Raw genomic sequence first — 54171 nt, 5'->3', positions numbered from 1 at the left:
TGGAGGTAATAGGGACTCATTTGAGGTTATTGAATGGGGGGGATGACATAGTCAGATTTGAAATTTAGGAAAACAACTTAGATAGCTGACTGGAGGATAGGCAGAGTGGGATTGGACCTGAAACAAGCAGACCCACCAACACACTATTACAATAGTCTAGGCACCGGGGTGGTGACAGTGTCCAAGGAGGGAAGGAAGGGAATAAGCATTTAGTAAATACCTACTATGTGACAGGAGCTGTGCTAAATGCTTTCCAACTATTGTTTCATTTATAACAACCATGTGAGGTAGGTATTCTTATGATTCTTGTTTTACAGTTGAGGAAACTAAGGCAAAGATTGAGTGATTTGTTCACACAGCTAGTAAATGTCTGAAGCTGAACTTAAACTCAGGTCTTTCTGACTCCAGGATTAATACTCTATCCACTCTACCACCTAGCTGCATCTAAGAGGAGAGAAGAGGGGTGTTTACAAGAGATGTTGGGAAGGCAAAATCCACAGGACTTGACTACTGATTGAACACAAGGGTGAGGAATCAAGGATGACACTTAGGTTGTGATTCTCAGTGAATGGGGTAATAGTAATAGTAAAAGGGAATAGTAAAATACTGAGCAATATAAGGGAAGTTAGGAAAAGGAGAGGGTGTGGGATTGATGAAGCTGGGGAAGATGATGACTTCAGTTTTGGAATGTTGAGTTTAAGTTGTCATCTGAATATCCAGTTTGAGATATCTAATAGATGGTTGCAAATGTAAGACTGAGGGATAAGAGACCGTTAAGGGCTAGACAAATAGATCTGAGAATCATCAGCATTGAAATAATAACTGAATCCATGGGAGCTAGTGAAATTGCCAAATAAAATAATATAAAGGGAGAAGAGAAGAAGACTCAGGACTGGACCTTGGAGGACACATAATCATGACCTGGAGGAAGATCCATGGAAGGAGACTTAGAAGGACAGGTAGGAGCAGAGCAAAGGAGAAGACATTGTCAAATTGTTTAAAAAAAAATTTAAAAAGCACCAAAAATCCTAAAGAAAAGAGATTAACAAGGAACAGAGGGTGATTGGCAGGGTCAAAGGCTGCAAATAAACTAAGGAGAATGAGAATTGAAATGAATTGAAATTTTTTATTTAATTAATTGATTTACAATATTTTCCCATAGTTACATGATTTATGTTCTTTTCCTCCCCCCTTCCCCCCTCCTCCCCACAGCCAATGAGTAATTCCACTGGGTTTTACATATGTCATTGATCAAGACCTTTGAGAATTGAAATAAGATCATCAATTACTTTGGAGAAAGTAGTTTCAGTTGAATAATAACATTAAGAAAAGAGTGAAAGGAAAAAGAGTGGAAGCACCTATTGTAGATGGGCCTCTTAAGGAGTTTAGCCATAAAAGGAAAGAGAAATATGGCATAACAGGGATGGATCAAGTGAAGGTTTGTAGAAGAAGATGACATGGGTGTTTGGGTCAGCAATATGGAAGCAGTCAGTAGATAGGAAAAAACTGAAGATTAGAGTGAAGGGATGATTGAAGGGGCAATCTATTGGAGAAGATGAAATGGAATGAAATTACTTGTACATGTAAAAGGCTTTGCCTTGGCAAGGAGAAGGGGCCATCTTTATCAATACTGTGTATTGGTTCCAAGGCAGAAGAATGGGAAGGGCTAGGCAATGGGGGTTAAGTGACTTGCCCAGGGTCACATAGCTGGGAAGTGTCTGAGACCAGGTTTGAACCTAGGACCTCCTGTCTCTAGGCCTGGCTCTCAATCCACTGAGCCACCCAACTGCCCCCTACTGATTTTAAAATATTGTAGCTTAAGTCAAAATGACTTTCAGCAGTTTTTATTTACAAAGAGGTAGAAAGAGTGAAAGTAGGAAATGTAGATAAAGAGACAGATTCTTAACAAGCCTACCAGCTCTAAGAGCTTCTCCAGTGAAGTGACTTGATCTCCCAATCTCCACTTGAAGCCTTCAGCCAGAAATTCACCAACACAGCCTCCTTTACAGCCCAAGCCACTCACCCAGCAAGTGGATGCAGGATCCAGGGAAAGAGTCTCCTCTAAAGTCAAGGCAGGAATCTTAGCCACTCACTCCAAATGCCAGGAAAGGATTGATCCAAGGCCATGCTTGTCTCTTCATTTATGCTCTTTTTCCATGTCATTTCCTGTCTCTCCCCCTTCTTCACAGAAACCAATTGCAATCTTTCAATTTGCTTGGTCCTACCTAGGATTGGCCAATCCCCTTTGGAAGTGAGAGTTTTTAACTTGTAAACTCTCTTACAAAAGTGTTGAGTAGGGGTGCTTTGAGTTATTGATTGATTGAGTTAAAGGTTACTGATTGGTTTCATTAAAATATACATAGAGAATATAATTCTATATTCACACTAGGATCCTGAGAAAATAAGAATGCAACCTGGGGGTAGTGGGCACCTTTCTGGGTACCTAAAATGTGACTCTCTGAAGAAAGGATGGAGTAATCAAACCATTCCAGAGAGTGAATATGCATTCTTATGTCATGTGAAAGGCATAAGACTCTATGGTATAGTCATCCTCCCCATGTACCCAAGGGTTACATATATTAGTATCATAATATGTGTATATACTTTAAATTAAAGTAAAGAATGACCTGCTTTGATCAACATCCAGACTCCATCAATTCTTTCTGTGGAGGTGAATAACATTTTTCATCATAAACCCTTTGGATTCATTATATTACTAAGAATAGCTGTCATTCACAGCAGAGCATTTTCTATTTATTGGCATTGAAAATTTTTATTTGATTAACTAATTTAGGATATTTTTCCATGGTTACATAATTCATGTTCTTTCCTTCCCCTACCCCTCAGGCAACAAGCATTTCCATTGGGTATTACATGTGTCATTGATCAAGATATTTCCATATTATTGATATTTGTACTAGGGTGAGTCTATATCCCTATCAACCCATGTGGTCAAGCAATTGTTTTTCTTCTGTGTTTCTACTCCCACAGTTCTTTCTCTGGATGTGGATAGTTTTCTTTCTCATAAGTCCCTCAGAATTGTCCTGGATCATTTTCATTGCTGCTAGTAGAGAAGTCCATTACATTTGATTGTGCCACAGTGTATCAGACTCTGTGTATAATGTTCTCCTGGTTCTGATCCTTTCACTCTGCATCAATTCCTGGAGGTTGTTCTAGTTCACATGAAATTCCTCCAGTTCATTATTCCTTTGAGCACAATAGTATTCCATCACGAACAGATACTACAATTTGTTTAGCCATTCCCCAATCGAAGGGCATCCCCACATTTTCCAATTTTTTGCCACACAAAGAGTGCGCTATAAATATTTTTGTACAAGTCTTTTCCCTTATTATCTCTTTGGGGTATAAACCCAGCAGTGGTATGGCTGGATCAAAGGGCAGACAGTCTATAGCAGAGCATTATATAATATATATATGTATATATATAATATTACATATAATATAATATCACTATCACTGGAAACAATGTTCTCTTGGTTTTCACTTTGCATCAGTTGATATAAATATTTCTAGGTTGTTTCTGAAACCATTTTTCTCCTCATTTCTTATAGCACAATCCTATATTCCATCAAATTCATATACCAATTTGTTCAGGCATTCCCCAATTGATGAGCAACCCCTCAGTTTCCAATTTTTTGTCACCACAAAAAAGTGCTGCTATAAATATTTTTATATAAACAGGTCCTTTTCCTTATTAAAAAATCTCTATGGGATGCAGTTCTAGTAGTGATATTGCTAGATCAAAAGACATACACAGTTCTATAACCCTTTTGGCACAGTTTCCAAATTGCTCTCCAGAATGGTGATCCAACTATTTTACAAAAGAGATCTTGAATTATACTTTTTGACTCAGCACTGTCACTTCGCCTGTTACCACAGTGTGTGGGGCCAGCCCTCCTATGGGGATTGGGGATCCTTGGAGGTGTGATGGTGTCAGCTTTATGAAGAGGAGGGGAAACAGTTAATGTTTCAACCTGCAGTCAGGCATCACAAAACACTGCTCTGCCTTGGCTCAGACTTGACTTTATTTTTAAACCCTTAGTGATTACACATGTTCTTGGCACACAATTTCATTTTTCAACACATATGCTTCCTTACAGATAATGGAGTAGGTCATACATTAACTTTTAACAAATTGTTTAATTAACATTCCATTATTATCCTATACTTTGTTTCTATAGATCCTAACAACAAACACAAAGCTTTGCAGAAGATAGATATTTTCTCATCACGGGGGTAGCATAACTAGAGGTCAGTTCCTCATTAACCCATGAGGTGCTCAGACATGCAGTTAAGCCAAGAGTGATTATTTGTTACACTAATCAAATATATAATCAATCAGACTTCTAAGGAAATAATTAGCACAACATTGTTGCCAAGTTTATGTTAATCAACATAACCCAGTTTTAAGCATTTTTCCAATATAAGGCTTTCATTTTCTAATGTTTCACTAAGGTATCCATGGCATATTGCCTAGTCTTCAGTTAACAAAACAATCCAGTGAGGTGGAATATACCAGTCTCTTCATGAAAGGCAATTAATATACCAGATCAGGACAGCTTGTCATCCCTGGCCTGTATAGGGATAGAGAATCTAAATACACTTTTGTTAGGGGTTTTATACGTAGAAAAAGGAGGGTCCTATCTATGATCCCTTATCTAAATGGGTACATAGGAATCCTTAGGTTTAATTTTGTAAGTAGAATATTTTGGCAATATTTTTGGGGGGATAGAGTGGGACATCTATTTCAACCCTGTAGGCATTTGGCTCTTATCTGTGTTTTCCTGGGGCTGGGTAAGAATAATAATCATAACAATTCCAATAATAAGGGGATGCTAATAAGAGAAGAGTCACACAAGGGGGACTGTGTGAGTGTTTCTATCCTTTCTGGGGGCCACCGTACAGTCCCCAGTTTCCACCTATGACTGTGTTAGATAGCATGGACTAGATTGCTCCCGGCAGCCTGCTTCCCCAGGTGATTAGGGAAAAAGGAAAAGAACCTGTATATTCTAAAATATTTATAGCAGCTTTTTTTGTAGTAGCAAAGAACTAGAAATTAAGAAGATGCCCATTAATTGAGAAAAGGCTGAACAAATTATGGCATATGATTTTGATGGAATACTATAAGAAATGACAGGCAGGATGGTCTCAGAAAAACCTGGAAAGTTTTACACAAACTGACCCAAAGTGAAATGAGCAGAACCAAAACCTTGTACACAGTGATAGCAATATATTTTAACGAGCAACTCTGAATGGCCCAGTCTACTTTTTAAATTTGAGACCTCTTCCATAAAATAACTAGTAGTGAAAAACATTTTATGCAATTGCACATGTAAAATCTTTATCAGATTATTTACCAGCTCAGGAAGTGGGAGAGTGTTAGGGAGGGAAAGTTGGAGGATGTGAAAGAGGGAGAGAATTCAGAACTTGAAACTTTAAAAAAATGAATGTTAAAAAAATGTTAGATGTAATTGGAAAAATATTATTGAAGAATAAAATAAATGGATAAAAAAGAAATGATGAGCAGATTGATTTTAGAAAAGCATAGAAAGATTTGCATGAAATAAAGGGTGAAATGAGTATAATAATGAGAAAATTTTATGTAGCAATATTAAATTAAATTAAAAGCAATATTGTTCAAAGAACAACTAAATGACTAAATTATTCTGAGTTATATGAATATTCAAATCAACTACAAAGGACCTATGAAGAAAGATACTATCTACCTCCATGGAAAGAACTGGAATTATGTATTGTATGGTTTCACATATGAATTTGTATCAAATTTGACCTTTTCAAGTGTTGAGTTTAAAGGGAGAGAAAGAAATAGCTTTGAACTCAAAATGTAAAAAAAATAAAGTTTTTTAACTTAAAAAAAGAAAAAAAATGGAATTTGGTGAAGCTTCTCAGATGGACAGTTATCTAAGACACCCTCTTCCTTCTATATCTGATAAAGTCAAGCCTTTGCAAATATTTATTTCCTCTGTTCATATGTTTGATCTTAGACTAATGTCCTATTCTCAATGCCTAAAAGTGGCATAGACATGATCCTGAGTTCTCAAAGGCAGCGCCAGTGAAATGCATATTCTAGTAAATACTACCAAGCTGGAAAGGCTTAGAGTATAGTCCTATGACCGATTGTATGACTGTGGCTATCCAGGTTGTCCAAAGGGTGATTAATTTTTTTGGCTAGATTGACTCTCCAAGACCATCAACTAAGTTATAGGAGGTTTGTAACAGAAACCACCATGCCAATCTTTGAAGTTTTGACATTGGACTGTAGCAACTTCAATGTATTAGGTTTTAAAATATATATATTTGATTCTATATTGGAGTTTTCGCTATATTGCAGGATTTTGAGGATGGATACCATATTGTACACAATAGAAATGTATTGCACAAGTTTGCCAACATGAGGTTATTGTGAAGATAATTTTAGGATTGTGACTTAAAGATCTAGAGTTATTTGGTCGCTGGGGAAAATCCCAAATAAAATACCCAAGTCAGTCTGGAAATTTATGGTAATTTAATTAATATAGAGGGAAGGAATTTAAGGAGAAGGAGGGAAGAGGATATAGGATTCCTCTTGCCTGACCTGTGCCAGGGGGAGTTTTAAAATCCCCACCTCTAGGTCTCTGAAGAAGATTAGAGGCTTCTAAGGGCATAAAGTTGAAAAAGTAAAGGAGGGAAATTCAGCCAGAAACTCACCACTGAACTGGACAATAGCTTATAGCCATGCTAAGATGCTGAAAGGCCAGCACGCTGCTCTCAGCTAACTCTCCACTGCCAATCAGGGAAAAGGAATGTTCTGAGAGATGAAAAATCCCAAATATATAGACCTTTCACCCTTGTGTCTCCTCCTCTAAATTTTCACATCTACCAATCACATCAAAGGCTTTCTTCAGAATTGCCCATACTTTTAGTTCTCATCTTCTTTGATTATATCTTTACTTAACACTTCTTTGTTAAGTTCACCTTTTGTTAGTTACTTGATCTTTTTGTGATTAATTTAACCTTTATAGTTACTTAACATCTTTTTGTATTAAGACCTAGAAATAGACTTAGCTTAAAGTTCTAGCTTCACTATAAGGTGAGAACTAAGTACCTTCATTGTTCAATCAGGAGATTGCAACTTTATCTTTCCCTAAAGTACATCTAAGTAGGGTGGAGTAATTTTAAAGTTCACATTATACATGGTACACTATTGGCTGATGGAATGAAAGGCAACCATCCACAGCACCGTGTTCTGTATCCTGGGTGCTGATTGTGTAAAAAATAGACTCGAATACAGGACTACAATCCCCACGAGCCTTTGCTCCACTTCCCCAGAATGCCTTGTAATCTCACCTGGGCCAAGATGGAGAAGGTACTTAAGCTGATTCAAAGGCTTTTGAGGCCCTCACTCTCTCTTGGCTCTTTTGGACTTCCGTTTTGGAGCAGGCGGTCTCTTGTGTGATGTGAGGTTATTTTGTCTAGGCCTCTGGCCTAGGCACGTGTTTCTTACTTGTATATTCTTTAATCTTTAACCTTTAATAAACCTCTAAAAAATATAATACTCCTTGCAGAGAGAAACTAATTTCTACCTGCCTCAGTCTCCCCATCTCCCCTAAATTTTAATCTTTACAATTGGCTTAGTGACTCTTCATCATTCAAGTTGAGGTATAGTACTTCACTGGTGAGTACCCATATAGAATTTTATATGTTGTTAAAATTGCATAGGTTTTAAAGTATAGAAAGTATTTAAGAGCATATGAAGTGTTTATAAGAGTGTGGGAAACACTAAGAAAAGTGTGGAAAAGGTTTATGGGAGAGTGATAAAGCCTTAAAATAGATATAAATATAATGCTGCTACTTCACAGACTTTTACCTCTTGTGGAGGTCTCTGGAACATAACACCCATGATAGGTGAGGGATCACTGTAAGTCATCTTTAACTTGGTTATTCCAATAAAGTCTTTTAGAAATTCTAACCCTGCACTGGAGGTAATTTTTTTCTCTGCTAATTACTCCAACACAGTAATTAGACCCCCTTTTCCCAAGTAAATGGGAAAATTTCTGACAATAAAGTTCCATCCTCAAGAATGGGAAACAGGAGGGAAAGAAGGGTTCTTAATTTGTCCTGTATTAAAAGAACCCCTAGGACACAAAGGATGTTATCGAATGCATCGTCCTGCTGCTTGGTAAAACTGCACCTAAATCAGTTTATCTATATTAGGAGTGTATTTTACTATCCAACCCCCTGTCTATGATCTAGTGCAATGATGGCAAACCTGTGGGAAGAGTGCCAAAGATGGCATGCAGAGAGCTCTCTGTGGGCATGTGCATGCCCCTCTCCCCCCCAATTCATTACTAGAAAGGCAGAGGGACTCAGGCAGAGCTGCTTACTTCCTCCTCTCCACTGTGTCTGATGACATTTTTTTCACATCACCCACCCCCTTGCCCAGCAGCCCAGTGGGAGCACACAAGGGGTAAGGTGAGCAGCTCATAGGCAGCAGAGTTGAAAAATAACAAATTGCTGGGGCTACTCCTGTTCCCCTCTTCACTAGCACTGAGGACATTCTTCATTTCACCCACCCCTCCTCCCAGCAGCCTAATGGGAGTGCTTTCTCTCTCTCTCCCCTATGTGGAGTAAAGGAGGGGCAGGGTGTGCTTGCCGCTTGGTGGGAGAAGGTCTGGGGGGTACTGCACACAGTCTCTAAAAGGTTCACCATCTCTGATCTAGTGATTCTCTCTAGGAAAGAAGAGTAGAGAGTTAGTTACACAGACCCCAGGCATCCCTAACACTAGGACCTAAAGACTTGTAAAGAGTCACAGTCAAAGCAATAGCCTGTCTACCCCTCCTCCTGTCTGTCAGCAGGATAGTAATCTCAGATTAGTAATACCAGGGATATCTGAGAGGAGAAGGAAGAAAACTACCCAGAGAGAATAGGAGAAATCTACCTGGAGAGGGAGGACAAAAAAACTACCCAAAGAGGCAGTGAGAAAAAAGCTTCACTCCTAGGTTGAATTGTCACTACTCTAAAAATATCTACATCTACATTGAAATTTACTATTAAATATTTGTTCCTTGTTGTGGTAAGAGCCCTAGATGAATAAATTTTAAAGTCTGAATCCAGTTTCTTTCATTTGTTTGTTTTTTTTTTTTAAAACCTTGCCCTCACTCTTAGAATTTTGAATTGGTTCCAAGGCAGAAGAGAAGTAAGGGCTACTCAATGGGGGTTAAGTGACTTGCCCAAGGTCACATAGCTAGGAAGTATCTGAGGCCATATTTGAACCTAGGACCTCTCTAGACTATAAGTAAATCACTTAATTTCTGTAGAGGCTCTGGTCCCTCACCTGTAACATAAAGACCCTTCTCATAGCACTCTGTGCCTTTGGGGGGAATGGCCTCATTTTTTTTCCCCAGTGAAATATTAGACAAGAACCTCAATTGATAGTTGTAGGAACAAGAACTATGGGAAATTTGAGGCAAAGGTTTGGAGAGGGCATTCTGGAATACTGAATTAGATTAAGGAGTTGTAAAAGAATTCCTTTGTCACACTTAAGGTCCAGTTGAGATTACACAACATAAATGTGCATTTTCATGGTTTTCCTCCAGCTTCATTCAGTAGTAAATGAATAGGACCAATAACAAATGCAGAGATAATAAGATGATAAAGGCAGGGACTGAAGAGTTGAACTACTTTATCAAGGAATCAAGATGAGAAAGGAAGACAATACTGAAAGAGTAATGAATTGGGAAAGAACCAAATATGGAGATATTGGAGGTCAGAGTGAAAATGAAGAATAGGGTTAGAGATTATAAAGCAGAGGGAAGGATAGAATGATAAAAAATTATGATCAGGAAAGCAATTTCTGAGTTCATGAACACTTGTGGGTGACAGCAAAATCAAAAGAAAAGAGGCCTACTTTCAGTTGCTGACCAGTTGCCACCAAAGGACAAGTAAGTCTAAGTGACCTAGGAGTGGCAGCCCTCACAGTCAAAACTCCAGGAGATGTAACATGGCAATTGGTTCTGTGACACATTTACCAAAGATCTAAAAAAGAAAATTCTTTTCACATTGTTCAGCATTTGAAACCGATACAGCTTTATTAATGGAAATGTCATTAAAAAACAAGTATTTTTTTTTTGGTCTTGTTTTGATGTTTTGCAACTGCACCTTAAGTACAATGTGGCTCTTCCTATTTTTCATGGCAGATGGGCAGAGCTAAGATGCAGAGGCGTGACTGGAGCTTTGTGAATCTTCTTCCACCCAATCATTGCAGAGTGACTCAAAAAGACAGAAATCAAAATTAGATGAGTAAAGGGGCTCTCCCACTGGACACAGCCTTGGAGATAGGCAGTGTTTGGGTATTTCCATGCTATAAGAGGATGAAATTACACTTATCAAAGTGCAAGCTGGTCACCCCTCCCCCACACCACCTACTGCACCAGAGTCAGAGTGAGGGCCTGGGCAATCTCAAAATTCTCAGAGGTTGGCTGAGAGTACCACAGACTTACCCAGTGCAAGGAGTTGGCTGTGAGACTTGGGACCTGAGTCTGAAGAGTCAGGAGTCTAGGAAGCAGAGGGCAGAGACAGAGATAAGGCTGGCCAAAGCAGAGACTGTGGGACTGGAAAAATAGCCTCAGGGCAAAATACTTTAAAGCATGCTATACAAAGAACTGCCTACCCTCCTCACTCAGACTTCTTTTTTTTTTTTAATATATTTTATTTGATCATTTCCAAGCATTATTCGTTAAAGACATAGATCATTTTCTTTTCCTCCCCCCCACCCCCCATAGCCGACGCGTAAGTCCACTGGGCATTAGATGTTTTCTTGATTTGAACCCATTGCTTTGTTGATAGTATTTGCATTAGAGTGTTCATTTAGAGTCTCTCCTCTGTCACGTCCCCTCAACCTCTGTATTCAGGCAGTTGCTTTTCATCGGTGTTTCCACTCCCATAGTTTATCCTTTGCTTATGAATGGTGTTTTTTTCTCCTGGATCCCTGCAAGTTGTTCAGGGACATTCCACCGCCACTAATGGAGAAGTCCATTACGTTCGATTATACCACAGCCTCACTCAGACTTCTGACTGGGAAAGGAAGACACTACCAAGGCAAAGCCCTGTGAAACAGAAGCTAAGAAAGGAATGTTCACTAACATGCAGGAACTCCAATCCACTAGTAGCAAAGGAATAAGCAGCAGCAAAAGAAGCTTTTAATCCTGGATAATTTCTATGGAGAAAAAGAGCTAAATACAGAAGCAATAGCAGATGGTGACAAACAAGTAAATACATCCAAACTTTAAAAAAAAATGGAAATTGATCACAAGTTCTTGAGGAACTCAAGAAGGAGTTGAACAACCAAGTAAGAAAGATGGAAGAAAAATGGGAAGAAAAGTGTAAAAAAACAATGGGGCTCTTGCTTCTAACTTGAATCTGGAACCTCCTAGATGTGTTGACCCCCTCTCCATTAACTTGTGAATTTCTTAAGCACAGGGACTTTCTCAGCTTCCATATTTGTATCCCCAGTGTTTGGCATATATTAGGAACTTAATAAATATTTATAAATTTATTTATTAATTTATTCAAAGATATTACCATCTCTGTGTGCTAAGGCAGGAGAAAGAAATAGGTCATGAGAAGTAAAAAAAACAACAACTGTGCAGAGTTAGGGTATTTAAGAGAATATCATGTATGTTGAAACCCAAATACTTCTATAAGCTTACATATTTTCTGTATGCAGTATAAGGAATTAAATTAAGGAATTGGACTAAATATATGAGAATTGTAAGATAATACTGTGGTCACCAATTTTAAAATTAATACAGCCCAAGTCAAAATGACTTTCAGTAGCTTTATTTACAAAGAGGTAGAACGAGTGAAAGTAGAGAAATGTGAAAGAGAGTAGAGTAAGAAGTCTAGTTTATCACTCTAAATGTTGCTCCAGCCCCTGCCTCAACCCACAAAGGTCTTGTTAACCTCTCAGCTGGAGGACTTGATGGTGAATTAAGCAAGGGTTCAACCCAAGTGGCCTCCTCCAAGAAGGGTAGGCCTCTCTGGAACTAATCTCTCCAGAAGCCAGGAAAGCAAGGTCAGCTTTTCATTTACCAGGAGAAGATCCAAAGGGAGATCTAAGAGCAGTCTTACCAGAAGCAGTCCAGAGCCAATATCCCAGTTCAAGCTCCTTCAACCCAAAAATTCAGGACTAAGACCTCTTGAACAGGAAGTTCATCATCTTTTATAGTCCTTTTTTTATGTCACTTCCTGAACCCTCCTCCAATTTACAGGGATCAATTCCAGTCTTTAAATTTGCTTAGCACTGCCCAGGGGTGGTCAGTAACTTCTGGAATTGTCACCCACTTTAGTAAATGGCTTGCAGACCTCCCTTACTTAGTGTTAAGTAGAGTTGTCAACATTTTTTTGGTTGATTAAATTTAAAAATAGACAAGGGGAGAGTCAATCCCATCTTCACAGCAGATAATTGCCATGTTTATATAACCAGCCTTAATGTCTCTCTTGAACTTCTGTCCCACATTGGCTGCAGGACTTTTCCAACAAAAGTCCTCAACAAATATATATATATAAACAGAATTTCTATCTACCACTCCTAAAAATTTCCTTAAATCTGTTGAGGGTATTAGCATCCTTTCAATCATCCCATTCTGAAACATTTTATTTTCAACTCTTCTCTCTCCCTTATCACTCTCTTCCCTCATCCAATAACTTCCAAGTCTTACTGATTCTATCTTCACAACATCTCTTCCATCTGTTACATCTTGGCTTGAACAGTCACCTCCTTTGTTTAGGCTTTCATCACCTCTCACCCGAACTAATCTCTTAAATAGGCTCCTTGCTTTTACTCTTCTACTTCCAAGCAATGTTCCACATAGTGGTGGAAATAATCTTCCTATAAGTATTTTAAGTCTAATCAAGTCACTTCCCTGCTCAAAAATCTTCAGCAATTCCTTACTTAATATTTAATTAATTAAGCTTCTAGGGTAAATACAAATAGGCATTAAAGTTCCTTCAAAACCTGGCTCCAACCTACCATTTCAACCTGCGTTCACATAATTATTCTTAACTCACTCTATATTTGAGCCTAACTAGACTGTCAGTTTAATTCTATGCAGCATCTTCCCACTCCAATCCTTTGCACTAACTGTTCCACATACTTTAAATTTACTCCTTTTTTCTCATTCCTGCTTTTCACAATTCTTTACTTTTTTTTTTTAATGGTTCAGATTACTTTCTCCTAAGAGAAGCATGTCCTAACCTTATAGAAGTTAGTTCTTCCTCCTCTTAAATTACTTTGTATTTACTTATCTGGATACATTTGTAGGCTTGTAGTAAAATGTATACTCCCTATAGGCAGGGACTATTATTATTGGTTTTGTTTATTATGTTTTCATCTTCATGCCAGCACAATGATTTCAATATTTTGGGCAATTAGTAAAATGTTAAATTAAATTTCATTTCCATTAAAACACATTCATGAGGCAGCTAAATGGTTCAGTGGAGTTGGGAAGATCTGTGTTTAAATCAGGCTTTAGATATTTCCTAGCTGTGTGATCCTGGGCAAGTTACCCAGTTTGCCTATAGCCTTTGCCCTTCTCTCTTAAGAGTTTTTACTAAAACAGAGAGTAAGGGTTGGAAAAAAAAAACCATCACATATACATGCATCTCCCATCTTTCTCTCTCTCTCTCTCTCTCTCTCTCTCTCTCTCTCTCTCTCTCTCTCTCTCTCTCTCTCTCTCTCTCTCTCTCTCTCTCAGAATTTTAATATCTCAATGAGGATTAAGGGATGACAGGTTACCACCAAGTGACTTTTCTGAAGCCTGTCTGAGTTTAATACTATAGGTGCTACAGTATCAAAAGCAAGCTCAGATTATTTTTATTTGTGGTTAGACTCCCTATTTTTATTGGTGTAGATTTCTTCAATAATGTGTATGGCAATTTCCTTTTTATACTTCATTAGATTATTGCAATTTGCCAAGAGTAACATAGCTGTCAGCCAGGATTCAAACTCCAGTCTCCTTGACTCCAGGATAAACTAGCCACCATGCTTTTCTGTCTGTCTGTCTGTCTATCTGTCTGTCTCTCTCTCTCTCCCTGAAAATCCTACCATCATTAAGGCTCAACAAGGAAACAGAATTAGAAAGAAGGAATGAGAATAGTTCTATTATATATATAAACCCTTACCTTCTGTCTTGGAGTCAATATTGTGTATTGGCTCCAAGGCAGAAGAGTGGTAAGGGCTAGGCAATGGGGGTTAAGTGACTTGCCTAGGGTCACACAGCTGGGAAGTGTCTGAGTCCAGATTTGAACCTAGGACCTCCTGTCTCTAAGCTTGGCTCTCAATCCACTGAGCTACCCAGCTGCCCCCATTTTACTTTATTTCTTAAATTGCATGTAAACAAAAATTTTAACATTCTAAAAATAAATTTTGAGTTCCATATTCCTCTCTTCTCTCCCCCATCCTTGAGAAGGCAATTTAATAGAGATTATACATGTGTAATAATGCAAAAATTTCCATAATAGTTGTATTGAAGAGAAAACAATTGTCCCCCCCCCCCCAAAAAAAAAAACCTCTAGAAAAAAGTTTTAAAAATTGCTTCCATCTAGATGCATTCAGACTCTCTGGAGTTGGATAGTATTTTATTTTGTGAGTCCTTTGGAATTGCCTTGGATCATTGTATTGCTAATATGATCATTGTAACAGCTAAGTCATTCACAGCAGATTATTTATTACTCTTATTGGGTAAAATGATCTCTTGGTTCTGCTCATTTCACTGCATCAGTTGATGTAAGTGTTTCTAGGTTTTTCTGAAATCATTCTGCTTTTTATTTCTTATAGAGCAACAGTATATTGTCACAATCATGTATCATAACTAGATGGGACATGCCCTCAATTTCCACCCCAAAAAGATGGCATAAATTTGCTGATATAAATTTGCCACCACAAAAAGAGTTATTTTAAATATTTTGTACAAACAGATTGTTTTTTGGTTTTTGTTTTTTAAATGGTACAGACCTAGTGGTGATATTGCTGGGGCAAAGGTTACATATGCACAGTTTTAATGCCGCAATTCTCTTTAGGAGACCGCGGTCTCTAGCCAGGCGGGAGGAACTGGTTTCTATACCCGGAGGGGGCAAACAGTCTGTTTCCCCAGCAGCGGTTCACATTCCCCAGAGGCTGGAATGCTGGACTTTGTAGTTGTCCCTTGCGTCCACAGCCCTTGATCGGCAGCGCTAAGAAGACTACAATTCCCAGAATCCTCCGCACCTCATAGACACCCATGTGCCCATCAGGAAGAGCGCTGGGAGTGCTGACCAAGATGTCCGCAGAGGTCTGAATTGTCTACGCTTCCTCCTGGAGCCGGTGGTGAGCTTTCCAGGATGGATTTGACCCTCATCAGTTAGGGTGATCCCAGTTTTGGCCCAGGGCCTGCTGAAGGTGGGACGCCCCAGCAGCGGTCGCATCGGCTGAGGAAACAAGATATTGGCAAGTTCAAGGTTGACTCAGGTAAACTCGGGCGGAGGTGACCTGGAGCCTGGTGACTCCCCAGAGGACTCCTCCACCCCAGCAGCAGCAGCGACAGAGGAAGCAAGACATTGCCAAGTTCAAGGTTGAATCGATAAATTCGGGCGGGGTCGGAGGTGGCCTGGAGGCTGGTGATTCTCCAGCACCCCTCCCCCTTAGCCCTTGCAGGCAGAACCCTTGGGAGCCAAGCACTTTCTGCCTCTTCCTTTGAAGATAACTTCTCAGCTTTCCCAGGAGAAAGTGGGTTCTAATCCTGATATTAGCTGCGTTACCTTGGGCAAGCCACTTCACCTCACTGGGCCTCAGTTTCCTCATCTGCAAAATGAGGGGGCCGGACTTGATCTCACAGTGCCCTTCCGCTCTTTGAATCCTAGGAGTCTCTGTGCCTTTGACCTGGGGGTGGGGCAGGGGGCGCGGGCAGGGCACAGTGTAGATGGGCTTTCTCCTATTCCCAGGCAAACCCAGGCGAGGGATTAGCGGACAGAAGGGCATCCATCCCAAAGTCGTCTGTTGATCACAAGTGAGCCATGAAAAACGAGGGGTCAATATCCGCCCTGGGACTCCGGGGTTCCATGGGGCTACTCCGAAGCAGTGAGCCGGTGGGTTTGGCCCCACCCCCTTCTCTGCCCCAGAGCTTGCTGGAAGAGGCTGCTGACTACTTAGTGGTACACCGGGACTTCAAGGCGTGCCTGGAGACATGCCAAAAGGGCTGCGAGAGCCTGGGCTCTTCCTTGCAGGCAGAGGACTGTGAGGACAGGTATGTATAGATTTGGAAGGAAGTCCTCTGAGTTCCGACGTTTAGTTGATGTAGGAGCTTCAGAAAATCCCTCATCTGTAAAAGAGAGATAATAATACTCTTACCTTCTTCATAGTTTCCTTAGAAGGAAGTACTTTAGGAATGTGAACTATTATATTTTGGGCTCCTCAAGGTGTATCCCTTTGAAATGATGGGTAAAGACCCTCCCACTTTGGTTTCAGGGGAAAAGAACAAGTTCTACAGAATCAGCCTGTGTATGGAGTGAGTTATAATCTGCATCACAAATCTCATTATATTCCCATTTCTCTAAAAACCACCTCTCATGAACTTTCCTTTTCTCAGCACCATCCTTGAAGCATCACTCTCCTGCACCGTGTATGTCCAATCAGGTACCTTCTCTAGTCTATCATCCCTCGGATCCTCCTTTAGGCCCTCATCACTTCTTTCCTCAATCGGAGCAATAGCTTTCCAGTTTTCTTCCTGTCTCTAGTTTCCCCCGGTTCATTTTTCACACAGGTGCCAGATTGATATTGCTTTAGCCCAGCTCTGATTATGTAGTGGCTTTCTGTTTCTAGGTGTACATATTATTTCATCTCCATTTAAATTTCTACTTTTAGAAATTTTACAATGTGTAATCATAACATTTAAACATGTAAATTTAGATTTAATTACATCATGTTAACAATGTTTAATATCATTGTTAGTAGAGTAGCTTATGAATATAATTTATAAATAAGCAAATATCCATACTGTGGGGTGTTCAGAATTTTCATTGATAGAGTGTGGGTTAAAAAAATTAGGGGACAGATGGGTGGCTCAGTGGTTTGAAAGCCAGGCCCAGAGATGGAAGGTCTTGGGTTCAAATCTGGCCTTAGATACTTCCTAGTTATATGACCCTGGGCAAGTCCCTTGACCCTCATTGCCTAGCCCTTACCACTCTTCTGCCTTGGAACCAATATACAGTATTGATTCCAAGATGGAAGGTCAGGGCTTAAAAGAAAAAAATTAGGGATGGCTATGTGGCTAAGTGGTTTGAGAGCCAGGCCTAGAGATGGGAAGTAGTGTTCAAATCTGGCCTCAAGTATGAATCTGGGCAAGTGACTTAATATCCATTGCCTAGCCCTTGGAATCAATACAAAGTATTGATTTTAAGATGGAAGGTAAGGGTTTAAAAAAATGAAAATAAAAATAAATAAATTAGTAAACTACTTCTTTAGATGTCCTGTAAGGCCCTTTCTAGCTCGAAACTTAAGGCTCCATGATCATAGTCTCTGTTTAGTCTGAAGAGCTTGGTTGCTTTTTATCTCTTAATATTAAAAAAAAAAGATACATTTTGTTTGGACTCATCATATAAGACCTCTACTACTCATACTTGGATCATCTACAGTGTTTATTAACCACTTACTATGTGTAAGTTATCATGTATGCTAGGCTTTGGGGATACAAAGATGAAAAGCAAAATCCTCTCTAAGAAGCGTATGCAAGAATAGTTAAAATAGCCTTAAAGAACTGATAGTACAAATGGCTCTACCTTTAAGCAGTTAACTGTTAAAAGAAGGGGTGAGGGGGCAGCTGGGTGGCTCAGTGGATTGAGAGCTAGGCCTAGAGATGGGAGGTCCTAGGTTCAAATCTGGCCTCAGACACTTCCCAGCTGTGTGACCCTGGGCAAGTCATTTGACCCCCATTGCCTAGCCCTTACCACTCTTCTGCCTTGAATCCAATGCACAATATTGACTCCAAGACAGAAGGTAAGGGTTTTAAAAAAAAAAAAGAAAGGAGGGGTGTGTTTTTTACATTTATTTTGTTGCCATTTAAAGGTTCTTAATTTGTTACAGTTGTAATTATTTGTGCTTTTCTGCTGCTTTCTCAACAGAGGGAGACTTTTTCCTTAAAATTATGATGGCTTTGTAGTCAGGGTAGCATTTAGGGAAGTGGTAAGGGACATTTGCATGTCAGATCAAAGATTACAGAAAGAAGTGCTGCCTTATGGCTACCTCTCGTGGCCAGGTACATGGCCTTTCCTTTGGAAAGGGAGGAAATTGTGGCAGGGCAGAGACTCAGTGGTTTACAAATCATTATGTACATTGTCAATTTTTTTTCTTTTTTTAAAATTATGTCTAGTCACTTGAGAAATACCTGTTCGTGCCTCCTCATATGATGCTTTTAGCCACCTACGAGCAGTGTTTATAGTTTCCTGGAAAGCTAAATTAAATAAATGTTTAGCTTTTAAGAAGAGAGACAAGGGTGGGCAGGTGATTCTCTTTGACATAGCTATTTCTTTCTCAGGAGAGAAGGAAGTAGTTTCATGAAATGATGTCTAATATATATATATATATATCAGTAATTTGTATACATATGTACACAGATAGAGGTGTGTGTATCTGTATGTATAGTTGTATATTTAATGTGTAATAATAATAAGCAATAATATACTTGTGTAATATAGGTAATCTCTATTGTTATACACACTCACACTTAACTACAATACATTCTTTCCCTGAACTCCCTTCCGGACTAGAGAGTAGACCTTTCTGCCTTCCACAGTCACTCTGCAGGCAATTCTTTTAAGGTGGTTTGGTGGATGAACTAAAAAATTGGAGTCAGTAGAGACTTGAGTTTAAATCCTTTCTCTGACACTTATGGGCTAGGCAAGTCACTTAATCTCTATTGCCTCAGTTTCCACCTCTATAAAATGAGAAAAAGAATATGAGGTACCTCACAGAGTTGTTGTGAGGATCAAATGAGTTAACATGTATAAAGTGCTTTAAAGTGAATAAATGCTAGCTTCCATTATTATCATTCTTTTCCCCTAAAGCCTGCTATTCATTTTAACCTAATTATTACTTCTGCAAAATTGGTGTGGGGAAGCATATTGTGATTTGCTCTAGTATTTCTCAGTCTTTCAAGAGTGTTGTTCAATAATGTTCAGCTCCTGAGAGGAGCATTTCGTAAGTATTGAGGGTGGATAATCCAAGTGTGAAATGCGTATAAACATAGCTGGTGACAGTGATTGCAATAGCTAATGACTTCTTAGCTTGGAGGGAGGACCTAGGATGGGAGGGGGAGGGCAAGGGAGAGATGGAGTGGTAGCCTCTGCTTTCCTCTGCTTTTAAACTCTGGTCACATGTATGTTGACTGCAGCAAAGACCTGAAGTGCTTCCTGTGTGTGGTGGGGATCCAGGCACTGGCAGAGATGGATCGATGGCGAGAAGTTCTCTCTTGGCTTCTGCAGTATTATCAGGTCCCAGAACATCTGCCCCCCAAAATTCTGGAACTGTGGTAAGTTACCATTGGCAATTCATTGGTTTATACTAGAAACAAAGAGGTCCTGATGTCCTCAGTGAGATTCATTCACTGACTACATCCTCCCATTAAAAAAAAAAAAAACTCTTACCTTCCATCTTGGAATCAATACTGTGCATTGGCTCCAAGGCAGAAGAATGGTAAGGGCTAGGCAATAGGGGTCAAGTGACTTGCCCAGGGTCACACAGCTGGGAAGTGTCTGAGGCCAGATTTGAACCTAGGACCTCCCGTCTCTAGGCCTGGCTCTCAATCAACTGAGCTACCCAGCTGCCCCCCTCCCATATTTTTGATCCCTAAATCTCTGGACATTGAAACACTACAGATAGAGGGATGGGGGTGTGTGTGAGAGGAGTTATAGAATGGGGAAAGACAGAAAACATGGGAAAAAGAAAGAGGTAAGAGGAAAGTAAGGAGGTCAACTTTCCTTAGAGTTGATCCTTGCCATTTCCCAGAAATTCCTAAGATTTTCAGTCCTAGCGTTTCATAGGGAAGGAGGTTGGGAGCTAAGAGAAGGGGAGAAGCAATGAATAATGGTTGACATAGTTCTTTGTTGGGGTTGGGGATTGTAGCATTCTTTTATACAGCAAAGTACAGGAACCCCAAGCGATCCTGGAGGTGGCCAGCAATTGGTTGAGAGACCCAGCTAATCGAGACCTGCCAGAATATGGGGCCATATTTGAACTCCATCTTTTTCGGGTGCTGTTGCCCCTGCACTGTTGGACAGATGCAGAGGACATGGCTGGGTTCTGTCCAGAGGAGGAGCAGCGGCTGGCTGCTTCTCGGGCCATCTACACAGCAAGGAAGCAGCAGCAAGAGGGAACCAAGGAACCAAACCCACAAAAGGAGATCCAGGGAGGTAGGACATTACTGCATCCTTCTCGGTCCTCTAGAGATGGAGTCTTTCGTTTCCCCTAGTCTTATGCAACACCGATATCCATGAGAGCTTGAGATGCCTCTCACAATATTTAGTCAAGGCAAAAAAACTTGGTGGTTAGAATACTGGGCTATGGGAAGGCTTGAGTTTAAAATCTGCCTCAGACATATTATCTGTGTGACCTGGGCAAGTCACTTAATTTCGGCCTTAGATTCCTCATCTGTAAAATGAAGACAATAACGGCATCTACCTCATAAGGTTGTTGCAGACCTTAAAGCTTTATATAAATGCTAATATTGTGGTTATTATCATGGCCAACCTATGGGAAAAGGGTTAGATTTGCTTTGCTTGGCTCTAGAGGGCAGAATTAAGAGCAACAAGTAAAAAGTTGCAAAAAGGCAGAATTGGATTAAATAGAAGGAAAAACTTCCTTAAAATTAGATCTGTCCAAAAGCAGCATTGGCTGTCTTGGGAGAACCACAAGGTCTTTCTCCTGGAGAAAGGGCCTCTCATTAAGAGTCATGGCTTTAAGGAGAATGATTTTTTAAAAAAAAGATATACTGAAACATATTTCCAAGTGAGTGCCATACTTCCAGATGGCTTATGTTTATGTTTAAGGTCTATGTACATTGACTTTTTTCTTTTTCTAAATTATTTTTTCTTTTGTTAAATATTTCCCCATAATATATAAAACATTTAAAAATGATCATTTCTTAAAATTTTGAGTTCCAATTTTTTCCCTCCCTCCCAAGAAGACAAGCAATTTGATTTCAAGTATATATGTGTGAGGTTATGAAAAATATTTCCATATTAACCATGTTGCAAAAGAAAACACAAACAAAATGAAACAATAAATCCATGAATATTTTCTCATTTGATTCTATAACAGCCCTGAGGATCAAGAGGAATTAGACTTTTTCTTTTTGGTCTCACAAAGAAGATCTATGATTAGAAGTTATAGTTGAGTAGATTTTTAGTCATCTTTTTTTCTTTTCATTATAAGTATTTAATTTTTTTCTAATTACGTGTAACAACAATTTTAACATTCTTTTGAAATTTTTTATTCCAAATTCTCCTCCTCTTCCTTTGTTGAGAAGGCAAGAGATTTAACATGTTCTACATGTGCAGTCATGCAAAACATATTTCCCTATCAGGTATGTTGTAAAAGAAAACACAGACAAAAAAAATCCAAGAAAAATTGTTTTAAAAAGTATGATTTGATCTGCATTCAGACTCCTTAGGTGCCGTCCTTCATCATAAGTTCTTCAGAATTGTGTTAGATCATTGCATTGCTGAAAATAGCTGTTATTCATTGTTGATCAAGCTTTTGGTTCTTCTTTTTTTTAAACCCTTACCTTCTGTCTTAGAATCAATACTAAATATTGATTCCAAGGCAAAAGAGTGGTAAGGACTAGTCAATTGGGGTTAGGGTCACACAGCTAGGAAGTATCTGAGACCAAATTTGAACCCAGGGCCTCCCATCTCCAGGCCTGGCTTTCTATTCACTGAACCACCTAGCTGTCCCAAGGTTTTGGTTCTTTTTAAGCAAAAACTTCTTAACAGTTAGAACCCCACCAAAGTGAAATGAGTCACCTTGAAAAAGTAGTGGAGTTTATTTTTAAAGCAGAGACTACATTACCACCTTTTGATTGTATTGTAGAAAGGTTTTTTTATTCAGATTTGAGTTGAAGTAGGTGACTTCTTAGGGCCCTTCCAACCCTGAGATTTTGTGATTCTGTGAGTTAACTGTTTCTGAAAGATCCAAAAGATGGAATTTGAGAGAAGCTTCTCAACTGAGTCTCCTGGGGTCACCACAGATTTAAAGTCTGATCCTCAGCTTTCTTCTAGTGGTGGATTTACCAAACAGGACAAAACATAAAAGAATACATTGCTTTGGATAAGCAAAAGAATCAGAGAATAGGAGAGAGCATTTTTAAAGGGTTGTTTATTAAAAACAGTTTGGCTTGAAGTTTACTCTGTTGTTTGGTCTAGATAATTGGGTCCATAGGTTGAACCCGGTGATGGGCCATCTGTTTATTGCACAAAGGCTTGCCTAGCTAAATTAAGAGGAGCTTGTTATTAGGTGGGGTTACAGATTCATAGTGTACTGAGAAGGAGGTCTTTGCAGGGGAGGGAGGTTCTCAGGGAGATGTTCCAGGCTGTACATGGAGAAAGGAGGAAGTTCAGAAGCCACTAGCAGCATGTGACTCAGACCCCAAGGTCAGACCAGGGTTGTACTTCTAGCATCTCGCCCAACCTATAGAGCAGCGGTTCTCAACCTCTCGATTTGTAGCAATGAGAATACATAATGCATATCAGGCATTTACATTCCGAATCATAACTGTAGCAAAATTATAGTTTTGAAATAGCCACCAAAATAATTTTTTGGTTTGGGGTCACTGCAACATGAGGAACTGTATTGTGGGGTCACGGCATTAGAAAGGTTGAGAACCAGTGCTCTAGAGGAATAACCAAGGTAGGAATCCCAGATCAAACAGAATGTACAGTTCTGTCACTCTGAACCAACCGAGCTTTCCAGCTGACTAATTCAACAGCAGTCTATTGATTCTCAGACTCAAATCCAGGTCAGGAATTGGCAGAGCTCAGACCAGGGGATCATCAGTCAGATTCTGCCATGGATCAGACCACTTGGGAGCATATGAAAGCTTACAGGTCCTCAGCTTATCCCTGAAATCCTAGAATAACACAACTTTCAAGCATCTAAAAAAGTTGCAACAGGATCAGCCTAAACCTTCCCTCCAGAAGTTTGGCAAGGCTCAGCCTTTACATCAAGTCAGAAAGTAGTCTAGAAGAATGGGCAAACAAAAAAGAATCCTACCAAAACAAGTATAATGTTTGCAGGGTTGCTCAAGACATAAAGATAGAAGAGAGTGACTCCAAAAAAATCTACAAACAGAGCCCTAAGAAAACACAACTTGGGCCAGATTCAACTGGAATTTCTAGAAGAGATGAAAGAAGAGTTCAAAAACATTTTTATTAAAAGAATAAGAGAACTGAAGGGAAAAAATTGTTAAAGAAATGAGATCTGTGAAAGAAACAGTTGGAAAGGGAATGGTAACAGCCTGGTACAAGAGGTACAAACCTTGCCTCAGCAACAAATGCCCATAAAACTTGAATAGACCAAACTGAAGCCAGTAAGACAATAAAAACATTAAAACAAAATCAAAAGACTGACAAAATAGAAGAAAATATAAAGTATCTCACAGCAAAAACAACAGATCTGAAAAGTAGATCAAGGAGAAAAAAATTTAAGAATCATTGGACTGTCTAATTGCCGTGACCAAAGAAAAAGATCCTCGAATGTTTCAAGAAATCTTAAAAGCAAACTGCTCAGATCTCTTAGAACCAGAGAGTCAAGTGGAAAAGAATTCACCAGTCATCTGAAAGAAAATCCAAAGTGAAAACTCCCAGAAACAGCATAGCCAAAACCCAGATCTTCTAGATCAAATTTTAAAAATACTACAAACATCCAGAAAGAAGGGATTCAAGAAGTCACAGTCAGACTCACATAGTATATACATACTATAAAGATGCAGAGAACTTAGAATATATTTTAAGAGACAAAGGATATGGGCTTACAGCCAAGAATAACTTACCTAGCAAAACTGGGTATGATACTATAGAGGACTTTTAAGGAAATGGGACTTCTAAGTATTCCTGATGAAAAGACCAGAGCTGCAGAGAATTTTTTTTTTTAATCCTCACCTTCCATCTTAGAATCAATACTATGTATTGGTTCTAAGGCAGAATAGCAGTAAGAGCTCGGCAAATGGGGTTAAGTGACTTTCACAGGGTCACAGAGCTAGGAAGTGTTTGGGGTCAGATTTGCACCCAGGACCTCCTGTCTCTGGGCCTGCCTCTCAATCCATTGAGCTAGCTGCCCCTGAAATTTTGAAGTTCAAACACAAGAAAGAAGAGAAACATAAAAAAGTAATCATGAACAATGATTAAGGACTAAACAAGAATAAACTATTCATATTCAAATGTGGGGAGATGATATAGTGTCTTCTCTGAATTCTATCAATGTCATGGTGTTCATAGCAGAAGACAAGGCCTGGGAGTGGTGCTTTATTGTGTTGATGATCTTAAGAAAATAATGGAAAGAGACGGGAAAAGGAATACAACAGGGTAGAAGAAAAAGGAAGGGGGGAAATTATCTCATATATTCAAGGCACACAAATACATAGCTGTACAGAAAAAGAGGAGAGAGTGGCTGATTCATGAACCTCACTCATCTGAACTGGTCAAAAGAAGAAAGAAAATGTATGCATGCATAAACACATTTGGTTCAGAAATATATTTCATTCAACAGGATGATAGGAGAGGGAGGGGAAATGAGGAAGGGTGGATGAAGGAAGGGATTAATTATTTCTAAGAAAAACAAATTCTAAGGATATAAAAAACTATTTATAGCTCTTTCTGAGGTGACAAAGAATTGAAAATCTAAGGTGGTATCCATTCACTGGAAAATGGATGCATGTGATAAAATACTATTGTACTGAAATCAGAGTAATGACCTACCAGGATTCCAGAGAACTATTGATAAAATATCTTATTGATCTCCTAATAGATAGGTGGAAGACTCAGAGTACTGAATGAGACAAGTAGCTTTAGGACTGTGAAGATTTGTTTTGACAGGCTCTACATATTTGTAATAGGTTTCATTTTTCTTGTGCTCTCAATGGGGAGATAATTGGGTAGGATAGGTGAGTGGAAAGCCAGATTTTGACTATTCATTTTAAAAGAAAATTGGGGAACTCTTTGCAATACCATGACCCATCCCATTTTCAAAGGACTTTTAATGAAACATGCGTCCTAATTTCTGACAGAGAAGTAATGGATTCAGAGTACAGAATGAGACATTTTTTTAGACATAAGCATGAAAATTTGTTTTGCCTAACTATACATGTTTGTAGTGGGTTTTATTTTTCTTGATTTCTGTTTGAAGGGTGAGGGAGGGAAGAGAAAGAAGGCTTGTCTTTGAAAAATTTAATGAAAGAATCAATGCTGTATATTGATTCCAAGGCAGTAGAGTGGTAAGAGCTGGACAGTGGGGGTTAAGTGACTTGCCCAGGTACTTTCAGATTTGAACCCAGGACCTCCTGTCTCTAGGCCTCAATCTCCATTCACCGAGTCACCTAGCTGCCTCCTTATTTTAACCTTTTTAAATTTTTTTAAAAATTTATTTTTATTTATTTTAACCTTATTTTCCTTCTAAACTAGGGGTGTTACAGAAATGTGAACATCTATTCATTATAATGTCATTGTTTAAAGTGTGGGGATCTGGTGTTTTATTTCTGTTTTTTTTTTACCATACTTTTGCAATTGTCATCACAGATAGTTTAAGAGTTTAACAAGAAAGTCAGTCTCATGGCCTTGCAGTTGTACCTGGGAATTAAGCTGAGGACATCAGGTCAGTGCAGTTGCTTAATCTGGTTTTCTCTCACATAAAACTCCCTGCCCTCCTGTCCTAGGCACCTTCTACCGGAAACTTCTGGCTCTATGGAAGTTACTACGCTGGTTGTTAGAATCTGTGGTGGACCATCTCCTTTCTCTGCCCTTCAAGAAGACCTTCCTGATTGCTTTGATCCTCTGCCTCTTGGTGGTGAGATTTGATCCAGGTGAGGGATGAAATGATTGTTTTCCTTCTTCCTCATTGGACACTTGCCTGGGCTCTGTAGGAAAAGTTGAACACTGACCAGACTAATAGAAATTTGCAGTAGTATCACCATGTCCCTTTTAATTTAATTGTCATCACTCTATATATGTTGTTTTTCCATTGCCTATGCTTTTAAAATATTTTACTTTAAAGCCACTACTTTTTTTTCCAAAAATTCTTATTTGATTTTTGTTTCCTCTTTTGCCTTCACCTCTCTCCATTTTTAGTAGTTCCTGTCTCCATTTTACCCTCTTCATTATAATTTCCCCTTTGCTTTAAGAGAAATTCCCTACTCCTTAGGAAAGGCTAAGGATAGTTTTCCTTCATTCCTACAAAATCTTTGCTTTCTTCCATTATTTTATCTCTTGTAAAGGTTCGGAAACTCGCTACTGCCCTTAGATTCTCTAGTCCCAGCGGTCCTGGTTCCTAAACAGAGAAAGTATGGAAAGCTCTGTACTGCCTCTCCTTGAGATTTGATTAAAGCTTTGACATCTCCTCCAAAGTTTCCCAGGCCTTCGGCTAAGGGATAATTTTGACTAACCATGGTTACTTTGCCCACAGAAGGCACATCCTAATGTAGATTATGGTGGAGACGAGAAATAAGCAGGTGCCATTTTAAAAGGAGCCAAGATGTGGAGATAAAGATGAAGAGCCATTCACAAATCTCTCTCTGTGTCCTACAGCTTGTCCTTCTTCACTGCCTTTCTACTACAAGTTGGCTCACATCTTCTATCGTGTTCGAGGGACCATCTTTGCTCCGTGCTACCTGTCGTCTTACGATTCGTGATGGAGTGAACTTTGCAACCCATCTCAGCTGTTCCACTCTTGGCAGTGACACTAGCAGCAGATGTCTTATTGAGTTCTGCAGTCTTGGCAGTTGGTGTCTGGGGCCTCTGTTATTTTAGGGCTAATGATAATCCGGTAAAGCTGGGTCTGATCACATGGACTACAGCCTGCTCAGCCAGAAACCCAGCTGAGGGAGCGGACGGGCAGAAATGGACTGTGGTGCTGCTCGTACTTCTGTCCTTTATAGATTCCACTTTCTCTGGTCTCAGTGCCATGATTCTAGGTGATAAAGAAGTGGTTGGTGCCAATAAAGGCTTATTGTCCGTTTCCTTTAGAAGAAGAGCTCACCACTGAGAGTCTCTCTCAAAGGGATTGTTTTAGAATGATTACCAGGTGCTATGGAACATTCCTGTCTATCCAGAGGCAGGCTCTTGGAGAGGTAGGCTTGGTGAAGAGACTGAGTTATATGGTTTAAAGGTCAGTGTATCTGACCTAACTGAAAACTAATTGAACCTAAAAAAAAAAAAAGACTGGCTCTTTATCCCATGATAGTATTGCAAAGTCCCTCTGAGATTCATTCTATTAATTAGCTTGAATGAGACTTGAAGGGGGAAAACACTTTTGTTCCTCAAGAGATGAAAAAAAAAATATGAATCTCTAAGTAGATTTTAGAGTTCTTAGCAAATTAGGGGCAGGTGAGTGGCACAATGGATGGAGTTTTAGGCCTGGAGGAAGACCCAAGTTCAAATATGGTCTCGGACACTAGCGATGTGATTCTGGGCAAGTCACTTAACCTCTACTTGCCTCAGTTTCCTTATCTGTAAAATGGGAATAAAAATAGCATCTCCCCTCCTCTTTGGATTGTTGAGAGGATCAAATGAGATGATATTTGTAAGGCGCTTAGCCTGGCACATAGTAAACACTATATAAATGTTAGCTATTATTAAGCTAGCAATTATTCCAGGTCAGATCTCAACCTGGCTGGACAGATCAAGAATCATGGGCTAGAAACTGAGCTTGTGCCAGAGTGATCAACTCCAGGCACTCCCCTGAAAAGAGATTACTTCTGTGTCTCATCCTTTGTCAAAATAACACTGTGTGATGCTTTTTGCCCTTGTGATTAACTTTTCAGATTATTGGGTAATTGTCTTAAGTCCTGTTTCCTGACACATAGCATCGTTTTCCTGCCCATTGTTTCTGTCCTTTGATTGAGGACTGTTCGTGTGATTCTCCATTTATCCTTACCTGCTGGGAGAGATTGGTGGTTGTGTTTCTGGGACAGCAGCTGGTTCATCCTTTTGCATGTCCTCTCATTCCTGATCACCTCCTCCCACCCCCTTGCTTTAAAATCTCCCTTTTATTTGGATAATGCATGGATTTTTTTTTTCCACTTGTGGCCTTGAGAAGTAGGGCAGCAGCAGGCTGATGGCTAAAAATGGAATTAGGTAATTATGTGAGATGGAGAAAGAGACCTCAAGCTTGAAAGAGCTGTACAATAAAATTTTTTTATTTGTGGAAAGCACTATGGATCACCTTTGAGTATACTGAATGTTGAATTGAATCAAGCTGAAATGCTTCTGTATTGTCCATTATTTGCCTTTTGCTTATTTGCTTTTATATGTTTTCAGTGTAAATTTTTGTGATGAAACATCAGTTAAGTAGCATGTTCTGAAATCCAAGAAAATTCATGTTTCTTCCATGCAGCTGCAGACCAGGCGTCTGGCAGAGACCAGCCCTAGTAGTTCAGAACTTCAGAAGAACCACAGTTTCATCATCATGGACACGTCTTCCTTTGGTTATCACACCACCTCCTTGCCTTTGGAGGAGATAAAAAAATCTGTCACTAAATGGCCGTCCTTCCGGTGGTGAGCCTCTCCAATTCAGCTAGGCTGATTGTGGGGTGACAGATTCACAATTTGTCACCAAGACCCTCAAAGACACCTATCTCCATGAGACTGACCAGAGTATGGGCTCCCACAGCATCACTTTCTAGTACCCAGAGTCACTTAATGCCATGAAAAATGGGAGGAGGACTTCGGAGGAGGTGACACATAGGAGCCAGCTGTAAATGCTTCATTTTCAGGAGCTGCAAAGTAACAGTAACTTTTCATCCTTTCCCCAGAGAAGAACATAGTGCACAAGGACGGCTGAGGGAATTCAGAATGACCATCGGAACAGTGCGACTGTAGTATGGGAATTGTCATCACCATGGCCACAGATGAGGGCACCAGATTCCGTCCTCTTCTGAGGCTGCTTGTGGATGGATTCTAAAAGCTGAGCTAGCCCAGGCTTTATATGCTAGATGTGGAGTTAAGAAGACTCGAGTTTGAATCCTACCTCTGACTCTAGCTGGGCAAACCAAAAGGCAAACCATTTAGTCTCTTTGGTCCTCTGTTTCCTCACCTATAAAATAAGAATAATACCTGTAGTACTTACCTCCCAGGGTGGTCAGGAGGCTCACAAGAGCTAAACCAAAAACAGCTCTGCTAGTAATTATAACTATCTCTTGTGCTATGGTGCTGACTGTTGATACGACTGACAGAGTTAGCCTGAGACCTTTGTGTGTCAGCAGGAGAGCCTGGCTTTTGTCCTCGTGTTCCCTGTGTTATGTGTACATCCCTGGAGAAGCACACTACCATACTGCAAGCTGCCAGAGGTGTTAAGGCACAGTGGTTGCCAAAGGGTTGGTCACCAATGATTTGTGTCATGGGCTGCTGACAACATCACTCTGGAAACTATTGTTTTAAAAATGCAAGTAGGCTGTAATCGGGGCATAGGGCACTGGGGCAAAAGAATATGTTAGACTTGGGAATCTGGGTCCAAGCTTCTGGTGAGACTTACAGAAATCAGAGTTGGAGAGAGAGAGATGCACTTTGAGTTGGGAGAGGGATCCCAGGACCTTTTGAATTCATCATGGAAGTCCTAGACATAAGAGTTTGTGCACACACACACGTTATATATATATATATATAACGTGTGTGTGTGTATATGCATATACATATATAAATTTTAAAATATATAATTTATTTCTACCTCCCTTAGTTGCACTCAGGATAATTTTCTACATTCTTTCCTTGGGAAAGGTCAGTGAGTAATAACTACATGTAGTCTGAATTTAGGGTAAGACTAAAGGACTCAGGATGAAAATATGATCCACCTCTAGATGGAGAACTGATGCAGACAGAAGCAGATTTTTTTCTCTTATTTTTTTTTAACAATATGGAAATTTGTTTTGCATGATTGCACATTTGTAATAGATTTTGTTTTTCTTGCCTTCTCAGTGGATGGGGAGAAGGTAGGGAGCAAGAGGCTTTGGAACTAAAAAAAAAGAATAAAAAAAGTTCTTAAAATATGTAATGGCTTTCTGGGAAGGGAAGGGGAATGATTATCAGAGGGAATTCATATAGAAGGAAATTTTATATAAAATCAATAAAAATCTATTTAAAAATAGGGATTATGAAGTGATACTTTGGATTGTGTAGTGGGATGACTTTTCTTTTGGGACTTTTGGTTTTGAAGATTCCAACTAAAACTCCTACCTCCTAATAGCATTTGAGGGAGGTGTGAGCCAGATCCCACTCCTTTGTGAATCGAACCTTAGCATAGATCAAAGATTCTTAATTTTGTGTGTGTATGTGTATTATAGACCCCTTGGGCAGTCTAGTGAAGCTTATGTCTTAGAATAATGTTTTTAAGAGTATAAAAAAAGCAGGATTACAAAGGAAGTGAATTATATTGAAATATAGACATCAAAATATTTTTTAAAGTTCAGGGAATCTAGATTGGCATATATATTTCATCATATTTTTAGAACTGAAAATGAGATTAAAGATGAAAAATATTTTTTAAAGTTCAGGGAATCTAGATTGGCATATATCATCATATTTTTAGAACTGAAAATGACATTAAAGATGATCTAGTCTTGATATTTTGGAGATGAGTACACTAAAATGGAAAGGAAAAATGTCTTACTTATTTCAAGGTCATGTAAGTAGTTAATGGCAGAGCTGAGACTAGGACTCGAGTGTCCTGATTTCTAGTAATGCTTCTGATCTAATATGCCACATTTGGTACCCCTTCCATTTCTCCTGGAAAAATAAAAATCACCTGAAATTCTCAGTCATTCCACTGACATGGTTGACATGCAAGTTTCAAATGGTCAACTCTAGGCCTTTAAAAATTACTCTGATGGGGCAGGTAAGTAGCAAATAGAATGCCCAGGTCTAGAATAGGGAGGACCTGGGTTCAGATTTGACCTCAGACACTTTCTAGCCTTGTAACCCTGGGCAAGTCACTTAACCCCAATTGCCTACCCCTTCTCTTTTGTCTTAGGATTGATACTAAAACAAGATAAAGATTAAAAAGAAGAAGAAAATACACTGACTCCTTTCTTGGGAGGCCAATAACTTTAAGGTTGATTAGGGATAGGTATCCTGCTAAATGCTGGGAGTGTATGTTAGGGCAACTACAAGAAGATCCTCCAGATATGGTATGACCTGAAAGAGGTTTTAGCCTTTTTTTGGTGATAATAACCTTGAATCATTTCTAAGTCAAGGGTGATGTGCCAAGAAGTGCTCAGATGAAACAGTAAGGGAATAGCTCAAACTAGATTTTGGCCAGAGTATGAGCTAGTTTTTCTCTCTTCATCCTTGAGAGATGAGGTGCTTTGTTTTGGAAGGAATACCAGGAACAAAAATGTGTGGGATGGGGAGGACTCATAAAAGTATATTCATTCTGCAGTTTGCTCAATGACTTAGAGTACAGGAAGTCATAGGGGGCATTCTGGTCAAACATAATAGGATTCTGGAATATATGGCCACTTCTTGGCAAGACTGACTTAAATGCAACTTTTCTGATGCCTAAAGATTATCTGTAGGTTTCAATTATTCCAAATCATGTATAATCTTCTGCATCACAGAATTTACCTACAAAGGAGTGGCTTACTTGCTTAGTCCTTTGTGCAAGATGTAAGGTATTTGGAAAGTGAGATTGAAGGGTAGTTAAGCAAAAAAATTAGGCAAGATCTTATCTAGCCTTTGAATCTCGAAGTGTAGCAATTCTCTGAAACATTTCTGCAACTGTTGAGTCAGTATCACATGCTAAAATATTCAAATTGGCAAACAATGAGTTAAGTGGCAAGACTGCGACTCAGAAAGATCTTGATTCAATAAAATGACAGGCTGAATTGAGTGCTATCTTAGGTGACTTTTAAAAAGGGCCAGTGGAAAGATCTTGTGGCCTTGGGCTCAAAAAGATACCAGGCAGAAGCAGATAATAAATAGTCCATGTGGAACAGTTGTGGGGATTTTTGTGGACTGCCAAGTTTGATGGGTGGCAACAGTGAAACCATAGCCAAAAAAAAAGCAAATATTATTTTAGGTTGCATTAATAGAGATGTATTGCTCAGAATGATATAGGCAAGAGTTCTGTTGTCCTCTGCCCTGGTCAGACCATATCTGGAATTTTGGGTTCGACTGTAGGAACCACATTTGAAGAAAGACATGAACTAACTGGAGTATATCCAGAGGAGGACAGCCAGAATGGTGAGAAAACTGGAAATAGTACCATTTGAAGGTTTAGACTTTTTTTGGTGGTGATAACCTTGAATCATTTCTAAGTCAAGTACCATTTAATTAGTACTATTTGATCATTTGAAGGAATTTGGAGCTATTTAAGCTGGAGAGGAGAGGATTTAGGGGTGAAATGGGAAGAGGATATTTAATAACTGACTTCAGGTATTTGATTTGTCTTATTCTGTTTGACCCCACAGGGCAAAACTAGGAGAAATATATAAAAAGTGCAGAGGCCAAGTCTGGCTCTACCAAAGGAAACTCTAACAATTAGAACTGTCTGGGGGCAACTAGGCGGCTTAGTGGATAGAGCATTAGACCTGGAATTGGGAGGACATGGGTTCAAATCTGGCCTTAGACATTTCCTAGCCTTGTGATCTTGGGCAAATCACTTACTACCAATTGCCTAGTCCTTACCATATTTAGACACTCAGTATTGATAAGAAAGGAAGGAAGGAAGGAAGGAAGGAAGGAAGGAAGGAAGGAAGGAAGGAAGGAAGGAAGGAAGGAAGGAAGGAAGGAAGGAAGGAAGGAAGGAAGGAAGGAAGGAAGGAAGGAAGGAAGGAAGGAAGGAAGGAAGGGAGAGAGAGAGAGAGAGAGAGAGAGAGAGAGAGAGAGAGAGAGAGAGAGAGAGAGAGAGAGAAAGAAAGAAAGAAAGAAAGAAAGAAAGAAAGAAAGAAAGAAAGAAAGAAAGAAAGAAAACAAAGTATAAACAGTGACTTCCTATTACCAAAGGTCTTCACAGAGAATCTTCATGGCCACCTGTCAGGCATGTTGTTAAGGGCATTCTTCAATTACTGTTTGAACCTTTAAGGTCTGTACAATTTTAAAATTGGCCCCTTGTAATCCTCCCCAAGATTGAAAAGCACGCTCTGGATGGGGAGGAAGGAAGATAAGGGAAGGGGAGAAATGGAGGGAGAGGTATCATGTCATTCTGGCACTTGGTGTCTTTTATCTGTAGGGTTCCGTGACCCATCAGGGAACAGCTTACACTGCCCTCAGGAGACAGGACCTTTACAGGTTCGTGGATTTTTATGACCCATTTCTACTTTTAAAAGTTACCTAAAACAAGGTCTTGTTCTCTAGCATTCTCTTAACCTTTTCATTTCCTCTTGACATTGTGTATATTATGTAAAAGTAAAAATTAAATCTTAATAATAATATTATATATTAAGAGATTTATTAATGATCGTTAGAAATCAAGGAATAAAGAAGATTCAAAATAAAGACCATGTGCCCATGCCTGGTTAGCCATTTTTTAGTCAACCCCACTCACCACCATCAATGTTGATTCTACATCAGAGAGAGGGAGTCTCCAAAGCCCACTCCCTTTATCCTCTGTCTACAGGAAGTACATAATGACAGGAAGTCAGTGGGCTCTTGGGATATGTAGTTCTTTTTTAAGGTAACAGATTTTCAATCAAACAATTATGAAAGTGGGAGAAGTACATGTAGTACAAATAGTATAGCAGCTATTGAGTTCAAAAGTAAATGGCCAGGATTTGGGCTGTCTTTTCCTGGAGTATGCATTTGAAAAGAATGTTTCTTTGTTGAATATTATTGAACCAAGTAGTGACACTATTAAAACATCATTACTGACTTGGTTGAAAAGCAACAGATTTTTTTTCTTTTTTTTAAAATATATTTTATTTGATCATTTCCAAGCATTATTCGTTAAAGACATAGATCATTTTCTTTTCCTCACCCCCACCCCCCATAGCCGACGCGTAAGTCCACTGGGCATTAGATGTTTTCTTGATTTGAACCCATTGCTATGTTGATAGTATTTGCATTAGAGTGTTCATTTAGAGTCTCTCCTCTGTCATGTCCCCTCAACCGCTGTATTCAGGCAGTTGCTTTTCCTTGGTGTTTCCACTCCCATAGTTTATCCTTTGCTTATGAATAGTGTTTTTTTCTCCTGGATCCCTGCAAATTGTTCAGGGACATTACACCGCCATTAATGGAGACATCCATTACGTTCAATTATACCACAGTGTATTAGTCTCTGTGTACAATGTTCTCCTGGTTCTGCTTCTCTCGCTCTGCATCACTTCTTGGAGGTTGTTCCAGTCTCCATGGAACTCCTCCACTTTATTATTCCTTTTAGCACAATAGTATTCCATCACCAACATATACCACAATTTGCTCAGCCATTCCCCAATTGATGGGCATCCCCTTGTTTTCCAGTTTTTGGCCAACACAAAGAGCGCAGCTATGAATATTTTTGTACAAATCTTTTTGTCCATTATCTCTTTGGGGTACAGACCCAGCAGTGCTATGGCTGGATCAAAGGGTAGGTATTCTTTTGTCGCCCTTTGGGCATAGTTCCAAATTGCCCTCCAGAATGGTTGCATCAGTTCACAACTCCACCAGCAATGAATTAATATCCCTACTTTGCCACATCCCCTCCAGCATTCATTACTTTGCTTTGCTGTTATGTTAGCCAATCTGGAAAAGCAACAGATTTTTTAAAAAGTGATTAATGAAGGAAAAGTCATATTGGTAGTTTTTTTAATTTGTTGTTTTTCAGTTGTTTTCAGAAGTCTGATTCTTGCTGATCCCTTTTGACATTTTCTTGGCAAAAATATTGGAGAGATTTGCCATTTCCTTCTCCATATGATTTTCCAGATGAAGACACTGAGGAAAACAAGGTTCAGTGACTTACCCAGGGTCACACATTTAATAAGATAATATTTTACTCAATTTTCTGTCCAAGACACCAATTCCAAGCAGTTAAACTAATAATACCTTCCATTGTTGATAGTAGAACTCAGAAGAAAAGGCAACAATCTCATATAAGTGTTTATTTTTCACATACTCAAGAGTCTTAATGATTCTGCTTCTTGAGCCTTACTAAATATCTGGGCAGAGCAGTTTATTTCTCAAAACATTTTGTAAAATTAAATGCTATGTAACTAAAATGACTAAGCATGGATGGGGGCAGCTGGGTGGCTCAATGGATGGAGAGCCAGGCCCAGAGATGGGAACTCCTGGGTTCAAATATGGCCTCAGATACTTCCTAGCTGTGTGACCCCGGACAAGTCACTTAACCCCCATTGCCTAGCCTTTACCACTCTTCTACTTTAGAACCAATACACCGTATTGATTTTAAGATGGAAGGTAAGGGTTACAAAAAAAAAAAAGCATGGAGAAAAGGTTCTCTCCCATTGCAGAGGTGGGAGACTATGGGGTGTAGAGTGTTGCATAAAATGTCAGAATCAGTTGATATTTCTGTTTATTCTGCTAATTTTTTTTTACCTTTTAAAAATCCCCATTAAAAAGTATATTGTGTAGCAGAAGAAAGAGGGTTATATTCTCAAATGATTTAAAAACAAAAGATATCAACAATGAATATTATTTTAAAATAAAGAAAAATTAAAACCATCCTTTTTATAATGTTACTCCCCTGCTCAAAATTTTGCAGGGGCTCTCCATTTCCTGCAAACAAATTCCAGATTCCTTCATCTGGAATTATTTGATCCAGACCCTCCAAATGGTATACTAGAGGCTCATTGTAAATAACTCCCCTGATAAAGCTTGGACCAATTACCAGTCATTCCAGTGTCCTTATCTAGAACAATCCATCAACCAAGCCAATCCTCTTCTCCCATTGATGAGTTCCTCCCAGGGCCTCTATTTTGGAGAGGGGTCCAGGCCTGCCAAACTTCATTCCTCTCTCTGCTAAGCTTCTGACTTTCCAGATTCCAATGCTCTCTTCGCCCCCCCCCCCTCCTTCCCAGGTACCTTCATTCCCCTCCCTTTCTTTTCTTTTTCTTTTTTCTTTTACCCTTACCTTCCATCTTGGAATCAATATTGTGTATTGGTTCCAAGGCAGAAGAGTGGTAAAGGCTAGACAATGGGGATTAAGTGACTTGCCCAGGGTAACACAGCTAGGAATTGTCTGAGGCCAGATTTGAACCTAGGACCTCTCATCTCTAGGTCTGGCTCTCAATCCACTGAGCTACCCAGCTGCCCCTTCCCCTCCCTTTCTTGTCAGTTCTCTTTTGTGTGTATTCTTCCACCATTAGAGTATAAGCTCCTAGAGTGCAAGGATTGGCTTTCTTTTTGCTTGTATTAGTATCCAGTGCTTAGTCCAGAACACTTCCTTTTAAGTAGTTAGTAAATTCTTATTACCTACCTATCTTCATATAAGTAGCAGAACTGGGACTTGAATCCAGGTTTCTCAAGTCCAAATTCAGTCTTTTCCTGTTGTAAGAGGTCAGAGGAAGGAAAAATTCCTCTGCCTTGAAGAAACAGAAAACAAGACACATGAGTGGGAAAAGAATCAAGCTAGATGAGAAAGACTGTTATTTTGCAGTATTTTAAGAAAGAGAGAAGGAAAGGGTCCCTGGGATTGGGCAACAAGGGAGAAACTTCTGCCTAGCAATAAGAGATGTTTGTCAGCAGCTTGGAATGTAGATCTGGGTATAACTTTGATAAGGTGGAAGAAGAGAACCTTGGAGTTGTCTACAGAGACTCAGGGACCACTCAGGGCTTATCTGAACTGTTCAAATTCAGGAACATCTGCAGGGTTATTTCCAGGGTATGTGTCATTGTTTTAACAAGTTAATCCTGTTGTTCCTCATCAAGATCTAGAAATTAAGGCAATTCTAATAACACAAAGCCATTAGAATATGAATCCTATTCAGGATCATATTCACAGGCATTCTCTTTAGTTCAGGTTGACAGTCCTTAACCTATTTATATGTAGGGTGTTTTTTTCTGAAACTGCTAAAATTTGCAGGATGTGGTCAAAATATCAAGATGTGTGACTGCCTCAACCATAACAAAGTTGGCAAGGAAAATCATCAGACTTGTGTCTCATACTTTTCTAATATTCCAATCACAACGCCCTGCTTTTGGTAGACTATCATTAAGTAATTGGTAAACTAAATTTTGGATAACAAAAAGGAAAGGAATAGAGAAAGTAGGAAAACGTGGAGAACAGCAGTAGAGCAGATTTACACTGTTTTAAAGTAGTATCAATGTTTAAATTATTTTTTTTAGTGGTGTAATCTTGCTTTATTTTTTGAATTTTATATATTTTTTCATTATAAGTTATTTATTTAGTCAATTTAGAACATTATTCCTTGGTTACAAGAATCATATTCTTTCCCTCCCTCACTCCCCCCCTTCCTGTAGCCGACATGCAATTTCATTGGGTATTACATGTGTCCTTGATCAAAACCTATTTCCATGCTTTTGGTGTTTGCACTAGGATGTTCATTTAGAGTCTACATCCCCAATCATATCCCCCTCGACCCATGTGATCAAGCAGTTGTTTTTCTTCTGTGTTTTCACTCCCACAGTTTTTCCTCTGGATGTGGATAGTGTTCTTTCTCATAGATCACTCTGGGTTGTTCAGGATCACTGCATTGCCACTAATGGAGAAGTCCATTACATTCGATTGTGATACAGTTTATCAGTCTCTGTGTATGATGTTCTCCTGGTTCTGCTCCTCTCACTCTGCATCAATTCCTGGAAGTCATTCCAGTTCACATGGAATTCCTCTAGTCAGTGTTTAAATTATTCTTGAAGGAGCTTCAGAGGGAAAAATAACTTATATTCATACAATGTTTTATACTTACCAAGTGCTTTAAATATGCTAGCTCATTTAATCTTTATAACAGTTCTGAGGGAAATTTTACAGATAAAAAACTGGGAAGAAGAAATATTCTTTTCGTTTTTTAAAAAATTAACATGCATTCCTTTTCTCCTTTTTCATCTTGTCTCAGTCTTGTCTGACTCTTTGTGGCTTCATTTGGGGTTTTCTTGGCAAAGACACTGGAGTAGTTTGCCATTCTTGCTCTAGTCCATTTTACAGATGGGCAACTGAGGCAAACAGGTTTAAGACTTGCTTTAGACTAAGCTCTCACAACTAATAAGTGTCTGAGGTCTAATTTGAACTCTGGTCTTCCTGATTCTAGGTCTATCCACCATACCATCCAGCTGCCCCAGTTGAAAAAAAATGCCCTTATAAAAATATGCATAGCCAAACAAAAATATTTTCATTGTTCACATCCAAAAAGTATTTCTCGTTGCCAACCCGAGTGAAACAAAACGACCAAAATAGTAATAGCAAAGGGTCTTTAATTGAGACAAGAAAATGATCATCTGGGGTTTCTTACAGCATCAGAATACTGGGCACACATAGGGGATAGGAAGAACAGGGTTTAAATACATTTGGGAGGCACAGCCTCAAGAAAGGGTTAGTAAGTTATTTTACACCAAGTCTACAGAATTTGGGAAGGGAGTAGGAGGTTGAGGAAAATGGCATGATCTGCCCTCAGGCAATTTGTGGCTCTGGAACTGAGCAAGATCAACTGATGGTCAGCTGCTGCATTTAATAGCATCTTTAGCCTATACCCTCTCTATCAGGAGGTGAGTATCATGCTTCATCATTGGTCTTCTGGAACTATGACTGGTCCATTCATCTTATAATGTCATTATTCTATAGAATGGTCTTCACATTGTATCAGTTCATACAAGTCTTTCCAACTTACCTGAAACTGTTCCTTCCAATATTTCTTTTGGTGCAATAATGTACTATTACATTCATTTGCCATAATTTGTTCAGCCATTCCATGATTGATGAGCATCTCATTTAGCTTGGAATGACAGAACCCTAGGCTCTTTGCCCTGGTCACTCAGCTACATGCTCAGGTTTGTGCCCTCTGGAGTCGGTGCCACATAGCTACTACTTGCTTCTGTTTCTTTTCTTGTCTGACATACAGCCTCAGGCTAGTTCTGAGCTGGATGGCTGGCCTCTGCTTCCCCTAAGGCACAATAGCAGGTAAACCTCATTGGTCTCTTCCTCAGTCCATACTGTCTCTGACACTCAGCCCTGGGATCATGGTGACATAGCTACCAGGTGGCTTCTGTTCCTCCTGCTTGCACAGTGGCAGACATAGTCCTTGCTAGATCTGTGATCTCCCCTTGCTCTGGTACAGGAGCTCAGGCCCTCAGTTCAATCCTTGAGAAGGACCTTCCTGGCTGGATCCATTCTCCTGTGCCCACAAGTCTGTGGTTGTCTTCTGTTTTCCTTACTGGAAAAATTACCCATAGTTTCTCCTTGGATTTCTCCATCACTTCTTGACCTGATATACTTCCTAGACTGTTGTTGGAGAACTGGGCTATTCTACTTTCTAGGCGGTTTGGTGGTGAAGATTGGATTCAGGGAGACTTGAATTAAAATACAGCTTCAGACACTTACTATCTCTGTGGTCACAGATGGTCACTTATAGGACCCTAGAGGGTAGAAACTCCAACCCACTAGTTCAAACCCTGACTCCTTGATCCCCTTATCTCTATGACTCAGAGTTGCCATGTGCTGAGATGAAAACCTTCCCCTCTCCTCCCCACCCCCCAAACTCTTCCTCCATATTCATCTCTTTCTGCCTCAGTCCTATCCTTCCAAGGTACAAATCACCATCTGGCCTACCTTCTAGAACATCAGTGAACTATTAGCAGATTCCCCTTCCTCCTACATCTTTCTGTTTTACACTCTTTCCCTCTTCTGGAACTCATGGAAACCTAACTTATCCCCAGGAAGAGGAGTGAGTCTGTTCCTCTCTTCCGTTTATATCTTTTCTCTGCCACTATCACATAGCAAGCTCTCTTCCTTTGTGGTTCACTCTATTTATATGCCTCTGTCCAGACCCTTAGTGCTAGAATATACTGGCCTCTAAGTCATTATCCTTCCTTTTTCAAGGAACTATCTTAATCTTCTCTACTCTTCCCCTTTCCTCACGTGTGTATATATGTGTGTGTATACATATTATATATACATACATAAAAATATATATGGTCCCTTTTAATACCCTGGTCTCCCAGTTTTTCCACAACTTTATTTTCACTCCTTATCAATACTTACAACTATGCCATCCATATCTTATGATCTTACTTTGAAATTCCACTTTCTAATCATAATCTGTCTTTCTATCCCTCCTTCAATGTCACTCCTCCCAAACTTATTCTTTGTTCTCACTATGACCTTTGGCACCTCTACTCTTCCCTTCTCTATCTCTCTCTCTCTGTCTCTGTCTTTCTGTCTCTGTCTCTCTCAAATCCTTACTTTCTGTCTTAGAATCAATACTAAGTATTGGTTCCAAGGCAGAAGAGCTAGGCAATTGGGGTCAAGTGACTTGTCCAGGGTCACACATCTAGACAGTACCCATCTAGTGTCCTTTCCCTTTTCTTTTAATCTATTACATTTCTGGCCTCCCTTTCCTTTCTTCATAGACTTGACACTGAAGTTGAATGGTACAATTAAACTATCCTCTACCCTTGAATTCCTTGCCTCTTTGTCCTTCCACTTTTCACACCTTGCCAATCCACCCTGGCTCACCTTTACCATTTGATTTTCTTCACTTCTACTCTCATTTTTTGAATATTGTAGAGGAAGTCATTCAAGAATGCATAACGGATTTGCTACAGGTTGACATTATCCACTCTTAACTAGTCTCTCACTATTATGCTGCAATCCTTTTACTCTTCTTTGTTTATCTTTCTCTTACACTTTACCCATCTCCCTCTGCTAATGTCTTACCCACCTTGCTCTTTCTCAGCTGATGACCTCACTTTTTCCACCACTGAAAAAATTAAGACATTATGGCCTCAAAAAAGGCTCTGAACACTTTCTTTCCTCTGTTCAAAACAACTGCATTGAGAGTATTTATTCATTCTCTCTCCTATGCTCTGAGGTCTCTGAGGAAGAGGTTAACTCCTTTTGTTAAGGCTAATCCTTCTACTTAGTACACCTAGGATCATGCCCTGTAGTTGCTCTTACAAGAGCTTGTCAGTAATCATTCTCTCATCTCCAAATTCTCCTTTCCTACTGTAGGAAAAGAGTGGCTCTTACACGTGTAGAAAGGCCCACATGCTGCAAGAGCTCTAAGAGAGGCCAAAAAGACATCTTGAGGCTTTTCTCCCTCCCAACTTTCTCTAGGGATGACTTTCATTCCTTCAAGGAGGGAAGCTAGAAAGTTGGGGCTAACGTTCTTCTTTCTTCAGAAAGACGGGGCGCCCAGCTAGAATTATATTTATCAGCTCTCTTAAATCTTATTAGTCTAAACTCCATGCTCTTTATCCAAGTTTTGACCCCTTTCCCACCAAATATTAATACCACAATGAATACTTATAGAAAATAGCAAAGAAATAAATTTGTCCAATTTGATAAACCAAAAAAAAAATCAAAGAAAGTAAGCAATAGAATACAGAAAATAGAAAACAGACAATAGAAAGTGAAGAAGCTCTCCAACTGGGGTGGAGATAACTCTACTCAACAAAGAGTCTGAGGTCTCACCTAACAGGAAATTTCCTAAAGTTTCTAGTATAGTAAATTTAGGGAACATTATGGACATTGTCCACTACTCTCATGTCTTTCCAAAGTCTTTTCCTTCAGCAACATGAAATGGGGCTGGATTCTTCCATTTTCCTTCTCTAATCTGGAAGCAAGAAGCCAAATGAAGCTTGATGGGTCCCCAAAGGGAATTGGAAAAGACTGGAATTCTCAATTCTCACCGACTCTATGCACCCCTCACATAAGTCAAGAAATTCATCTTCACTAATAAGGTTAGAGTCCCATGTCAGTGGATTTTAGGACAGGTCAATGGGATCTGGAACAGAAGGGTTGCATCCTGTTTCCTTTGGCCCTATCTATAAACATTCTGAGTCTCCCCTATCCTCAAAGAATCTTCACTTGATCTTGCAATCCCTTTAAGCTATGTCTTACATTTCTCTTTCCTTTTACTCCTAAGCTCTAGGAGAGAGTTATCTAAAGTTCATTTCAGCAAAAAATTTATTAAGTATCTAAATGTGCAAAATACTTCATGGATACTCTGGAGAGAAAGACTAAAATAAGGAATTTGCCTTGTACAGGGGAGCTAAATGGCATGTTCATCCTTCCTTTAGAAGAGGATCAATGATGTCCTGAGGTGATATCTTGACTTGCCTATGAATTAGATTTAAGTGAGGCAGAATTGCACCAGGTCACTGGCTTTGCTCTCTCTTCCAGGCATCCAAGTCCAGTGGCAATATAAAAAGGCAGCATGATTGGTTATGGCCTAGGATGTAGTGGATGATTTTGACATCTTTGATGTCTGACCATGTTAAATGCTTGACAGAGCCTGCTTCTGCTGCCTTAAAGGCCATTTGAACAAATTGTTCTCATCTGCGCAGTCAGCTGAGGTAAGTCTCCACATGCTTGGGGTAGACACCCCCTAATGCACTGATGAGTTTGAGGGCAATCAGTTACCCTCAACCTGGTTTATCCCATCTGCTTAGATTGTTTTATGAGGGTACGACACTGCACATGCTACTTACAGCTTCTTGGAACCAGAGACAAGAATGGGTAACAGGTGGATACCAAAGGTGGATGAGAAGCTCTGAAAAGGGCTTAGCAAAACCAGAGGTGCTAATCCTTCCTGCATACCCTAAATGTCCCTACATGTATAGTACATATACACATGGGAATGACATGAATAGTAAATACAAAGTAATATCAGGAGGTGGAATTGAACAGAATTCCCTTCCTCTTATTCTTTTTAGTACCTTTCTGTCTCACTTTTGATCCTTTTTCCTCTACAGGAACTGATATGGTTACTACTTATCAACTAATCGCTAAATCCAGTGGCTTCTTCTCAATCCTCCTGCTTGATTTTCTCAATAGCTTTTGACACTGTTGAACACCATATTCTCTTCTCCCTTGACTTCTGTGATTTTGCTTTCTCCGAATTCTTCAGACTATCTGGTGATGTCCATTTTCTTTCTGTTTTCTTTTTCTTTTTTTTTTTTAAATATATTTTATTTGATCATTTCCAAGCATTATTCGTTAAAGACATAGATCATTTTCTTTTCCTCCCCCCCACCCCCCATAGCCGACGCGTAAGTCCACTGGGCATTAGATGTTTTCTTGATTTGAACCCATTGCTTTGTTGATAGTATTTGCATTAGAGTGTTCATTTAAAGTCTATCCTCTGTCATGTCCCCTCAACCTCTATATTCAGGCAGTTGCTTTTTCTCGGTGTTTCCACTCCCACAGTTTATCCTTTGCTTATGAGTGGTGTTTTTTTTCTCCTGGATCCCTGAAAGTTGTTCAGGGACATTACACCGCCCCTAATGGAGAAGTCCATTACGTTCGATTATACCACAGTGTATTAGTCTCTGTGTACAATGTTCTCCTGGTTCTGCTCCTCTCGCTCTGCATCACTTCCTGGAGGTTGTTCCAGTCTCCATGGAACTTCTCCACTTTATTATTCCTTTGAGCACAATAGTATTCCATCACCAACATATACCACAGTTTGTTCAGCCATTCCCCAATTGGTGGGCATCCCCTCGTTTTCCAGTTTTGGGCCACCACAAAGAGCGCAGCTATGAATATTTTTGTACAAGTCTTTGTGTCCATTATCTCTTTGGGGTACAGACCCAGCAGTGCTATGGCTGGGTCAAAGGGTAGATATTCTTTTGTCGCCCTTTGGGCATAATTCCAAATTGCCCTCCAGAATGGTTGGATCAGTTCACAACTCCACCAGCAATGAATTAATGTCCCTACTTTGCCACATCCCCTCCAGCATTCATTACTTTCCTTTGCTGTTATGTTAGCCAATCTGCTAGGTGTGAGGTGATACCTCAGAGTTGTTTTGATTTGCATCTCTCTGATTATAAGAGATGTAGAACACTTCTTCATGTGCTTGTTAATAGTTTTGATTTCTTTATCTGAGAACTGCCTATCCATTTCCCTTGCCCATTTATCAATTGGAGAATGGCTTGATTTTTTGTACAATTGATTTAGCTCATTATAAATATGAGTAATTAAACCTTTGTCAGAGGTTTCTATGAAGATTTTTTCCCAATTTGTTGTTTCCCTTCTGATTTTAGTTATATTGGTTTTGTTTGTACAAAAGCTTTTTAGTTTGATGTAGTCAAAATTATTTATTTTACATTTTGTGATTCTTTCTATATCTTGCTTGGTTTTAAAGCCTTTCCCCTCCCAAAGGTCTGACATGTATACTATTCTGTGTTTACCCAATTTACTTATGGTTTCCTTCTTTATGTTTAAGTCACTCACCCATTTTGAATTTATCTTGGTGTAGGGTGTGAGGTGTTGATCTATTCCTAGTCTCTCCCACACTGTCTTCCAATTTTCCCAGCAGTTTTTATCGAATAGTGGATTTTTGTCCCAAAAGCTGGGATCTTTGGGTTTATCGTATACTGTCTTGCTGAGGTCGTTTTCCCCCAGTCTATTCCACTGATCTTCCTTTCTGTTTCTTAGCCAGTACCAAATTGTTTTGATGACTGCTGCTTTGTAATATAGTTTGAGGTTTGGGACTGCAAGGCCCCCATCATATGTGTTTTTTTTCATTATTTCCCTGGATATCCTTGATCTTTTGTTCTTCCAAATGAACTTTGTTATGGTTTTTTCTAAATCAGTGAAGAAGTATTTTGGTAGTTCAATGGGTATGGCACTAAATAGATAAATAAGTTTGGGTAGGATGGTCATTTTTATTATGTTGGCTCGTCCTATCCATGAGCAGTTAATGTTTTTCCAATTGTTCAAGTCTAGTTTTAGTTGTGTGGCGAGTGTTTTGTAGTTGTGTTCATATAGTTCCTGTGTTTGTCTTGGGAGATAGATTCCTAGGTATTTTATTTTGTCTAAGGTGATTTTGAATGGGATTTCTCTTTCTAGTTCTTGCTGCTGAGCTGTGTTGGAGATATATAGAAAAGCTGATGATTTATGTGGGTTTATTTTGTATCCTGCAACTTTGCTAAAGTTGTTGATTATTTCAATTAGCTTTTTGGTTGAATCTCTAGGATTCTTTAAGTAGACCATCATGTCATCCGCAAAGAGTGATAACTTGGTCTCCTCCTTGCCTATTCTGATACCTTCAATTTCTTTATCTTCTCTAATTGCTACTGCTAGTGTTTCTAGTACAATGTCAAATAGTAGAGGTGATAATGGGCATCCTTGTTTCACTCCTGATCTTATTGGGAATGCATCTAGTTTATCCCCATTGCAGATGATATTAGCTGTTGGTTTTAGATATATACTGTTTATTATTTTTAGGAATGACCCTTCTATTCCTATGCTTTCTAGTGTTTTTAATAGGAATGGGTGTTGTATTTTATCAAAGGCTTTTTCTGCATCTATTGAGATAATCATGTGGTTCTTGCTAGTTTGCTTGTTGATGTGGTCAATTATGTGGATGGTTTTCCTAATGTTGAACCAGCCCTGCATCCCTGGTATGAATCCTACTTGATCATGGTGAATGATCTTTCTGATCACTTGCTGGAGTCTTTTTGCTAGTATCCTATTTAAAATTTTTGCATCTATATTCATTAGGGAGATTGGCCTATAGTTTTCTTTCTCTGTTTTTGACCTGCCTGGTTTTGGAATCAGTACCATGTTTGTGTCGTAAAAGGAGTTTGGTAGAACTCCCTCTTTGCTTATTATGTCAAATAGTTTGTATAGTATTGGGGTTAACTGTTCTCTGAATGTTTGATAGAATTCACAGGTGAATCCATCAGGCCCTGGGGATTTTTTCTTAGGAAGTTCTTTGATGGCTTGATGGATTTCAATTTCTGATATGGGATTATTTAAGAATTCTATTTCCTCTTCTGTTAGTCTAGGCAGTTTGTATTTTTGTATATATTCATCCATTTCTCCTAAATTGGTGTATTTATTGCCATATAATTGGGCAAAGTAATTTCTAATGATTGCCTTAATTTCCTCCTCATTGGAGGTGCTGTCCCCCTTTTCATCTTTAATGCTGTGGATTTGCTTTTCTTCCTTCCTTTTTTTAATTAGATTGACCAGTACTTTGTCTATTTTGTTTGTTTTTTCAAAGTACCAGCTTCTTGTCTTATTTATTAAATCAATAGTTCTATCACTTTCGATTTTATTAATTTCTCCCTTAATTTTTAGGATTTCTAATTTGGTTTTCTGCTGGGGGTTTTTAATTTGATCGCTTTCGAGTTTTTTCAATTGCATTTCCAATTGATTGATCTCTGCTCTCCCTTGTTTGTTAATATGAGCTTTCAGGGAAATGAATTTGCCTCTGATTACCGCTTTGGCTGCATCCCAAAAGGTTTGAAAGGATGTTTCGCCATTGTCATTTTCCTTGATGAAATTATTAATTGTTTCTATGATTTCTTCTTTAGCTAAACGGTTTTGGAGTATCATATTGTTTAATTTCCAATTGGTTTTAGATTTGGTTTTCCATGTACCATTACTAATCATTATTTTTATTGCCTTGTGATCTGAGAAGGCTGCATTCATTATTTCTGCTTTTTTGCATTTGTGTGCTATGTTTCTGTGACCTAATGTATGGTCAATTTTTGTGAATGTGCCATGTGGTGCTGAGAAGAAGGTGTATTCCTTTTTATCCCTATTTATTTTTCTCCATATGTCTATTAATTCTAATTTTTCTAAGATTTCATTCACTTCTTTTACCTCTTTCTTATTTATTTTTTGATTTGATTTATCTAAATTTGATAGTGGTTGGTTTAAGTCTCCCACTAGTATGGTTTTATTGTCTATTTCTTCCTTCAATTCTCCTAGTTTCTCCATTAGAAATTTGGGTGCTATATTATTTGGTGCATACATGTTGATTAATGATATTTCCTCATTGTCTAGAGTCCCTTTTAACAAAATATAATTACCTTCCCTATCCCTTTTGATCAGGTCTATTTTTGCATTGGCTTTATCAGATATCATGATTACCACTCCTGCCTTCTTTCTATCAGTTGAGGCCCAGAAGGTCTTACTCCATCCTTTAATTCTGACCTTGTGGGTGTCAACCCGCCTCATGTGTGTTTCTTGAAGACAACATATGGTAGGGTTTTGGATTCTAATCCATTCTGCTATTCGTCTACGTTTTATGGGTGAGTTCATCCCATTCACGTTCAAAGTTATGATTGTCATTTGTGTACTCCCTGGCATTTTGATTGCCTTCCCTAATTCTAACCTTTTCTTCTTCGGCTCTACCTTTTAGTCCAGTGATTTACTTTGAGTCAGTCCCCCTTGTCCCCTCCCTTGATGTTTCCCTTTTTAGTCCCTCCCTTTTTGTTCCCTCCCCCTCCCCCCTCTCTTTCCCTCCCTTTTTGTTCTCCCTCTCCCCCTCCCCCCCTTGGTTTTCCATTCTCCTTACCCTTGTTGGGTAAGATAGAATTCAAGATCCCAATGGATCTGGATGTTTTTCCCTCTCAGAGTTGATTTCCCTGAGATTGAGGTTTAAGTAAACCCCCCCCCCTCTCTTCCTCTCCTTCTTATAGGAGTTTTCCTCCCCTCCCCTTCCCCTGTGAATCTTTGTGTGAGAACCATTATTCTATTTGGTCTTTCTTTACCCCCTATTTATACATTACATTTTCCCCACATATTAGTATACATAGGTTGATATAAATGTAGTCCTTATAGAAGAGAGTTTGAGTAAAAGAAGATAACATTTTCCCCCTTTCCTTAATATTTACCTTTTCAGGTATTCCTTGCTCTTTGATTTTCGGTATCAAACTTTCCGCAGAGCTCTGGTCTTTTCTTTGCAAAAAGTTGGAAGTCTTCTATTTTGTTGAATGCCCATACTTTCCCTTGGAAGTATATAGTCAGTTTTGCTGGGTAGCTGATTCTTGGTTGGAGACCCAGCTCTCTTGCCTTTCTGAAGATCATGTTCCATGCCTTACGATCATTCAGCGTAGAACTTGCAAGGTCTTGTGTGACCCTGATTGGCATTCCTTTATATCTAAATTGTCTTTTTCTGGCTTCCTGTAGGATTTTTTCTTTTGTTTGATAGCTTTGGAATTTGGCAATTACATTCCTGGGAGTTGTCTTTTGGGGGTTTAGTGTAGAAGGTGTTCTGTGAGCTCTGTCAGTGGATGTATTGCCCCCTTGTTCTAGAATCTCTGGGCAATTTTCTTTGATTATATCTTGTATCACCATGTCCAGTTTGGTGTTTATTTCTGGCTTTTCTGGGAGTCCAATTATTCTTAAATTTTCTCTTCTCCCCCTGTTTTCCAGATCTATCACCTTGTCGGTGAGATATTTTATGTTCTCTTCTAATTTCTTGGTGTTTTGGCTTTGCTTTATTAGTTCTTGCTTTAAAGCCTGGTTTTCTTTTACAGTTTGGTCAAACTGGTTTTGTAGATGCGTGAATTTCTTTTGCATCATTTCCCACTTTTCCTCCCAGAGGGCTTCCATCTTTTTGGTCCTTTCTGATTCAAATTCTTCATGTGTTTGTGGAGAGTTTCTATTTCCTTTGGGAGATTTTGGAGAATTTTCTTGTATATCTTCTTCTATCTGCTCTGTATTTTGTATTTTGGCTCCATAGAATGTGTCCAGAGTCGCCCCTTTCTTCTTATTTTTCTTGGTATTTTGGGGCTTCTGTGCTTCTGTGGAGTTTGTCATCTCTGAACGTGGAGGATTGGCTTTTCTTGTCTTTGTCTGGTGATCAGAGGCTTTAGTCCTGGGCAGATGTTGGTTCTACGAGCGTTCCCTGGGTTAAACTGAATATGCCTCACTGGAACTGAAATGGAAGGGTCGGACCACGAGGCCACACTCTCCCCCTGGCTCGATTTCCGGAAGTTGCCTTCAGAATCCCTGGCCGTGAGGCTGTTTCGTCGGTCTGCGGGGGGATGGGCTGCCGCTTCCCCAAGCTCCGAGAGCACAGACTTTCACTGAGACTTGGATAGCAGGATCCAGCCCGTGAGGCTGTCTTGCCCGCCCTGAGGGTTGCTGTTGTTTTGACCAGCTCTCTGCAGCGGAGGCCCCAGGCAGTAACTTTCACCCGGACCAACCGGCTCTCTGCAGCGGAAGCCCCAGGCAGTAACTTTCACCCGGACTGGGACTTGGGTAGAAGACCCTGAGGGTTGTTGTTCCTCAGACCCTGCTCTCTGAGCCCGGCGCGTCTGCCGCTTCCGGGAGCCTTGGACTCTGCGCTCCTACCCCTGAGGTCCGAGGGATCTCGGGTTCTGGCTTTTAAGGGGAGCCGTACCTTTTGAACCGGGTCCAGGTCCAGGAGGAGGGTTCCCAGGGTCTGTGCTGTTGATCGTTTTGAATTTCGGCGCCTTAGGAGCTTCTAGTTTGAGATCGGTCGGGAAGGGTTTTCCGGAGATCTGAACTTCAGCTTTCTCTAAGCCGCCATCTTAACCGGAAGTCTCTTTCTGTTTTCTTGACAAAAGAAAATTATCTTTGGAAAAAAAAGAATCAGTTCCAAGGTACCTCCTTCCCAGGGTTGTTGTGAGTTTACAATGAGACATTTGTAAAGCACTTAGCAAAAATTAAAATGCTATGTAAATATTATTATCATTCAAAAAAAAAACAAAGAAAGAAAACTGTCTTTGGGATGGAAAAGATACTATTTACCTACATTTTACTTTGGAGGCAATTTTTTTCATTGGGCCAAAATATAATATAAGGGCTCCCAATAAGGCTATAAACTAGGATTTTACCTAGACTTATAGCAAAACATCTTAAAGAGAATTTTTTTTCCTATTCTTGAGGACAAAGGAGAAAGATGTGAGTTAGAAAGCCATATAGTTAGAGCTGGAATTATGTGAATGGCCAGACACAGAGTAGTCATTAATGATTTGAGTCAACTTGTAAGGAAGTCTCTACTCTCAGGGATCTGTGATTGGCCCTGTTCTTCTGAACATTATTATCACTGACTTGATGAAAGGCACAAGGAATGTGTTTAAGAAATTTTTTTGCATGACACACATCTGGGAGTGACAGCAAATCTTATCAGCAAATATTTATTGTTAGCACACATATTAGCATGTGGAGTGCTAACCCTTGGGAATAAATATACAATGAATAAAACCATCTCTTTTCCTGAGGAGCTTACATTTGGATGGGTGATTCAACAAGGATATTGCAGCATACCAGGCATGTTAGCATCCTGGAAGTATGATTGATGTATTGATATTGTATCTTAAGTATTCATATACCAAGACTCATGGTCAGGTTACTTAATGGTCATTATATGGAAAGGGATAGTAGCTCAGTGGATTGAGAGTCAGGCCTAGAGATGGGATGTCCTAGGTTCAAATGTGACCTCAGACACTTCCCAGCTGTATGACCCTGGGCAAGTCACTTGACCCCTATTGTCTAGTCCTTACCACTCTTCTGCCTTGGAACCAATACACAGTAGTGATTCCAAAATGGAAGGTAAGGGTTTAAAAAAATTAAATTAAAAAAAATCAAAGAGGAAGAGATTAATCCAACCCATGCTTTATACCTATAGATACACATATGAATATACTTATAGGCATATATATGTGGGAATAAATACAAAGTAGTTAAAGTTTGATAGGAGGGAACCAGCAGTTGAGGGGAGAGGGATCAGGAAAAACTTCATGAGGAAGATAGAGTTTGAGCTGCATTTTGAAGGAAGAGAAGGATACGAGAAGGAAACTCCAGAGAGAAAGAGAGGTGAAAAGGGATTACATTTCAAAAATGGAGGGCAGCCAGTGCAATGATATGAAGAGAGAAGTGGGGTATTGTGGGTGAAGAATTATGATTTGGTTGGATTTAGAATATGGGAATGAAGAGTGATGTCTGGCCAGACTAGTAAGATAGAGGTCAGTTTCTGTATGACTTTTAAAGGCAAGTAGAACAATTTATATTTTATTCCAGAGATAATAGGAAGTCCCTAGAATTGATCGAGAAGGGGAGGGACATGGTCAGATTTGCACTTATAGAAAATCAGATTGGTGAGATATGGAGGATGGATGGAAGTGGGATAATACTTGATGGAATGAGACCAGGCTGTTGTAATAAGCTAGAGAAGTCATGGAAGTTTGAAATGAGGCAGTAGCTGTATGAGCTGAAAGAAGGGATTAGGAGTGATAGATGTTATAAAGGTAGAAATGGCAAGATTTGGCAATTGATTGGACATGTGGGGTGAGGGAGAGTGGGGTATCAAGGTTAATTCCAATGTTATAAACCTAGGAGACTGGAAGAATGATGGTTTCTTTAAAAGAAATATGAAAGTCTGGAAGAGGAAAAGGTTCAGGGGAAGAAATAATGAATTCTTTCTGGACGTGATGTCTAGAAATTGTTCAACAGGCAATCGGTAATATGAGTTTGAAGTTCAAAGGGGAGACTGGGTCTGGATATACAGTTATGAAAATCATCATAATTAAACCTATCAGACTTTATGAAGTCCTAGGGAGGAGAGAGAGAGAGAGAGAGAGAGAGAGAGAGAGAGAGAGAGAGAGAGAGAGAGAGAGAAGAACAAGAACAACAAGAAGAAGAGTAAGAGACTTATGAATGGTGGAGCCTTGGGTAACACATGTAGTTAGGCAATTTGCAGAATGACAGGGGGTGATTAGGCTGGTAGTAGGAGAATTAGGAGAGAGCAGTTTCAGGAAAGCCCAGAGAAGACGGCCAGCTGTGTCAAATGCTATGGATAGGTCAAGAAACATGAGGATTGAAAAAATCCCACTAGGCTTGGCAATTTAGGAGTCATTGGTAACTTGGGAAAGCGAAGTTTCAATTGATTGAGTTGGCTAGAAATCAGTTTCCATAAGGGCAAGGAATGAGTGAGAGTAGAAGTGGAAGCAGTGAATGCAGATAGCTTTTTCTAGGAGTTTGGCTGACAAGGGAGGAAAGATATAAAATGATAGCTTGAAAGGGTGATAGGGCTCAGTGATGACTTTTTTTTTCTCTCCAGGATGGGCATGTTTGAAGGCAATAAGGAAGGAACTAAGAGGGGTGATGTCAAAGATTAGAGAAAGAGGATGGTGACTGAAGTTACAATCTCTGGAGAAGACAAAGGAGTGAATTCAAGTGTATATATAGTATTTGAAGTGTTATACACATATTCTATTACATGCTCAAATCCCCAAAGACTTTCTTTGTCTTTAGTACTTTTATTATTCCGAAATCATGGTGTTTCACAGACTTTTATGGAAGCAATAGATGTGAGTTCATTGAAAGTATTATCTAGTTTCCCAATACAATCTAAATGGATTTTTTCCTGCCAAATTCAAGGCTCACTTTATTATCTATATACATCACTTGACCACGTTACACATACACACAAACATACACACACAAACACATAGATATTGATGAACTAATTTGATGGGCTTTATTTTGAGCTGCATGTTATAGTATAAAGAGTGAGACTGCATTCCTGTGGATTTCATCTAAGAGGCTTTGCTTTAAGGCTCAGTGCAATTAGTGCAATACCATATATTGGCATTGAAACATTTAGAGAATGTTGCCATCAACAAGGATTCCCTTTTTTCCATGGACTTAATTCAGGACATTTCCACGACATCATAGAACATTTAGTTTGGTAGGAAAAATGCTGAATTTGGTGTCAGAGAACTTGTGTTCAAATCCTCTTTCTGGCTATTTACTACGTGGGGGGTATTGGGTTGTCACTTGACCTTTCTAGACCTTAGTTTCATCATCTCTAAAATAAAGGGATTGGAGTGAATGGTTTCTAAGATTCCTTCCAACTCTTAAACTGAGACTCTATGACCTAGATAAGCATATGTCTGTATTTCTTTAGTCATATTTATTACAGGGTCTCATATAGTTTTAATTCAGTCATAGGAGACACCTTGCCTGAGACTAACTTTCAAGATTGCATTTTGGTAAACCAAATCATTTGCTTTTGATAAACCAATAAACACACAGCATCCTATTATTTACATTCTTCCTACCTCTGTCAGTTGTATGATCATAAACATGTAGTCTGTTGTAGAAAATTGGGCATCAAGAGACACACACTAGGGAAAAATGCTTGAATGAGGAGATAGCTTCAAGGAGTGTGATCCCTTGTTCCAGAGAAAAATGCTTGCTGTGGACTAAAGAATGGACTTTCAAAGCAAAAAGGCTTTCAATGCCAAGAGTTATGAGTTATCTCTTTGCCACCGCACAAGAAGAGCCAGTGACTCAGGGAGTTTTTAAAAGGGGAGTAATTTGCAATTAATTGCAACTTAGTCTTCCTGTTTGTGCAGCACTGCAGAGTCACTCAAACTTTTCCTTGTGAGAGTTGGGAGAAGGCAGCTCGCTCACCATTTTCCCCATTCTGGATACCAAATAACCATTAGCATATGGTACCTATAGCAAATGCTCTGCTTTGGTAAGCCTGAGATTGGATTTCAGCCCTAACCACTTCTCTTTTATGCTTCCTTCCTGAGTCTAGGTGACTGAACTTTTACCTTGAGATGATTTTGTCTAAGTTTTGAAGTGCCTGTGAGTTTGAGAAATCAAGAAGTCCTGATGGACTTCTCCCCACATAGAAAAAGAAAACCACTGACATGATAGGGAGCCTGGTTCCTGGTATGGCCGACAAGATATGGACTTTTGTTTAGAGCTGAGGAAAACTGGAACAGTACCTAGTCAGCAATTCCCCAACTTCTCTATACTTTTTTTTAACCCTTACCTTCTGTCTTGGAATCAGTACTGTGTATTGGTTCCAAGGCAGAAGAGTGGCAAGGGCTAGGCAATGGGGGGTAAGTGACTTGCCCAGGGTCACACAGCTGGGAAGTATCTGAGGCCAGATTTGAACCCAGGACCTGGTTCTCAATCCAGTGGGCTACCCAGCTGCCCACTCTGTGCTCTTAACAGAATTTAAATCTCAGTCTCCCAGAGGAGTAAGCCAGTAGTTATAAGTTGTTGCCAAGTCTTCTTTTATGTTCTGTCGATATAT

The 54171-nt window shown here is 39.4% G+C and overlaps 1 protein-coding gene and 2 long non-coding RNA genes across 3 annotated transcripts; 2 read left to right on the top strand and 1 right to left on the bottom strand.

The window, feature by feature from the left end:
- The first annotated feature begins 15295 nt into the window (after positions 1 to 15295).
- On the top strand, positions 15296 to 28467 carry PEX26 (peroxisomal biogenesis factor 26). The gene is made up of 6 exons (XM_007503857.2): positions 15296 to 15527; positions 16001 to 16302; positions 19444 to 19581; positions 20175 to 20461; positions 25975 to 26121; positions 26843 to 28467. The coding sequence occupies exons 2-6, from the start codon at positions 16073 to 16075 to the stop codon at positions 26944 to 26946; spliced, it is 906 nt and encodes a 301-aa protein (XP_007503919.1). The 5' UTR covers positions 15296 to 15527; positions 16001 to 16072; the 3' UTR covers positions 26947 to 28467.
- Positions 28437 to 29831, bottom strand: LOC103102892 (uncharacterized). The gene is made up of 2 exons (XR_472733.3): positions 29382 to 29831; positions 28437 to 28761 (listed from the first exon to the last, which is right to left on the bottom strand). It is a non-coding gene; the product is annotated as an uncharacterized LOC103102892 (long non-coding RNA).
- Positions 29832 to 33049: 3218 nt separating this feature from the next.
- LOC103103677 (uncharacterized) lies at positions 33050 to 43276 on the top strand. The gene is made up of 3 exons (XR_472734.3): positions 33050 to 33535; positions 42531 to 42703; positions 43103 to 43276. It is a non-coding gene; the product is annotated as an uncharacterized LOC103103677 (long non-coding RNA).
- Positions 43277 to 54171: the final 10895 nt, after the last annotated feature.

Source organism: Monodelphis domestica, chromosome 5 (assembly GCF_027887165.1).
Source record: "Monodelphis domestica isolate mMonDom1 chromosome 5, mMonDom1.pri, whole genome shotgun sequence".
Classification (NCBI taxonomy): domain Eukaryota; kingdom Metazoa; phylum Chordata; class Mammalia; order Didelphimorphia; family Didelphidae; genus Monodelphis; species Monodelphis domestica.
The sequence above is the reverse complement of the archived record's forward strand: the minus strand, read 5'-3'. Positions and strand labels throughout refer to the sequence as shown.

Excerpts from the sequence above, each read along its gene's own strand:
- PEX26 (XM_007503857.2), top strand. The coding sequence starts at position 16,073 with ATGAAAAACGAGGGGTCAATATCCGCCCTGGGACTCCGGGGTTCCATG. Across the intron at positions 19,582-20,174 it reads CCCAAAATTCTGGAACTGTG|CATTCTTTTATACAGCAAAG; the intron begins GTAAGTTACCAT and ends TGGGGATTGTAG. Across the intron at positions 26,122-26,842 it reads GGTGGTGAGATTTGATCCAG|CTTGTCCTTCTTCACTGCCT; the intron begins GTGAGGGATGAA and ends TGTGTCCTACAG.